Source organism: Cotesia glomerata, linkage group LG6 (assembly GCF_020080835.1).
Source record: "Cotesia glomerata isolate CgM1 linkage group LG6, MPM_Cglom_v2.3, whole genome shotgun sequence".
NCBI lineage: Eukaryota > Metazoa > Arthropoda > Insecta > Hymenoptera > Braconidae > Cotesia > Cotesia glomerata.
The window spans coordinates 15,507,834-15,579,922 of NC_058163.1; the positions used below are offsets into that span (position 1 = coordinate 15,507,834).

At 30.9% G+C, this 72,089-nt stretch overlaps 5 protein-coding genes across 7 annotated transcripts; 3 read left to right on the forward strand and 2 right to left on the reverse strand.

The window, feature by feature from the left end:
* Positions 1-4,391: 4,391 nt before the first annotated feature.
* On the forward strand, positions 4,392-29,130 carry LOC123267987. The gene is made up of 4 exons (XM_044732871.1): positions 4,392-4,485; positions 4,783-4,943; positions 28,051-28,339; positions 28,508-29,130. Exons 1-4 carry the CDS (start codon positions 4,392-4,394, stop codon positions 29,128-29,130), a joined length of 1,167 nt encoding a protein of 388 aa, XP_044588806.1.
* A 154-nt stretch (positions 29,131-29,284) lies between these two features.
* On the forward strand, positions 29,285-31,078 carry LOC123267988. The gene is made up of 2 exons (XM_044732872.1): positions 29,285-29,924; positions 30,408-31,078. Exons 1-2 carry the CDS (start codon positions 29,285-29,287, stop codon positions 31,076-31,078), a joined length of 1,311 nt encoding a protein of 436 aa, XP_044588807.1.
* Positions 31,079-52,664: 21,586 nt separating this feature from the next.
* On the reverse strand, positions 52,665-53,510 carry LOC123267990. The gene has a single exon (XM_044732873.1). It carries the CDS (start codon positions 53,508-53,510, stop codon positions 52,665-52,667), a length of 846 nt encoding a protein of 281 aa, XP_044588808.1.
* Positions 53,511-60,886: 7,376 nt separating this feature from the next.
* Positions 60,887-64,335, reverse strand: LOC123266995. 2 transcript variants are annotated; one of them, XM_044731458.1, is made up of 5 exons: positions 63,838-64,334; positions 63,581-63,740; positions 63,295-63,508; positions 61,795-61,980; positions 60,887-61,118 (listed from the first exon to the last, which is right to left on the reverse strand). In XM_044731458.1, exons 1-5 carry the CDS (start codon positions 63,903-63,905, stop codon positions 60,967-60,969), a joined length of 780 nt encoding a protein of 259 aa, XP_044587393.1. In that variant the 5' UTR covers positions 63,906-64,334; the 3' UTR covers positions 60,887-60,966. The 2 variants fall into 2 exon arrangements, with proteins under 2 accessions (XP_044587393.1, XP_044587394.1); XM_044731459.1 differs by having other exon boundaries at positions 61,047-61,118; positions 61,791-61,980; positions 63,838-64,335.
* A 3,447-nt stretch (positions 64,336-67,782) lies between these two features.
* On the forward strand, positions 67,783-69,154 carry LOC123267527. Of its 2 annotated transcripts, none has more exons than XM_044732188.1 (4): positions 67,783-67,982; positions 68,256-68,409; positions 68,536-68,731; positions 69,031-69,154. In XM_044732188.1, the coding sequence occupies exons 1-3, from the start codon at positions 67,918-67,920 to the stop codon at positions 68,728-68,730; spliced, it is 414 nt and encodes a 137-aa protein (XP_044588123.1). In that variant the 5' UTR covers positions 67,783-67,917; the 3' UTR covers position 68,731; positions 69,031-69,154. The 2 variants fall into 2 exon arrangements, with proteins under 2 accessions (XP_044588123.1, XP_044588124.1); XM_044732189.1 differs by having other exon boundaries at positions 68,536-68,615.
* Positions 69,155-72,089: the final 2,935 nt, after the last annotated feature.

Below are 72,089 nucleotides of genomic sequence, written 5' to 3' on the forward strand. Positions count from 1 at the left end.
TGGGATGCTGCAGAGAAGGGTAGGTGGACGCATCGTCCTCATACCTCGGATCGACATTTGGCTTAACTGGAATCACGGTGAGGTCAATTACTATCTTACGCAGATGTTGTCGGGACATGGGTGTTTTCGAGAGTATCTACACCGCTTTAAGCACGATGACTCTTTGGAGTGCCCGTCCTGCCCAGGAGCTGCTGAAGACGCGGAGAACGTCTTCTTTGTATGTACTCGTGTAGATCCACAGCGTGAAGAACTGGAGAGGATCCTAAACCAGAGAATGCAACCAGATTCACTAGTGGATGCAATGTTGTCATCAGAAGCTGCCTGGAACGCTACCAACACGTTTGGAAGAGAAGTCCTTAAACACTTGCGTTCCACCGAAAGAAGAAGAGAAAATAGCAGAAGATAGAAGGGAAGGTAGTTAACACCTTAGCCACCAGAAGGAAGAGCAGTAGTTGTGATCCTCCCTTCATGAAGTAATGCCTGACGGCGGTTTCCATGAGGGATTAGAGGAAAGAAGGAAAAAGAGGTTTAGGGTTTAGTAGGTAGGGGTGTTAGTGTCGAGTTTTAGTATGACGCTGCGTCGAGTCGCCACATATACAGGCCAAACAACTATGCCTAGAATCCGTCCAAAGGATTCCCCCTAAGGGGAAAAACACCACACACACACACACACACACACACACACACACACACACACACACACACACACACATATAAAAACTTCAATTTTCTTAGCGGGAAGTTAAAAATAGCAAATTGTAGCTCCAAGTGTAGAGTTTTCAGATATGACTATGGAAATTTCTTATCATGTTTAAGTCTTGAGTAATCCTGCGAAAAATACCAAAAAAAAACTTTTCAAAATTTTTGTTTATATTAAAAAGGTCTACAGGCTTCAGAAGATTTGATTTTCAATGAAATTTTTTTCGTACTTTCCACCGGATAGCAAGAAAAATAGTATACACTACATGGGCAGCAATTTGAGAGATACTGCTACCGGGCGCGTCTCCCCGAGCGGATGGGAGGACGCTCGCTGTCCTTGGATGACACTTAATCTCTTAGTTGATGAGGTACAGCGGGTAGGAGCCAAGCAAAATAACCAAACAAAATAAGCTCCCGTGGACAAAACTCCCCTTTAAATGGGTTGGTCACACTAACTGACCTAACAAGACGATCGTTCTCTGCTGTGACCCACTGGGAGTGACCGGAACCTGTATCGTAGTTTCCGACGATGCAGGCCACGGCTGATGTGAGCTTGCTCTGCCGAGGTGTAAGTTGCAGCAGTGGATCAGGAGCCAGCCACTTCGGGCCTTGATCAGGAAGTACGCAGTGAGTGTTAGAGATCGGAATCTTCACCGCTCCGAGCGAGTCTAGTCCGTACGTGTATTCCGGGACTGGCTAAGTGTCGGCTAGGCCTCAGGGAACTGGGGTAGGAGTACTATCTCCGAGGGTACACTCGTTCTTAGTTATGACAACCCGCTTCTCTCCGTACGATGCGCTGGTAAATCAAAAAAGGATAAGTAACCTACAGGAAACAAACAAGAGTAGAAACGGGCTACATACCCAACAAGCAGCGATTGACGCAAGCGCTGAAATGAAGCGTTCGCAAGCGCTCAAACGCCTTGAAAAGCTGATTAGTGAGCTGAATGATTTCGTCCAACCAAAGGTCAACATTCACAAAGAGATAAAATCCAAGATGACCGGTGTAACTAACGCCCTTCAAAGGTTTGAGAAGCTAGACGAGGTGGCGCTCATCATTGCAGCGCATATCCCATGCTACACCGGAGAAGGCCTGTCAGGCTGTCGCCGTGACTGACGAAGCAATGGACACCGGAGCTGAAGGTGACGGTGAATCAGTCGCGGAAGACAAAAGTGAAGCCAGCAGCAAGTCAGGTAAGAGAAAAGACCGACCTTCTCCTGACCCAACAATCAATCGAGTCGTGAAGAAAAAGGATATGAAGAAAAGCCCTCCACTAGGAGGCAGTGCAGACCAGAGAACAACCGAAGGCGCTTGATTGGAAAAAAGTACAGTCTAGGAGCGAAAAAGAAGAAAGAAAGGAAGAAAGAGCAACTCCTGAAGCAGTTGTCTGAGAAGTCACCACCTGAGCCTAAGCGGAAAAAACCGCTAAAATTCACCAGAGCGGACGCATTAATAATTCGGCCTGTTGAAAAGGCGAACTATGCTGAGATACTGCGCCGAATAAAGAAGGAAGTCCCTAATGAGCAAGTCTGCGATACGGTTGATAAGATCCGCAAGACCAGAGACGGAGACATGCTCATCGAGCTCTCTAGAAGAGCACTGACAAAGGACAAGCTCTGCAAAAGACGATCAGAGTATCCTGAAAGAGGAGGCCAAAGTCATCAGTGAGGGCCCACAGGAGCAATGAGAAATCCGGGACATCGATGACACAACAACTAAAAGATGACATCCGGGCGGCGTTACAGGAAGTAGCTGGAGATAGCTTTGAGATACCGGAAGGAGCTATCAAAATCAGACCAGCCTACAGAGGTACCCAAACTGCGCTAGTAACACTACCAATAACAACAGCGCAGACAGTACTGGGAGAAAGGGGCAAGATCAAGATCGGCTGGTCGAACTGCCGGGTTAGAGTTGTGAAAAGACCACAAGCATGCTTCAAATGCTGGCACTATGGACACGTTGCTGCCCAGTGTAGAAGCGGAATAGATCGATCAAAGCTCTGTCTTAAGTGCGGACAAACTGACCATCTAGTAGCTAAATGCCCTAATGAAGCAAAGTGTATGTTATGTGATGAAAAACCCGGCTCAACAGATACTGCCCACCGGGCTGGTTCTAGTAAATGCCCAGTTTTCCAAGAAGCTCTCAGAAGACAACAAATAAACGAGCATGAAAATATTACAGCTAAACATTAATCATTGTGAGGCTGCACATGACTTGCTTCTGCAGACAGTGCGTGAACTAGGGCCTGACCTTGTACTAATAGCTGAGCCATATAAATGCCTTAAAAGGCAAATTATGGGGAAACGGACACGACCACTAGGGCCGTCATTTGGTACTGTGGCAAGCACCCATACCAGAGTGTAGTTAATAATTGCAATGCCGTCTTTGTAGCAGTATCAGTATATGGCGTTCGCTTCTATAGCTGCTACGCACCACCTAACCTCTCTATTGTTGACTTCACTAACTTTCTGGATCGACTGACAGAGGACGCGAAGCAGCATCATCCAGTCGCGATAGCCGGCGACTTTAACTCCTGGGCAGTAGACTGGGGTAGCAAGCTAACTAACGCACGAGGTAAAGCGTTACTTGAGGCTTTTACTGCATTAGACGTAGTCTTACTCAACAGTGGTGACACACCAACCTACACCAAAGGAGACGCAAGTTCCATCGTAGACCTCACGTTCGTCAGTAGCAGCCTCGCGAGGTAACCTCAACTGGAAGGTGCTGGATATCTACACTGCCAGTGACCACAACGCGATTCTCTGGGAGATATCAAATGACCAGGATACTAGAGGAACTAGTAGGTTACCTAACCACATTCGGTGGAGAGTACAATCTTTCGACGTGGGTACGCTGACGACTGCTTTGGATAATGGCCCGATCACCGCTGGATGCGCAGAAGATCAGACTAAAGAACTTATGAAAAGAGTGACCGAAGCTTGTGACGCCAGTATGCCACGAAAACGAGGCATAAATAGAAGACCCGCGGTGCACTGGTGGAACGATCACATCAGCGCTCTTCGTAAAGAATGCCTCAGGAAAAGAAGAATATCACAGCGTGGCTTCCGTCGACCTAACCTTGCAGAACTGGTGGCAGAGTATAAAAAGGCCCGTCGGGAACTAAACAAAGCCATCAAGGATAATAAAAGACGCTGTTGGAAAGAACTCGTCGAAGAAGTGGAGAAAGGACCCATGGGGCAAACCGTACAAAGGTGGTCACGGCCCACCTGAAATACCAGCCAATGCCGTCGCCTACGTGTCCGCGGCTCCTAGAGAGGATTGTTACTGTGCTGTTTCCTCAACAACCGGTATTCACCGGCCAGTTAAAGGCAGCTAAACCCTGAAGACATTCCATCTGTCACGGAAGAAGAACTAATGGAGGCTTGTAACCGCGTAGGGAATAACAAAGCGCCGGGACTAGACGGAATCCCTAATATTGCCTTGAAAACAGCCATAAAGGCAGCACCAACGTTATTCTTGAAAGTTTACAATACGTGCCTCAAAGGAAGGGACATTTCCTCGGAAATGGAAACAACAACGACTGGTTCTACTCCCTAAAGGAAAAAAGCCACCAGAAGAGCCCGTCATCTTACCGTCCACTTTGTATGCTGGATACAGCCGGTAAAGATATTCGAACGCATAATTCTTCAAAGAATAGAAGCAGTTGCAGATCCACTCCTGGCACACAACCAGAATGGATTCCGAAAAGGACGATCAACCCTGGACGCGATCAAGCTGGGTGTTACTACGGCCCCAGGAGGCAATTGCAGGAACCAGATGGAAGGGTGGTACGAAGAAGTACTGCCTGGTGGCGACGTTAGACATCAAAAACGCCTTCAACTCTGCTAACTGGGACTGCATTATGCAAGCTCTTCAAAGAGAAGAACGTGCCAGGATACCTAAGTAAAGTAGTATCTAGCTTCTTCACGGATAGAGTCCTCAGATATGACACAAAGGACGGTCCGAAAGAGTACGAAATCACCGGAGGTGTTCCGCAGGAGCTCTGTTCTTGGCCCACTGCTGTGGAATATCATGTATGACGGGCTTCTAAGGCTAAAAGATCCCAAGAAATATTAAACTTGTAGCGTATGCGGACGACGTGGCCGTAGTGATTGTCGCTAAACACCTGGACGAGATTCACCACATGTTTGATCTAGCATTCCAGCAAGTAAACCAGTGGATGGACACAATGAATCTTCAACTGGCGAAACATAAGACTGAGGCAGTGCTTATTACCAGCAGGAAAGTGTTAGAGACCATCAATCTTAGAGTCGGCGAACAAGAAATCACATCACAACCTTATATCCGATATTTGGGAGTGATGCTTGATGCCCGTCTCAACTTTAAACAGCAAGTGGAACACGTCAGTGCCAAAAGCGTCAGTAGTAAGGGCAAGCCTCGCACGATTGATGCCTAACGTCGGAGGCCCAAAGCAGAGCAGGGAGACTATTGTTGGCAACTGTTGTCACATCAGTGCTTACGTACGGAATATCCATTTTGGTCCGATGCGCTAGAATTACAAGAAGCATGGAGAAAGGCTGGACCAGTATATCGCCTGAGTGCCCTAAGAGTAGCTTGCGCCTTCCGCACAATATCTGAGGAAGCAGTGTGCGTAATTTCTGGAACTCTACCTCTCAGAGTCCTAGCTGAAGAAAGAAGGAACCTTTACCAACGAAAGAGGTCAACAACACTGAGCGCAGAAGAACTCAGAGACGGAACAAAGACAGCACAGCATCGCACGATGGCAATCTCCAGTGGGATGCCGCAGAGAAAGGGTAGATGGACGCATCGTCTCATACCAAAGATCGACATTTGGATGAACCGGAAACACGGAGAGGTCAACTACTACCTAACGCAGATGTTGTCCAGGACATGGCTGTTTTCGGGCTTATCTTCACCGCTTTAGGCATGACGATTCTCCGAGGTGCCCGTCCTGCCCTGGAGTCACTGAAGAGGCGGAGCACGTTTTTCGAGTGCTCGCGTTTTTAATCCACAACGTGAGGAGCTGGAGAGGATCTTGAAGAGGAGAAGTCAACCAGAGTCAGTCGTAGAAGCAATGCTGTCTTCAGAAGCTGCCTGGAATGCAACGAACACTTTTGCCACAGAAGTGCTTACAGAGCTGCGTTCTATCGAGAGAAAAGAGCAAAAGACAGAATCTAGAAGGAAGAAATAACATCTTAGCCACCAGAAGGAAGAGCGGCAGCTAATTCCTCCCCCGCGAAGAAATGCCTTACGGCGGTACCATGGGGGATCAGAGGATAGAAAGAAAGGGGTTTGGGGTTTAGGGGGGAGGGGCGTTAGCGTCGAGTTTTAGTATGACGCTGCGTCGAGTCGCCACATATCCAGGCCAAACAACTATGCCTAGAATCCGTAAAGGATTCCCCTAAAAGGGAAAAAACACACACACACACACACACAGACACACACACACACACACACACACATATAAAAACTTCAATTTTCTTAGCGGGAAGTTAAAATATAGCAAATTCTAGCTCCAAGTGTAGAGTTTTCAGATATGACTATGGAAATTTATTATCATGTTTAAGTCTTGAGTAATCCTGCGAAAAATACCAAAAAAAAACTTTTCAAAATTTTTTGTTTATATTAAAAAGGTCTACAGGCTTCAAGAAGATTTGTTTTCAATGCAATTTTTTCGTACTTTCCACCGGATAGCAAGAAAAATAGTATACACTACATGGGCAGCAATTTGAGAGCCCTGCACTGCTTCGCCTTAGGCATCATGTTACGAAGTGCAAGAATCTCCAACTTTCTGCTCTTGTAGTGTAATATATTAACTTTGACAATCAATAACTCTGGAAATATTGATCGTATAGTATTAAATCGACGGAAGTTTTTGAAAAGTGAGTGTGTGTGTGTGCGTGTGTGTATGCTACACGTGTGTGTGTGCGCGTGTGTGTATGTGTGTGTGTGTGTGTGTTAAGACATGTACGTTTCTGCACACTAGTATGTGTAAGAAGCGTAAATCCGACTCAAATAACCTGTACGTGGTACGCTTTTGGATAACGCTAATGCCTTTGATATGATAGCATCGAAAAAATTGCCATTCGGCAGCCGTGAAATGGAAGTAGATTTCATTATGAATAAAAACGAGTGCAACAGCAAATTTAATATTTGGCATAGGGAATAGGACTTAATATCAAGACTACACATATGTTATGATACTCAAATTAAAGCATATCTAAAGAGTTTTCAGATATAATTTTACAGAGATTCAATAAGTTATCCCATTCAAAGTTATTCGAGTTAGAAAGTTAAGAAATATGAATTTTTATGATTTTGAAAATTTTTAATTCCTGATATTTCTAAATTACTTGACCGATTGGCTCATCTTTTGAACTTGACCTCGGTATCTGGCTGTACAATAAGGATGTTGAGTTTGGTAAAGATCGATCGTAAATTGGCGACGCTATCGTGGTGACAAGCCGCGTTATATCGTCATATATATATATATATATATATATATATATATATGCTATATATATATATATATATATATATATATATATACATACACATATTAATTTTTAACTAACGTTATTTTTGAGCTTTACTCGACTAGTTAGAGATATTACGACAAAATTCCGAGTAGAATTCCAACATGAGGACGAATGCAAGAGATTGATTTCTATAAAATCTACCTAAAAGTCAGTAGCGAGGGTTAGTTCGATAAGCTAGGCGGCTACAAATAAATTTTTATTTTCATTTAGAACGATTAAAAAGTAATTTTTCAATTCAAAATCAGTAACAATAGTAAGTTGAAGGCACTAAGCAGCCACGAATAAATTTTTCGCTTTTATTTAAAATAATTGAAGTAATTTTTAAATAAATAATGATGATTGACGGTCAGTCAGGGGCTCCAGGCGTCTATGACTGAGTTTTGGATTTTTATTTGGAATAATTTAGGCAATTTTGAATTGAAAAATCGCTGGCGAGGATCAGTAAGAGGGACTGGGCGGTCATGAATAAATTTCCAGTTTTATTTAAAATAATTAAAGTGATTTTTGATAAAAAAAAAAAAAAGTAGCGAGGGTTCGTTAGGAAACTGGGCGTCGACGAATAAATTTTTTTTCATTTAGAGTAATTAAATTCAATTTAATTAAAATATTAGTGATCAGGGTCAGTCACAGAAACTAGGCGGCTATGAATAGATTTTTATTTTTATTTGAAATCATTAAAGTAATTTAAAAATGAAAAATAATTAGCAAGGGTCAGTCAAAGGCACTGGGTAGTTATAAATAAATTTTTATTTTCATTTAGAAAAATTAAATTAATTTTAATCAAAAAATTAATGATCATGGTCAGTTACAGACACTGCGTAGCTGTAAATGAATTTTTATTTTCATTTAGAACGATTAAAGTAATTTTTATTGAAAAATTCAGTAGTAGTAGTAAGTTAAAGGCAACAAGCGGCCACGAGTGAAATTTTAATTTTATTTGTATGAATTAAAATAATTTGAAAATAAAAAATAAGCAACGACGGGAAGTCAAGGGCTCTAGGCGGCTGTAACTAAGTTTTCGATTTTGATTTGGAATAATTGAGACAATTTTGAACTAAATAATCAGTAGTGAGGATTAGTTAGAGGGACTGGGCGGTCATGAATGAATTTTTTTTTAGAATGATTAAAGTAATTTTAATAAAAAACTTTGTGATCAGGGTCAGTTACAGTCACTGGGTAGCTATGAATGAATTTTTAATTTTATTTAAAATAATTAAAGGAGTTTTAAATGAGAAAAATCGGTAGCGAGGGTTAGTTAGAGAAACTGGGAGGCATAAATAAATTTTTATTTTTATTTAGAACGATTAAAGTAATTTTCAATTAAAAATCAGTAGTAATGGTAAGAGTTAAAGGCACTAACCATCGATGAATGAATTTTTGCTTTTATTTAAATGAATTAAAATAATTTCTCAATAAAAAATATGGAGTGATGGTCAGTCAGGGGTTAGAGGCAGCTATGACTGAGTTTTTAATTTTTATTTGAAATAATTAAAGCAATTTTAAATTAAAAATTACTAGCGAGCATTAGTTAGAGTTAATTGGCGGCCATAAATGAATTTTCATTTTTATTTAGAACCTTTAAAGTAATTATTGATAAATCAAAAATCAGTAGCGAGGGTAAGTAAGGAACATTTGGCCGCTAGAAATAAATGTTTTTGTCTTTTAGATTGATTAAATTAAATTAAATAAAGAAATTGGTGATCGGGGTCAGTTACAGGCACTGGGCAGCTATGAATAAATTTGTATTTTCATTCAAAATAATAAAAGAATTTTAAAAATGAAAAATAAGTAGCAAAGTTCAGTCAAAGGCACTGGGTAGCTATGAATAAATTTTTATTTTCATTTAGAACGATAAAAGTAATTTAGAATTAATAATTCAGTAGTAGTAACGATTAAAGTAATTTTTAATTAGAAAGTCAGTAGTGATAGTAAGTAAGAGGCACTAAGCAGCCATGAATGAATTTTTATTTTTATTCAAATGAATAAAAATAATTTTTAAATAAAAAATTAGAAATGTCCGTCAGTCAGGGGCTCGAGGTGGCTATGACTGAGTTTTTGATTTTCATTTGGAATAATTGAGGCAATTTTGAACTAAAATATGAGTTGCGAGGATCAGTTAGAGACACTGGGCGGCAATGAATAAATTTTTATTTTTATTCATTATAATTAAAGTAATCTTTAATGAAAAAAGTTAAGAAAATACTTGACCCTAAAGGCCATCTCTGCAACTTTGCGGTAATTCTGTAAATATCTGGCCGATTTTGAGCTCTTCGAGTTTCAAAATAAAATTTTTTTGTCGTGTTGAGCTCTCTGAGCTCAAAAAAATACCGCTTCCATGATTTTGAGCTCTTTGAGTTGAAACGGGGATCCACCGCTTTCTTGGTCGCCTCTTAATTTATTCAAGGCGCCACTGGATTTTTCCCAGAGTATCCAGAAACTGGCCCAGAACATAGAGTGAACACTCAGGGTCGTAAGAGATCGTCAGAAAGGAAACAGAAATTATAACAAGAAATTCATTTTTACAATCCATTTTATTTAACCAACCCTTAATACACAATAAAACCCCTTACAAAATATCAAAACAACTTAATCCCGACGATATCCTCTTATAGAGCGTCCTATCACGATTTCTATCATAGTGTCTATTCCCGAACGGTACCCTCATATGGAGCGTCTACACCGCGGTTTCTATCTTACTACCGTCGTACCCTAAATCCGGCGTCTATACAACGGCTTCTAAGTGCGCCCAGGAAGCAGAGGAGGATACCATGAATCCCTAGGTTACACTGCAATAAAATTTTCTATTCCACACACACCCACAATATTTATTTAAAATACTTATGCCTATTGCACCCCCGACCCGGGCGTCTATGCAAAGGACTCTAAGTGTGCCCAGGAAGCAGAGGAGGATACCATGAATCCCTAGGCAACACGACAATACTTAACACTAACCCACCGACACTATTAATTAAATTTCCAAACATACTAAATATTTCCCCAGATTTTACAGATTAAAATTTTTATATTTATTTCCCAATTTAACAAAAATTAATTTCCCAAAATTAAATGAAATCCGATTTAATACCTAGATCCATTTATTCCAACTTAATTATAAATCCTAATTCCAAATTTCAGATTAAAATCGTTAACTAATTTATTGCCGTGGTCTTAATAATACAACAATAAATATTTAATTACAAGAGGTCTTCGTATCTTGAATTGATAGATTAAAATCTAATGACAGAGGTCTTAATAATCTGCCAACAATGTTGGTTAAATCTGAGATTTACGAAATTTTATTCTTATTGAATTTACTTAATTTATTTTATAAGTTGTTGTGTTAAATTATTTTACTTTGGATAATTCATTTTACCAGAATTTGTCAATTAATTATTTAGTTGTTCTCCGAATATTTCTAATCCGAACAAAAACAGTTTCACTGTAAAAAAGTCGCGCCAAGTCCACGTTCATAAGACTATTAGGAAAAAAAAAATTTTTTTTTTCTTTACAAAAACATACAAAATAAAAAATTAAAAATCAAGTAACCGATATAATTGTTTATGATTTTCAGAAATTAAAAAATTTTATTGTAAATTTAAAAATTAAAAAAATTTTTAGAACGTATTTAGTGTGCGTGGTTGCAAAATATTTTACTTTTGATGAAATTCGTAAAATCTATTTACTCGGACTTTAAAAAATTGAAATACACAATGACGCACACCAAGTACGTTCTAAAATTTTTTTTATTTTTAAATTTACAATAAAATTTTTTAATTTCCGAAAATCATAAACAATTATATCGGTTACTTGGATTTTTAATTTTTTATTTTGTATGTTTTGTAAAGAAAAAAAACATTTTTTTCTCCTAATAGTCTTATGAACGTGGATTCGGCGCGACTTTTTTTACAGTGAAACTGTTTTTGTTCGGATTTTAGTATTTTTTGTAATTATAATGAAAATTTACAATTGATAACAACTTAAATCTCGTGTTGACTGCATTTTTTACTGCAAACTATCCCCTTGAAGCTACAGTTTATGTAGATGTAATTCCAGTGCACCCTGGCGGCCGTAAATGTAAGCTGTGAATTACTTTTTTTAACTGTAGTTGCTTATCTATAGGAGGATTACTACACATTTTTATTTTATCTAGTCTGTGGCGCTGACCTTTCTCCATAAAAAAAAAAAGTCAGGATCGAAATTTGTGAGCGAGCTATAGTATGTGCTGATAAAATTTAATAATTTCAAGTAAATAAATTGTTATAAGTGAATATAATTAATTAATACGGTGAAATAAATTATGATTTACTGTTATGATAAACAAATTGGGTAAAAAAAGTACCGTAGAATTAAATAAAATTTCGCAGCCTCAAAAAACCGTTCTGCTTACAGTAAACATAGTCGGTAGTCTGGCGCTCCGTTTACAACGGATTTGAACGGAACTTGGCGCCAGATTCTACCGAATCTGTGAATTTGTGTCCAGATTACTTTATTTAATTAAGAAGTTAATTTGTTATCAACTAAAATTCATCAATTGATTTTATGTAATTAACCTTTACTAATCTGCTTTACTTGTCCTTGAATAATCGAGTTTATTTTACCTAAATTATTTCCTTTTACTTTCTATTGTGTTTGCTTGTAAAACTTAGCACTTATTTTATTTTATTCTATTTTAACTGAGGATTATATTCTGCCTAGCAACACCGTAAGATTTTAGTCTCGACTTTGAGTGTCCTCTACTCAGCGCTTCGCGCGGAACAAGATGGCTGACGCTCTTGCTCGGTCTTGCGTCTCTGTCGCAAGTTTTTGGTGTAATTTTTTCTCTGACGAATTTTTACAAGTTTTATTTTCTACTTTCAATTAAATAATTTACATTCACAGTTTTAGTGATTATGACTGCTTCTAATTTTATTTCAAACAAATTTTATTTTGAGCAATTAAATTTTTATTGTAATTTATTTTACTAATTTAAATTAATTTAACTTCAAATGATTTTACTAAAACTTCTCTAAAACGTTTTACTGATTTCATTTTAAGCAATTAATTAAATAAATCCGACCAACTCGATTATCAATGACATTTTGTTCTACATGGCACCGAAGTCATGAAATGACCAACCGAAATTATTCCTGGTAAAGTCAGTCCAAACTCTGCCTACGTAGTTAATTAACAATCCGAAATAATTCCTGGTTTTGTTAATTAATTATTTAGTAATTATCCCTGACTTGTTCTTAACTTCATTTTTAATTGTATTCTGGACTTTTCTTAATTTCATTGTGAATTTTATTTTTAATAAATACTTACTAACCTTCTAAAGAATATTCTAAACAATATTTTAAATAATTCTTTAAATAATATCCCAAATAATATTCCAAGTAAATTTTAATAAATAAATTTGAATACAATAATTAAGTAAATTCTACGATATAATACTTAAACTAATGATTGTGACCAAACGTGAAATGACGATGACCTTCAGCCGACTTCAATGCCTGGCTGATGGCGCACCACTAAGATATTATTGAGACATTTTATTTGTACCTGGAGTATTCCTTTACGACGCTAATGAACTCCCTCGGGGAGCTACAACTTCTTGTCGTCGTTGCTGGTACAAGTCCCTCTTTGGTGGATGAATCTACTTGGCGGCGAGACCCACGTCACTGTCACTCGTTCCTCAAATACTTTACAAAATCTGTAACCACAAATAAGCATTAGAAATTATCAGTAATTAAAATCAATTTACGCAAGCTGGCAGAAGGCCTAGCAAGCAATAAATTAATTGATTAGTATCGCTTCGTTCCACTATATCTTGAGCGAAATAAAAATAATTACCTGTGCTTTGATGTTTGTTAACTTTTGTGCGACCGTTAGATTTGACTGTTCGGTCAGAATGTATCTTCTGAGCTTTGTCGGTACGTTTCTTTCTTTGCTCCGTCTCCCCCACTCACTCTCCTCGCCGACGTATCCCTCTCAGGGACTTACTCACTAACTTATAGCTAGAGGCGCGAGTACTTCGGAGCACAGCGCTCTGGGGGATCAGTCGATAACTAACTCACGCGGATTGGAGACCTTCTCTGGGTAAAGAAGGCCCCGTGTACTCCGTTACAGAGTTAAGGTAAATGCTCGTGGTAGACATGAATAATTTTTTGTTTCATTCAGAATAATAAAAGTAATTCTTCATAAAAAAATGAGCAAAATTCGTCAGTCAGCGGCACTTATTGGCTATGACTGAGTTTTAATTATTATTTGGAATAATTGAAGCAATTTAAAATTAAAAAATCAGTGGCAAGTGGCAGTTAGCGGCACTGAATAGCCATAAATGAATTTTTTTTTTCATTTAGAAAAATTAATTTAATTTTAATCAAAAAATTAGTGATCATGTTCAGTTACAGGCACTGCGTAGCTGTGAATAAATTTTTATTTCCATTTAGAACGATAAAAGTAATTTATAATTAATAATTCAGTAGTAGTAGGAAGTAAGAGGCAATGCGCAGCCATGAGTGAGATTTTATTTTTATTTAAATTAATTAAAATTATTTTAAAATAATAAATAACCAATGACGGAGCTCTAGGCGGCTATTACCGAGTTTTTCAATTTTTATTTGGAATAATTGAGACAATTTTGAACTAACAAATCAGTAGCGAGGATCAGCTAGAGGGACGGGGCGGCCATAAATGAATTTTATTTTTATTTAGAATAATTACAGTAGTTTTAATAAAAAAGTAAAATCAGGTTCAGTTACAGGCACTGAGGAGCTCTATATAAATTTATATTTCCATTTAGAACGAATGAAGTAATTTTTACTATTATTTGAGAAAATTATAATAATTTTTATATGAAAAATAAGAAGTGACGGTCAGTCAGGGGCTCTAGGCGGCTATGACTAAGTATTTTAATTTCTATTTGGAATAATTAAGACAATTTTGAACGACCCAATCGGTAGCGAGGATCACTCAGGTGGACTGGGCGGCCACGAATGGATATTTATTTTTATTTAGAATAATTTAAAAGCATTTTGAATAAAAATCAGTTGTGAGAGTTAGTTAGAAAAACTGAGCTACCATAATTAAATTTTTAACTTCCGCTAAGAAAATCGTAGATTTTCAAAAGTCGAGAAGTTATTGTTTTCACCCCGTTTTGCAAAAATCGAGGTTTTCATCAGATCTCGACGTTTTAAGGTCATAGGAAGCTTCCCTGACTATCACCGCGAGGTTGTCACGATGTCTGTATGTGTGTGTGTGTGTGTGTGTGTGTATGTGTGTGTGTGTGTGTGTGTGTGTGTGTGTGTGTGTGTGTGTGTGTGTGTGTGTGTGTGTGTGTGTGTGTGTGTGTGTGTGTGTGTGTGTGTGTGTGTGTGTGTGTGTGTGTGTGTGTGTGTGTGTGTGTGTGTGAAAGTATGTGAACCGCTTATAACTTTTGAACGGCTTGACTGATTTTATCGCGGTTGATACCATTCAAAAGGGCTTGACCAAACTTAAATTTTTAGAACTATTTGGACCGATTCAGATTGATAGATTTTGAGAAATCTTAAAAAAACTGAAAAAAAAAATTTTTTGAAATGTGGTTTTTTTGGAATAACTTTTAAACGGCTTAAAGGTTTAATTTCAAAAACTAATCAGCTCTTAACTTTAAAAAACCACGTCGATCGCCATCAGTCCGGTCAAAATCAGTTAATTCGTTCGAGAGATATCGTGAACGAAAGAAAACCGAAAAAAGTGTTTTTTCGGAATAACTTCAAAATTCCTAGCGCGATAAATTTAAAATTTTGAAATTTTTTCCTGAGGCTTAAAAAACTGCGTCATATGCTTCTAACGGCGTGGAAATCGGTTTATTCATTCGAAAGTTATTGTGGTTTAAAAATTCAAAAAATAGTGTCATTAAATCTCTATCAGACTCTTAAGCTTGAAGAGCTTTAAAGCATAAGAAAGCAATCTATTTGAGCTCGGAGAGCTCAAAATAACCCATAAATTGTATTTTTGAGCTCGAAGAGCTCAAAAACGTCATTGGTGCAATTTTAAGCGCTTAAGTATGGAATTAGCGGGAAGTTGCAGGGATGGCCTTCAGGGTCAACCGTTTCCCTAATTTTTATTCTCATTTAGAACAATGAAAGTAATTTTCAATTAAAAATCAGTAGTAATAGTAAGTTAGAGGCTCTAAGCAGCCATGAATGAATTTTACTTTTATATAAGTGAATTAAAATCATTTCTAAATGAAAAATAAGGAGTGACGGTCAGTCAGAGGCTCCAGGCGGCTATGATGAAGTTTTTGATTTCTATTTGTTATAATTGAAGCAATTTAAAATCAAAAAATTACTAGCAAGGATGAGTTAGAGGTACTGGGCGGCCATCAATTAATTTTCATTCATATTTAGAATAATTTAAGTAATAATCAATAAAAAAAAATCAGTAGCGAGGGTTAGTTCGAAAAACTGGGCCGCTACACATAATTTTTTTTTATTTAGAGTCGTTAAATTACAAATTAAATCAAAAATTAATGCTAAGGTGAGGTTCAGTTAGTAGCACTGGGCATTTTATTATTTTTTATCTCTATTTAGTATAGTTAAAGTAATTGAAAATTGGGGAAATAATGAGCGAGGGTCAGTTCGAGGCACTAACTAGACATAAATAAATTTTTATCTTATTTAGAATAATTTAACTATTTTTTAGATAGAAAATAAGTAGCAAGGGTCAATCGGAGACTGTGGGCAGCAATGATGTAATTAAGTCCGAGCAACTCTCCGTAGTGAGTACGTTAGGAGACTCCGGAAAATTTGGTCCTCCGAACTTTCCGGCAAAAATAAAGTCTCCGCCACTAACACGCTCGCTGTCCCAGTCTTACTATACTCTTTCGGTGTCTTAAAATGGGCCCGAAAGGATCTGCGAGATCTCGACATCAGAACCCGTAAGGTTATCAATATGAATCGGAGCATGCACCCCAATTCATCAGTCGCCAGATTATACCTCTCCCGGTCCATCGGTGGGAGAGGTCTGCAGAGTTTGGAGCGGATGCATGATCGTTTGGTCCTGGGCTTAACATTCGAGGTTGTCAATGTCACTGCAGACGAGGATGACTTCCTTATGCAAATCGTACATAAACATGAAAATGCGCATAAGGGGTCGTTCTTGTATAAGGCAGCAATATATGCGGCAAGAACCCTTGGTCTCCGGAGAATCAAACACGCTCTTATGGAACTCCGAAAGGAGGAATTCAAGAGCGCCATCAGGAATGCCGAGGAAAAACTACTCCTAGGCAAACTGATGGACAAGTCTATGCACAGCGTGTTCTTCAAACACGTGCGTGATCATGGCTTGTCCACCAAGCTGACGTTTTCCTTCTTAAAGTCAGCTGGCCTGATGTCCGAGACTGAAGGGTTCATATTTGCTTGCCAAGATGATGTCATAAACACTTTAGAGTACCGTAGCAAGGTGCTCCAGGTGCAGCTCCCGGACACGACCTGCAGGGCATGTAAACTACATCCGGAGACGCTTATGCACATTTTGTCAGCATGTCCTGTGCTGGCGAGAGGTGCATACATCCACCGTCATAATGTTGCCCTGAGAGTACAGTACTACTATTTTCGTCATTACTACGGTATTGATATGACACCAGTGCTGCCTCATCTGCCAGGAGATATTCCCCAGGTTGTTGAGAATGACAGTTGCAAAATTTATTGGAACATGCCGTTTGCAACAACTCGGCGGATAGATCACAACAAACCTGATATTGTGCTCTTCGACAAGGCTACTCGTGACATTTATGTCATTGAGTTCTCGGCCCCGGCTGAATACAACATCTCAGCCAAAGAAGAGCACAAAAGACAGATGCAGTAGGATCTCATGTTTGAAATTGGCAAACTTTACCCAGGTTACCGTGTCAAGCTCGTCGTCCTGATTGTTGGCGTCCTCGGAGGGATGAAACCGTCTTTTGTATCCTCACTTGCCAGAGTTCCAGCTTGCTCATCAAAAGCTGAATTCTTGGCGGTCAGGATGCAGAAGGCTGTCATACTAGGTTCCCTCCGTCTACTTAGGAAAATGACTTTGGCCTGCTGTGATCACTAACCGCCTTGTTGTGCGGAGTGGTCCAGCAGTAATGGATGGAGCTCAGGCTGGGCCCTCGGAGAATCGGACTCCGGGGACAACCCCCCTGAGCATTTAATAACATAATAATAATAATAATAATAATAATAATAATAATAATAATAATAATAAGCGGTGCTTGCTACGTGGCCTCCAAGCGGCGCATCGCGGGAAACGCAGACCATAACACCAGGTCTGTAGGCGAACGACGTAGCCGATGCAGTGGGCCAACTACCCACTGCATTGAAATACTGAGTTACAACAAGACGTAATCTCAGAAGTGCTCTCCACAACCGGTCCTTTTCGGATGAGGACCATTCATCAGGTGGGAGGAGCACGCCGGACCCGATGAACGATGACGACCCTGGCGCTTTAAGGACTTACTTTAAGTGGACGGAGGAACTACGAGTCGACCTCTTGGTGTGCTACCAACGTAGCGAGCCGGGGGTGAGCGGTTATATGGACCGGATGCACACTCTTTGGAGTGATATGCATCCGGAGCTAGAGCATTTTACGCCTAAACACCTGCGTAATTATGCCGCTTATCTTCGGCGTAATAGAAGATCGCTTGTGCCGGATAGAAGGCAGTCTAATAGACTTTCCTTTCCGGCGCAATTACACCAAGAGCGACGCCGTTCCTCCTTGGATGACAACAATCCCTTTATAGGACGGCAAGTAAGTATATCTAAAAAGATAACTTACTCCCAACAACAGCTAGAAGCGGTAAATGAAGATCTCCGTGCAAACATCCTGGAGGATTCCACCCTGCTCACTGTGAGCCAGGTTGTGTATGGTGCAGCAGTTTCGGCTTTTCCGAGAGAGAGAGACATTGTCTCTCGATCGAGGCAAGGTTGAGACAGCGCATCTCACAACTTGGACTCAAAATTGACAGATCCCGGAAACAGGTCTCCCGCATTCAGTGTGTGATTGAGTTTGAAACAACTCAAAGAGCATACACGCCCCGGATTCGGCGCATTGCTGCTGAACTTCGGTGGCGTCATCACACACTGAATAAGAGTACTCTTCTTGTCATCAAGGAAGAGTCTCTCAATAAATTGCGGGCTCTAGTGACTGCCAAAAAGTCACTAGAGAAACGGCTGAAGCGGTTGGTCGACAACTCGTTGTTTCGATCCAGCCCTTCACGCTTTCTGACACCAAAGACCGATGTTACCGGGAATTATCCAACACCTGAGCGGGTGGAAGCTTTTTGGACTGAGTTGTATGGAGATCAACCAAACGTGAACGCCAATACTCCAGCTCTGCACGACTTTAAAGCATTCTGTCGGGAACACCGTAGACAGAATGCTGATGAAGAGAGCCCTGCAGTCAGTGTGAATGAAGTTCGTTCAGCTCTAAATGGCAGCAAAAATTGGGCTGCCCCGGGACCAGATGGCATAAATGTCTTTTGGTGGAAGAAGTTTACTTCTACCCACCTCCATCTGGCCCGTATATTTACATCGTACATTAGAGCTGACGAACCGATTCCAGACTGGCTCGTGGAAGGGCGAACCGTACTGATACCAAAAAAAGGTGATTTGTCTGACCCAAAGATTTACAGGCCTATCACCTGCTTGAATGCGGTTTATAAAATTTTTACAAAAATTTTAAACAACCGTATTTTGCAGGAGATAGAACCTGTATGGCAACAGATATATGAACAGCGTGGCAGCAAAAGAGGCCTGTCAGGTTGCAAAGAGAACTTGATAGTTGATCGATGTGTCACACAAGATGCGATCTACTATCAACGCAACCTGTCAATGGCCTGGATCGACTATCGCAAGGCATTTGACTCAACTTCTCATGAGTTGATTTTATATCTCCTCAAATGCCTGGGGGTCAATCCTGAAATAGTGGAATGCATTCGGCGTACAATGCAGCTCTGGCGAACGCGTTTTCACATTGGAAGTGGAAACGCATTGCACATAACCGGAGTTGTAGAGTACAAACGAGGGGTCTTCAAGGTGATTCCTTAAGCCCTCTGCTGTTTTGCATCTCACTGCTGCCTATATCTGTTGCTCTCCGTAAAACTCGTGGGTACTCTGTGGGGCCTCCGGGTGATCGAAAATACTCGATTACCCATCTGCTTTATATGGATGACCTGAAGCTTTATAGTGCTGATGAAGATCATCTACAGGCGGCTCTTAACATCGTAGCAGAGTACACGCGGGATGTCGGAATGTCTTTTGGGTTGGACAAGTGTGCGGTCGTACATCTGGCGAGGGGTAAGTGCTCTGTTACGGGTGATGATGTCGAGTTGGTAGATGGGAGCGTTTTAAGACAATTAGACGCCGGAGAGTTGTATAGATATCTAGGAATGGAAGAGCACCGCATGCATGCGGTCTCCGAAGTCAAAGCAACTCTCCGTAGCGAGTATGTTAGGAGACTCCGGAAAATTTGGTCCTCCGAACTTTCCGGTAAAAATAAAGTCTCCGCTTCTAATATGCTCGCTGTCCCAGTCTTACTATACTCTTTCGGTGTCTTAAAATGGGCCCGAAAGGATCTGCGAGATCTCGACATCAAAACCCGTAAGACTATCAACATGAACCGGAGCATGCACCCCAATTCATCAGTCGCCAGATTATACCTCTCCCGGTCCATCGGTGGGAGAGGTCTGCAGAGTTTGGAGCGGCTGCATGATCGTTTGGTCCTGGGTTTAACACACGAAGTTGTCAATTTCACTGCAGACGAGGATGACTTTCTTATGCAAATTGTTCATAAACATGAGAATGCGCATAAGGGGTCGTTCTTGTAAAAAGGCAGTAAAAATGCAGCAAGAACCCTTGGTCTTGGAGAGATAAACGCTCTTATGGAACTCCGAAAGGAGGAATTCAAGAGCGTCATCAGGAACGCCGAGGAAAAACTACTCCTAGGCGAACTGATGGACAAGTCCATGCACAGCGTGTTCTTCAAACACGTGCGTGATCATGGCTTGTCCACCCAGCTGACGTTTTCCTTCTTAAAGTCAGCTGGCCTGATGTCGAGACTGAAGGGTTCATATTTGCTTGCCAAGATGGTGTCATTAACACTCTAGAATACCGTAGCAAGGTGCTCCAGGTGCAGCTTCTGGACACGTCATGTAGGATGTGTAAACAACACCCGGAGACGCTCATGCACCTTTTGTCAGCATGTCCTGTGCTGGCGAGAGGTGCATATATCCAACGTCACAACGCTGCCCTGAGAGTACTGTACTACTATCTTCGTCATTACTACGGTATTGATATGACACCAGTGCTGCCTTATCTGCCAGGAGATATTCCCCAGGTTGTTGAGAATGACAGTTGCAAAATTTATTGGAACATGCCGTTTGCAACAACTCGGCGGATAGATCACAACAAACCTGATATTGTGCTCTTCGACAAGGCTACTCGTGACATTTATGTCATTGAGTTCTCGGCCCCGGCTGAATACAACATCTCAGCCAAAGAAGAGCACAAAAGACAGATATATCAGGATCTCCTGTTTGAAATTGGCAAACTTTACCCAGGTTACCGTGTCAAGCTCGTCGTCCTGATTGTTGGCGTCCTCGGAAGGATGAAACAGTCTTTTGTATCCTCACTTGCCAGAGTTCCAGCTTGCTCATCAAAAGCTGAATTCGTGACGGTCAGGATGCAGAAGGCTGTCATACTAGGTTCCCTCCGTCTACTTAGGAAAATGACTTTGGCCTGCTGTGATCACTAACCGCCTTGTTGTGCGGAGTGGTCCAGCAGTAATGGATGGAGCTCAGGCTGGGCCCTCGGAGAATCGGACTCCGGGGACAACCCCCCTGAGCATTTAATAACATTTAATAACATAATAATAATAATAGTTTAAAAAAATAATAATAATTATAATGGTAATAATAAATTGATAATTATAACAGTAATCATATTTATCATTATTATTATATTTATTATTATTATTATTGTTTTTAAATTATTCAGTATTAAGATATTAAATTTAAATTTACAATTACAAATCTCAATTTACAATCTCAATTACAAAAAAGGTAAAAATTCATGTAAAGTTGAAAATCCAATTGATAATTTAGTTAATGAATCTAAGTCAAAGAAAATTCGCGGCTTTTTTATATGAAATTTTATTAATGCTCTTAAAAGTTACCCAGGTTGTCTTTCTCGCTTTTATTGATGTTTGATGAGAAATTGAGACAGAACTACGGTAACTTTTAACAGCTTTCACTGTATATTAAAACTTTATGAACATTCAATTTCCGCAGAAAAAATACAAACTTTAAATTAAAAATCTTTTTAATAACAAAAAATGTTAAAATTTATTTTTTATATAAAATTCCTAGAATAAATTATTAAATAACTTTCCATATGTATTTTTCTAAATATATTTTCTTCTAATTCAGTCGTATTTGTTAAATACAGTCAATACTTAAAAGAGCTAGAATTGTTTGATTTTGCTTTCTTCGGAAAAGTCAGCTGATCAAGATCTGAGTAATTCTGTTCGAGCACTCTACAGATACTACAAACGTCTTGATGATTGTAGCCTGTAGGTGGCACTACTTGTAAATTAAGTGAAGTTTGAAACGATGATATTTCTTACATAATACGGATATTATTTATAAGTTTACAAATTGTGATATTTACTAACAACAATTTGATAATGACACTCAATAATCATAAAAATAATATTAATCTACAGATTCGGTAGAATCTGGCGCCAAGTTCCGTTGAAAAATCCCGTTGCAAACGGAGCGCCAGACTACCGAATGTGTTTACAGTAAGCAGAATGGTTTTTTGAGGTTGTATAATTTTATTCAATTATACGGTCTTTTTTTTTTACTAATTTGTATATTATAACAGTTGGTCATAATTAATTTTACCGTATTAATTAATTTATATTCACTTATAACAATTTATTTACTTGAAATTATTAAATTTTATCAGCACATGCTATAGCGCGCTCACATTTTCCGATCCTGACTTTTTTTTGATGGAGAAAAGTCAGCGCCACAGACTAGATAAAATAAAAATGTGTAGTAATCCTCCTATAGATACGCAACTACAGTTAAAAAAAGTATTGACAGCTTACATTTACGGCCGCCAGGGGGCACTGGAATTATATCTACATAAACTGTAGCTTTAAGGGGATAGTTTGCGGTAAAAAATGCAGCCAACGCGAGATTTAAGTTAGTACCATAGAAAAGTAAACTCCAATCTTAAAGCTGCTCACACACATATTAATAAACTAAGGTAAATTGCTAGCAGTTATCCTTTTATTTATTTACTTTAAGATCACTGCGAGAAAGTATTGTTGTATATAATTCTACATAATAAACTAACGATGTGGCTAAGGTACAGCAAGCAAACGATACGACTCCGTACACAAACAGCACCGTATATATACGGAGTGTTACAAATCCCGGGAAATTCAAATTCTATACGTAATACAAGCTTGTAGAATGGCACATGTACGAAATCGTACACATACTACAGGATAAATGAAGTAATAATAATAATAAGGTTGCAAAGAGAACCTGATAGTTGATCGATGTGTCATACAAGATGCGATTTACTATCAACGCAACCTGTCAATAGCCTGGATTGACTATCGCAAGGCATTTGACTCAACTCCTCATGAGTTGATTCTATACCTCCTCAAGTGCCTGGGGGTCAATTCCGAAACGGTGGAATGCATTCGGCGTACAATGCAGCTCTGGCGAACGCGTTTCCATATAGGAAATGGAAACGCACTGCACGTAACCGGAGATGTAGAGTACAAACGAGGGGTCTTCCAAGGCGATTCCTTGAGCCCTCTGCTGTTTTGCATCTCACTGCTGCCTATATCTGTTGCTCTCCGTAAAACCCATGGGTACTCTGTGGGGCCTCCGGGTGATCGGAAATACTCGATCACCCATCTGCTTTACATGGATAATCTGAAGCTATATAGTGCTGATAAAGATCATCTACAGGCAGCCCTGAACATCGTAGCAGAGTACACACGAGATGTCGGAATGTCTTTTGAGTTGGACAAGTGTGAGGTCATACATCTGGCGAGGGGTAAGTGCTCTGATACGGGTGATGATGTCGAGTTAGTAGATGGGAGCATCTTAAGACAATTAGGCGCCGGAGAGTTGTATAGATACCTAGGAATGGAAGAGCACCGCATGCATGCGGTCTCTGAAGTCCGAGCAACACTCCGTAGTGAGTATGTTAGGAGACTCCGGAAAATTTGGTCCTCCGAACTTTCCGGCAAAAATAAAGTCTCCGCCACTAACATGCTCGCTGTCCCAGTCTTACTATACTCTTTCGGTGTCCTGAAATGGGCCCGAAAGGATTTACGCGATCTCGACATCAAAACCCGTAAGGTTATCAATATGAATCGGAGCATATCGAAACCCGGCGGATCGATCACAACAAACCCGATATTGTGCTCTTCGACAAGGCCACTCGTGACATTTATGTCATTGAGTTCTCGGCCCCGGCTGAATACAACATCTCAGCCAAAGAAGAGCACAAAAGAAAAATATATCAGGATCTCTTATTTGAAATTGGCAAACTTTACCCAGGTTACCGTGTCAAACTAGTCGTCTTAATCGTTGGCGTCCTTGGAGGGATGAAACAGTCTTTTGTGTCCTCACTTGCCAAAGTTCCAGCTTGCGCGTCAAAATCTGAGTTCTTGGCTGTCAGGATGCAGAAGGCTGTAATATTAGGTTCCCTCCGTCTACTTAGGGAAATGACTTTGGCCTGCTGTGGCCGCTAACCGCCTTGTTGTGCGGAGTGGTCCAGCAGTAATGGATGGAGCTCAGGCTGGGCCCTCGGAGAGTCGGACTTCAGGGACAACCCCCCTGAGTATTTAATAACATAATAATAATAATAATAATAATAATAATAATAATAGTAATAATAATAATAATGGTAATAATGGTAATAATGATAAATATCGTTGTTATTATATTTATCAATTTATTATTAACATTATAATTATTTCCATTTTTAACTATTATTATTATTATTATTATTGTTATTATTACTTCATTTATTCCGTAGTTTTTGTACGACTCCGTACATGTGCCGTTCTACGAGGGTGTATTACGTATAAAATTTGAATTTCCCGGTATTTTTAGCACTCCGTATACATACGGTGCTGTTTGTGTACGGAGTCGTATTGTTTGTTTGCTGTACCTTAGTCACATCGTTAGTTTATTATAAAGAATTATATACAATACTTTCTCGCAGAGAGCTCAAAGTAAATAAATAAAAGGATAACTGCAAGCAATTTACCTTAGTTCATTAACACGTGTGTGAGCACCTTTAAGATTGGAGTTTAGTTTTCTACGGTACTAACTTAAATCTCGCGTTGGCTGCATTTTTTACCGCTAACTATCCCCTTGAAGCTACAGTTTATGTAGATATAAATCTAGTGCGCCCTGGCGGCCGTAAATGTAAGCTGTGAATGAATTACTTTTTTTAAATCTAGTTGCGTATCTATAGGAGGATTACTACACATTTTTATTTTATCTAGTCTGTGGCATGTCACTTTTTACATAAAAAAAAAGTCAAGATCAAAAAATGTGAGCGCGCTATAGTCTGTGCTGATAAAATTTAATAATTTCAAGTAAATAAATTGTTATAATTGAATATAAATTAATTAATACGGTGAAATTAATTATGAATTACTGTTATAATAAACAAATTAGTGAAAAAAAGTACCGTAGAATTAAATTAAATTTCGCAACCTCAAAAAACGGTTCTGCTTACAGTAAACACATTCGGTAGTCTGGCGCTCCGTTTGCAACGGGATTTTTAAACGGAACTTGGCGCCAGATTCTACCGAATCTGTAGGAAAAATGTTTAATTCAAAATTTGTACCTCTCCCGCGAAAATTAAATGTTCCTAAAATTGTAATATTATTAAATTAATCTTTATTTTCCGTACAATATCTAGTTGCATAAATAAAATTCAATATAAATAAGCCGCATATACACTTTGGTTAAGATTGATAAACTAAATTATCAATCAAAATCTTTATATTTCATATAATCGTAGAAGAAACTTGATAATTTTTGTAACTCAGAAAATTGATTATTTAATTTTAATACTGTTTTGTTGGAAATTAATAGTGAATAAATAACAAAATAATTGCAGACAAAATACTTTAGTTCATTAACATTTGTGAGAGTCTCTAAGATTTTAGTTTATTTCATCTATTCTACAGTACCAACTTTTATATTACGTTGGCTTCATTTTACTTTTCATGAAAAACTATTTTCATTAAGCTATACTTTACGTAAAAATATTTCCAACGCACCTCGGCATGTGTAAATGCAGGATGTGAAATATCTTTGGGTGCGTTCGCGTTGGATGCATTAAGTGCCTACAGCACCACACCTATAACACGTTATACAGCGACATATATATATTTATAATATACACACGTGCTCACAGCGCATAAGCTTCCGTCGCGTATCTACCTTTTTTCTTAACTATAGTCTTATACTTTTCTATTATCGGGAGGTAATGTTCTCCATAAGAATAAAGTTAAAATCGAAAAATCTGGGTCGCTATAGTTTGTGCCAGTGAATTTTATGAATTTTAAATAGAATTTATATTTATCACTAACAATAATTAGTTAATATTGATAATATAAGATGTTACCTATTATTATAAAGTATTCTTGAAGGAAAAAAAGGTCTGTAACATTAATAAAATTATGCATCCTCAAAATACCGTTCTGCTTACAGTAAACATACTCGGTAGTCTGGCTCTCCGTTTACAACGGATTTGAACGGGACTTGGCGCCAGATTCTACCGAATCTGTGGACATTTTTTAACTGAAGAATAAGTGTCGAGGATCAGATAGCGACACTGGGCGGTCATGAATTGATTTTTAATTTTACTATGAGTGATTAAAGTAATTTTCAATTGAAAAATAAGTAGTAGGCGACTATGACAGAATTTTTATTTTTATTTAGAATAATTAATATAATTTTCAATCAAAAAATTAGTAGGGTATGTTAAGTCGAGGCTCTGAGAGGCTATGTATAGATTTTTATTGTTATTTTAAATAATTAAAGTAATTTTCAATTGAAAAATTAGTGGTATGTGTCAAGTAGAGGCACTGGGCGGCTTCAAATGAATTTCCATTTCTATTCCGAATACTTAGAGTAATTTTTAATTGAATAATAAGTATCAAGAGTCAGTAAAAGGCATTGGGTGGCTATGACAAAATTTTTATCTTTTTGAGAATAATTAATGTAATTTTCAATTGATAAATTAGTAGCGAGTGTCGAGTAGAGGCACTGAGCTGCGATAAATGAATTTTTATTTTCCTTGTCAATAAATAAAGTCATATTTGAATGAAAAACGAGTAGCAAGGGTCAGTAAGAGGCAATAATAAGCATCTATGAATGAATTTCCATTCTTATTTACAATAATTGAGGGGGTATTTGTTAAGAGTACAAGATTTTCTTGTTCAGTTACTTAATTATTTAAGTCTTTAATATACTTTATATTTGTATTTGCCGCTCAAAGCGACAACTAAATCAATATTGATTTATACGGAGATAGCGTCGGTCTACGCGCAGGCTAGCTGCGCATACGACTCACTCTCCGGCTTGCTCGCTGTGGCTTGCACATCTTGTTGCTTGGACGCTTGACTGTTCGTGTGCTACTAGTTACAACTCAAGCATCCTTATTAATATTGATAACATTATTATACGTATTTTACTTGATAGCTAAGATTGTTTACAAGTGTTTTATATTTAATAGAAGATTAAATAAACTTAGATTCAGATTAAACTAAAATCTTGTGTTCCACTTTTATTTTATAAACCCGACAGGTTATGATAACCCAGTGCACGCTTCCACTGCGTACGTGATTTATTTATTAAAAATAAATTGGGTAAAGTGATTGATCACAAGGTAAGAGTATTTATGAATATTTATTTAGAAAATATATTCTGGAAAATAAATAAAAGAATATAAGACGTAATTATAGATGAACCAAAGCATGCATGCATAGAAAATATAAAACGTAATGAATACGTTTCAATAGACGCTTAATTTAGATAACTTAGAAAGATTTGATAAATATTTATTTATTTAATTAAATAAATTCATAGATGACTGAAAATATTTTTTTTATATATTAGATGGTGACAAATAGATTTAATTTAAGTAGATGATGAAATCGCTAATGAGGCCGGTTGACGCTAAAAATTCAAGATGTCCGCTAACTGCGTCACAATAACTATAGTACACGAGTATCACGTGTATTACAATAGTATGTTTAGATTTTGATTTTTAGAAGATGTTTTAAATTAAATTTTAAAAGTGAATTATTAATTTTAATAATTATAAAAAAAAAAATGTATTTTTACATGTCAGTGATATTAATTAATATAAAATACATATTAAAGCTATTTCGGTAACTTTGGCTATGCGACGCTTCTGTTCGGCATCAAGTAGCTTATAGTTTGTGAGGTTGTTTGTTTGCATAATGTATCCCGAGTGTGTGCGTGATCAACCGCCTTCAACGTTGTTTTATTGCCGTGCGTAAAACTATACGTTGGAATAGGTGTGCATACTCGAGGTGGTGCTGTGTAAATGATCAATCTTGCGTTTCAAATTAAAGTGAATTGCTGTGCGTTTATTTTAATTTAGAAGCACGAAACAGATCCAATATTAAGAAGAGTATCGGGTACTAGATGAATAGAATTTTAGAATATTAATAATAAGAGATAGATGATAAATTATTAATTAAATGCATATTTAATTAAATTTAAATTCTGTTTCATAAAATCCGAAATAGATGACAGAGTCAGACAAAGCTCTACTGGATGATAATGACAGTGAGGAGATGTTGGAACATGTTGAACAAGATTCTGGAAATACTGAGAAGGACCCAGCATTACAGATTAAGACTGAGAAAACTGAGGACGCGCTCCACAGTTTGTCTCAATTCCGCAAAGGATTAATGCAACAGACAAATGGTAATAATCCGGAATCATCAACAAAATCTAGTGACATTAAAGATGTAAAAGTGTCACTTGAAAGGATGAAACATTTCTCAACTCCTGTCAAACCAGGCCAGTCGATGAGTAAGTAATGACTATAAAATAATTTAGAAGCTGTAAACATAATTAGAAGACACACTTTAAGAAAAGATGAAAGTGTTTAAGAGTAGTTAGATGAGGCCTATTTAGATGTATAAAGATGTATAGATGTTAAGAAAATCCCAGATACTAATTAAGATTACATGTTTACAGATAAAGATGACAATATAGATGATGGTAAGAATGACAGCAAAGATGATGGTGCAGATGATGACTTTAAAGACAAGAGTGAACAGACCAAGATTAAGATTAGAAGCAGTGAAAAGATGTTAATGCTTGGTAATAAGAATTTAGAAGAGATGAAGAGGTTGATGTTGGAGTCAAACAAGCAGACTCAAGAGATGGCAGCTCCAATTGGAAAAACAGCTAGGAGACTCGAGGAAGTCTCTATTGCAATGTTAGATGCACTAAAGGTGATGACAAAAGGTTATCAATCAGAGTTAGATCGAGAAAAGATTAAAGCAGAAGCAGCAAAGGTAAAGAATTCACATAAATTTCCTACTTTCCCAAATAAGAATGATTTAGAAGTTACAAATGGGAATAGTACTATCTCTAGAGATTTGAATGTAATTAAAGATGCATTACTATCAAATCAAAGTAAGATTAACGTTAGAAGAGATTATAGATTAACTCAAAAATCAAACTATAATATCTGGTTTGATTATTTAAAATCAGAACTTACTAGTTGTGATTTATTAGATGTAATAGATGAAAATAACAGCAATGATAATAACTTATCAAATTCAATGAACAATAAAAAGAAAATGCCTTGTTAGAGATATTATTATTAATCATTTAGAAGAAAATTATCACAAGAGAATTCTTGAGATTTCTGAACCCGTAGAAATTTTAAAAAGAATTAAAGAATGTAGAAAAGAACAGATAAACCTTACATCAAGTTCAGTTAGAAAAAGATTGTATTCAATTAAGATGAAAAAGAATGAGAAGGTCAATGACTTCTGTGAAAGATTTGACCAGATCATTAGAGAATATGATTCTTGCGGAGATGGAGAAAAATTAACTGAGCAAGAGATTAGATCAGCTTTTTATCAAGCTATAACCCCTGTAACTCCTCAACTAATGTTCGCAGATTTTCTTAAGATATCTCAGTCAAAAGAGATGATGACATTAAATGAAATGAAATCTTTTATTCTACAGTTAGAAGCAGAAAAAAAGACCGGAGATGGAGATGATACTGTTAAAGCACAGATAGCAAAATTTGACAGCAAGACAAGATGTTACAGATGTGCTAAGACTGGACGTAGAATCGAGGACTGTCCATTGTCAAAAGACTTGTGGTTTTGCTATTTTTGCCAGGACATTAAAAATCAAAAAGGTGCAGAATGCAAGGAAGGAAGACTCAAAAGTAAGATTTTGAATAATGATAATATAAAATCTAGAGGTAAAGTAGATAGACGAGGTTTTATTAAAGATAGAAATAATGTGAATTCTAAGCCATATAATAATGATAGACGTTTTAAGAATTGTAATAAGAATAATCAACAGTCAGCTCAAAATGCACCTAAACGGGACAGTAGAAGTGCAAAAAGAGTGACTGATGAAAGACAAGGTAAGAAATTATTAAATGAAGATTTAATAGATGAGATTAAATTTATTGCTGATTCAGGAGCAACAGATCACATAGTAAAAAATCGATTGATATTAAGCAATTTTGAAAAATGTGAAAATAAAGTAATTAAGAGTGCCAATAAGGATAAATCGGCCGATATTTTAATAGATGGAAAAGGCGATCTTTTGCTCTACACGAATCAAGATAACAAGATAATGAAATTATCAAATGTTATCAGTGCTAAAGATGTATCAGATAATTTATTATCATTAAGAAAATTAGTAGATAAAGAATTTAAGATTTATTTAGATGATAAGACTTTGAGAGTATTTAGTGAAAATTTAGAAGAAATAATACTAGAAGGAATATATGAACAACCCAACTGGATCTTGAACTTCAAAGTTAAGAATTACATCGACGACAAAAACAAATTAGATTGGGAATACAATACTTATCGTTGTAAAGCTGTAATGATTCAATAAGATGACACCGATGAATCAGAAGTAGATTTACAAAGGAAGGAGGGAGATTCAGAAAACATAGAGGTCAAGGATTCTTCAATTAGGAATGAGGAAGAAGTTACAACACCTCCAGAAATAGAACAACATCCTGAAAATCCAGATGATGACATGTTTAATTGGGATTCTAGTTTAATAACTGAAAATACAATTAAGTTAGATGACATCGAGAGCATCAAGAATTTAGAAGAGCTATTCACATCAAATCCATTAGAGCAAGGGACAACAGAGTCAAGTAAAATAAATGAAGCTATGTTATGGCATGTAAGACTTGGTCATGCTTCATTAAATTATCTCAAGAAGTTACAGAAAGTATACAGTAAATTAGAAAAAGTTAGATTTGATGATTCAATTCTAGATTGTGAAATATGTATTATGTCAAAGATGCAAAAATTACCATTTAAAGAAGTTAGAAGACGAGCATCAAGACCATTACAAATAATACATACGGACACGATGGGTCCAATAAAACAAACTTCACACCCAGGACACAAAAGATTTATAAATGTGTACATAGATGATTACTACAGATTAGCTAGAGCATACCCAGTAAAGACTAAAGATGAATCAGGAGAAACATTAGAAAAATTTCTAATATCTACAAGAAATTTAGTCGGCAAAGATGAAAAAGTATGATACGTTAGATCGGATCAAGGAACAGAATTCACTGGAGGAAAATTTCTAGAGGTTTTAAGAAAAGAAAAGATAGAATTAGAATTAACACCGCCTTATACCCCTGAACACAATGGAGTCTCTGAAAGATTCAACGCTACGTTGCAGAGAAAAGTCAGAACCTATATGTTAGATTCTGGTTTACCCAAGAGTATGTGGGAGGTAGCAGTGGACGCAGCTGTTCACTCATACAACCGAACACCACATAAATCTATAGATTATGATGTACCATTGATGAAATTTAATAAGAATGAAAATTGTCATTTTGATAAAATTAAAAGATTTGGATGTATTGGATATATTAGAATTCCAAAACCAGAGCACAAGTTCAGCGAGAGAGCAATCAAAGCTGTAATGGTGGGATATAAACCCACAGGATACTTGTTATGGCACCCAAGTACTGAAAAATTTCTAGAGTCACGACATATTAGATTCAATGAAAAATTAGTGTACAAAGATGTATATAAGAATAAACAAACAGAAGAAACTGAAGATGAAATTAGTTGGAAGTCAGATGAAAATGTACCAAATAATTTAGAAGACAAAATCAACGAAGAAAAGGAGAAACCGGAACAAAGAAAAAGAGGAAGACCCCGTAAAAATCCACTAGATGTTAAAAACTTAATTGAAAAGAAGAATTCATCAGAAGAAATTAGACCATGTACTAGAGGTGAGATGAAAAGAAAATTAGAATCTGGAAAAGATAAATTGATTGAAGACATAAGCTTTGCAAAAAGTGTCAACGTGTCTGAAGATCAATCTAAGATGGATGAACAAGAATTAATAAGATGTTTAATTACTTCTTTAAACAAAGAACCTATCAACTATGATGAGGCAAGCAACTCAAGTGAAAGATGTCAATGGATGAAGGCTATCAAAGATGAATTGGACTCAATAACTAAAAATGATGTCTGGGAATTCGTAGATTTGAAAGAAGCAAGTAAAATTGAAGGAAAATTAAATATCATTGATTCAAGATGGGTATTTAAAAAGAAAGTAGAAGTAAATAAAGATGTACTTTATAAAGCACGACAAGTATGTCGAGGTTTTAAAGATAAGAATGATTATGATTTAAAAGATACATATTCGCCAGTATCTAGACTATCACTCATACGAGCATTACTTTAAATAGTAAATAAATATGATCTAGAAATCTGTCAATATAATGTGAAAACTGCATTCCTTTATGGAAATTTAGATGAAGACATTTACATGAAGATACCAGAAGGTCTAGATGTAGATGAAAAGACAAAACAAACAAAGATACTTAAATTAAAGAAATCTTTGTATGGATTAAAAGTAAGTCCTAAGAAGTGGAATATAAAATTCAATCAAGTGGTAAAAGAAATTGGTCTCGAAAATGATTTACATGAACCATGTTTATACACTTGGAGGAAAAATGGAATTGTAGCTGTACTGCTAATTTATGTAGATGACATTTTAGCTGCTAGCAATGATCCAAAGAAGTTAGATGAAATTGGAAATCATTTATGTAAGAATTTTGAGATGAAAGTTCTTGGTGAACCCAAGAAATTTCTTGGAATTGAGATAGAAAGAAATAGAGAAGAGAAATACATCATATTAAATCAAAGTAGCTATATAGAAAGCATTTTAGACAGATTTAAGATGACTGACTGTAACCCGCAGAATACCCCAATGGTTACTAGACAAGCTGAAAATAGAAGTAAAAGAAGAAAATTGGAAGAGTTAGAATCATCTGAACGTGAACAATCATCAATCACTAGAAAAGCTCCATACAGAGAGGCAATTGGAAGTCTTATGTACTTAGCAAATGGAACTAGACCAGATATTTCGTTTGCTGTACATTACTTAGCTAGAAAACAATTAAGTGCTACCGAAGATGACTGGAAAGATGTTAAAAGAATTTTGAGATATTTGAAAGGTACAGTAAATTCAAACCTGAAATATACAGGTAACTCAGATGACTTAGAAGCTTTCTCAGATGCTAGTTTCAGAGATAATGATGACTCCACGTCATCAGGAGGATATATTATTAGACTTTTTGGTGACGTAATTGCTTTGAGAAGTCACAAACAGAATTACGTTACATTGTTAACTTGTCAAGCAGAATATTTGGCAATGAGTGATGCTTGTCAAGAGATAATATCTTTAGATAAAGCAATTAGATTTGTAATTGGAAAGACATTATTTCCTACTACTATTTGGTGTGATAACAAGTCAGCAGACGACTGTACTAAGAAGGATGGAAGTCATAAACTTAAGATGTTCGATAACAGCGTAAATGAAATTAGATTAGAATTACTAGAACGAGAGAAAACAGGTAGTAGAAAACACATGGCACAAACCCATGGTGATTTCATTAAACAATGTGTTAATGAAAATAGAATAAGAGTTTGTTGGATTTCTACAAAAGAAAATTTGGCTGATATACTAACTAAGCCACTACCTGCAGAACCTTTTAGATACTTAAGAAATAAATTATTAGATTAAACAATTAGAAGTATATTAGAAGCTATTTAGAATTAATTATAATTATTATTTCATTATGTTACAGAGAAACCTAATGACAGAAAGAAGTAGAGCAGTGGAAGCTGGAAACAAGAAAATGGAGGGAGTGTTAAGAGTACAAGATTTTCTTGTTCAGTTACTTAATTATTTAAGTCTTTAATATACTTTATATTTGTATTTGCCGCTCAAAGCGACAACTAAATCAATATTGATTTATACGGAGATAGCGTCAGTCTACGCGCAGGCTAGCTGCGCATACGACTCACTCTCCGGCTTGCTCGCTGTGGCTTGCACATCTTGTTGCTTGGACGCTTGACTGTTCGTGTGCTACTAGTTACAACTCAAGCGTCCTTATTAATATTGATAACATTATTATACGTATTTTACTTGATAGCTAAGATTGTTTACAAGTGTTTTATATTTAATAGAAGATTAAATAAACTTAGATTCAGATTAAACTAAAATCTTGTGTTCCACTTTTATTTGATCAACCCGACAGTATTCTAGTCTAGAATTTAAAAAAAAAATGAAAAACTTTTTTTTCATAATTCGATGGTTTAGATATTTAAAAATTTCTCCCTTATTATTATTTTCAATACTTATAGTAATTCTTTCTTTGAAACCAAGTAGTAATGGTCAGTCAAAGGCACTGGGCGGCTATTACTGAATATTTATTTTTATTTAGAATGATTTAAGTAATTTCTAATAGAAAAATAAATGACAAGGGTCATTTAGAGGCACTGAGCGGCTATGAATGAAGTTTTGTTTTTATTTTAAATAAATTATGTAATTTTCAATTGATAAATTTTCGATAAGTGTCAAATAGGGGCACTGGACGGCTACGGATAAATTTCCATTTTCATTTAGATTGATTAAAGTAATTGTTAATTGATACATTAGTGGTGAGTCTCAAGTAAAGGCACTGGGCGGCTATAACGAAATTTTGATTTTTAATTAAAATAAATAAAGAAATTTATAAATGGAAAACAAGTAGCAAGGCCGAGTAAGAGGCACTAGGCATTAATGAATGTAATTTTATTTTTATTTAGAATAATAAGAGTAATTTCTAATTGAAAAATAAATAGTATTTGTCAGTTAGAGGCACTGGGCGTCAATGAATGAATTTTCATTTTTGTTTAGAACAATTAATGTAATTTTGAATTAAAAATTTAGTACTGAGTATCAAAGAGAGGCACTGGGCGGCTATGAATGAACTTTTTATTTTATTTTGAATAATTAACTTTTTATTTCATTTTGAATGGTTAACAATTCATTTTTATAATCATAAATTAATTTCGAACGTATAATATCAATGGTTATAATACAAAATTAAACAGTAATAGTCAACATTAAAAAATTAATTATCAATCATCTAAAATTAATTTTCAACTGAAAAACTAATAATGTATTATATATTATTGATTTAAACATTCGAAAATTGATGATTCAAATGCTGATATTAATTTTCAAACAAAAGATTCATGATTTATTGGAAATTATTGATTTTGATAATTTACAATTAATTATTGATAATCTGAAATTAATTTAAATAATTTAAATTGAATTATTTATAATCTGAATTAATATAAAATTCATCTTTATAATATAAAATTAATGATTTCCAGTCTAAAATTGATTTTTATAGTAACAAATTATTTATTTATACCCAAAATTTTTTCTCAAACAAAATTTAATGATGTATTGGATATTATTGATCATTAAAATTGACAATTGATTATTTATAATCTAAAATTGGTTTCTTTTACATTAATTCATTTACTTTTTATCTAAAATTAATTTTTCTATTAGAAAATGTATTGAATTGATCAAAAATAAGTTTTCATAAAATAAAATTGATTATCTATAGTCTAAAATCAATTTTATTAATAAAGCATAAATTTAAAATATTTAACATTAATTATTTATACCCTCAAATTATTATTCATACTTAAAAATTAATTTGCAAGGGAAAAATCAATGATTTCTAATTTAAAATTAATTTTTCAACAAAAAATTGATAATTTATTGTTTATTCTTCATTTCTATAATTGAAAATTAGTTATTCAACATTTGAAATTAAATTTATATCTTACATTTATGACTTTTTATCAAAATTAATTTTTATGATAAGAAAGTAATATTCACAATTCTTAATTAATTTTAATGATAAAGAATTAATTCAAATAATTTAAGATAAATTATTTATGATGTAAATTTAATTTCTGTGATTTGAAATTAAATTTGATAATCTCGAATTAATTCTTACAATATTAGATTTTATTCTATAATTTCTAATTCATTATCTATAATATAAAATTAATTTAAATAATTAAAAATTACTTATTATATTCTATTAATTTCCGTACAAAAAATTAATAATTTATCCAAAATAATTAAAATTTATTCTATGAAATTAATTATTATAAGTTAAAATTAATTTTTATAATTAATAATTAATTTTCATGATATAAAATTGATTTGAATAATGTAAAATCTATTTTTAGAATCTTAATTGATTTAAAAAATTTAAAATCGATTTTTATGATATAAAATTAATTATTTATAATCTTGAATTGATTTACACAAATGAAAACTAATTATTTACTATCTAACATTGAATTTTGAAAAAAGAATCGATGATGTATTCGATATTATGAACTTTTCTGAATAAAAATTAATTATTCATAATCTTAAATCAATTCTTCATAATCTTAAATTAATTAGCTTGAAATTAAATCTTTACTATTCAAATTCAATTTCTATAATATAAAATGAATTTTTCTATCATAAAATTATTTATTTATGATCTAAAATAAATCATTATATGATAAAATTGATTATTTTTTGTCTTAATTCCAATTTTTAAAGTAATGAATTAATTTAAATAATTATAAATTAATTGATTATGATCAAGAGTTATTTTTCGTAATTTAAAATTTATTTTTATAATGTAAAACTAATTTATATATTATATATTTAATTTGTTTAATAATAAATTTTTTGATTATCTTGAGACTAAATTATTAGAATATATAATTATATATTAATGATGTAAAATTCATTTCCATCGTATTAAATTTATTTTTATGACAAGAAATTTATCTTGATAATATAAAATTAATCTTTATTTTATAAAATCAGATATTTATAGTCTAAAATTTATTTTCATAAATAACAATCAATAATTAAAAATATAAAATTCATTAAAATGATTATAAATTAATTAAGTTTTTTATGGGTTATTTATTACACTGATGACTGGTTAATAATTTATTCATGGTTGTAGGTATATTGGCAATCCAGTCTAATATACTATTATTTAATATTTCTATGCGATATTTTGCTTGTTGTCATACAAATTATGTAACATATATCCAACGTCAGTTGATAAGATGATTACAATTGAAAATTATTATTGAGATTTTATTATATATCAATTGAATAAATGTCGGATAATGCCTGTAAGGACAACAGGCAAAATATCGCATAGAAATGTTAAATAAGAGTGTGCTAGACTGGATTGCCAACATACCCACAACCATAAAATAATTATAAATTAATATTCTATAATCTAATATTGATTTTTACAATATAAAAATAATCATTATAAATAAATATTTATTGAATAAGTGCTCAGGTTATTTAAGATCTTTCATTTAATTGATGTCTAAAATATCAAATTCCGCGACGTTTCGTTGATAATCGCAACTTCATCGGGCGTCTGTAAATCAATAACAACCATCATTATCATGTCATTCATATATAAATAAAACTATTATGAATACAATAAATTATTTGATCTCAAAGTTATGCTAAAATTTTAGAAATATAGATTATTGTATACATTTCTAATCTTCAATAGAAATTAACATTCATATAATTTTTTTACAGTAAATAAATAAAATTTTTCTATTTTACATAAAAGTTGAATTCTATACAATTAATTTACAATCAATAAAGAAATAAAATACCCTTGAATAGATCTATCAGTCCTTCAATCATCTTTAAAAACTTTCTAGTCCTCTACAGATCTGTTAGTATTCCAATTGAAAATCTATCCGATCTTTTTTTCAATTTATTATTATAAAATTTCGTCAAAGCATAGACAGCTTGAGCCCTAATATTGTCCTTTATTCTATTTAAACTTTTTTCATCCAGCCCTTAAATTTAACACGTGACACTCCAAACTCAATATCCTTTATGATCGTAGGAATTGGTATGTCATGACCTCTTAGCTGTAAGCCAAACTTACACCACGTAGAAAGCGAGCGTTGTTTTGGGTTTATTGTTTAGAGCAATAAACTTGAGTCATGAATCTTTTCGTGAGAACAATATGACTAAAGTTTTTGACTTACTCAAAAGGAATAATTACTTAAGATTTTTCATCGACCAATGTATGAAGAAATTTAAGCGGTCACACCATTATTATGGTAATAAAGAATGGAGCCTACAGAACGACGAGCAGACAAGTGACAACAATACTGTGAAAAGGAGGAAGGCAGGAGATAATCGGTTCAGATTTATCTTTTTGACGGGTTCGGCTCCATCGATAAGTTCATGCTTTCGTGGAACTAACTGGCAACCGGCTTTTTATAATATTCAAACAGTAGGAAAAATATACACTAAACTTAAAGGTAAAGATAAATTATTAAAAAATTCTAATTTCGTATATAGTATCCCATGTTCGTATTATTACACGAACACGGGATATAAAGTATATGTGGGACAGACACGACAGTATTTAGAGAGTAGAATTCACCAGCATGACTATAATTTCAGAAAGGTTGATAGTTTGAAAGAGAAAACCAACCGCTCTTTGTCTTCATCACCTTGAGACTGGTCACAATTTTAACTTTAATAACGTAAAGATTTTAGACAAAAAAAAAGTAAATTATAAACGTAATATCAGTGAAATAATTCACATTTATTTGAATAATACTGTAAACTCTAGAACTGATACTAATAATTTGAGTGGTAATTATCCGAACTTACTTTGTAAATTTAAATGTTTAAATAAGTCATAAAGTTTAATGTGACTCTATTTTGAATATAGCGCAGTTAGTTAGACTTTTCTGGCGTGAGACGGCACTGACGACACAGGTACAAGTACATGCCTGGGATTTGTGTGTGTTTACTAGGGTGTGCCAAAATGTAACTTCCGTGGAGAACCTTTTAAAATTGGAATTTTGAGTTTCACTTTTAACAGCAGATGCTTTTGGGAATTTCCTGGGATATTACGGGTTAAGAAAATTCATTTGATTATTTATAGGATTTTTAACAGGAGATTTAATTGGGCACTTCCGGCCAAATTTTGAATTTTCACCGGAAAGACCCAAACTAAGTTTCCGTTAAAAAATTCTATGAAAATCAAATACATTGCCTTACACCAAAATATTTCAGGATATGCTCAAACGCAGCCCCAGTTAAAAGCGGAAAGAAAAATTCCAATTTTAAAAGGTTCTCGACGGGAGTTACATTTTCGCCCACCCTAGTGTTTACAATCATATATGTTGGAAAGTAGCTAAGGTTAGTCACGCGGTTGCTAATGGTGCATATAATAAATAATAATATCAATCATTTCTAATGATAATTGCCACATAACCAAATGACAATTATTGTTTAGATAATCTTTAGTTACATGGACGTCGAAAGGAAATTTGATTGATGGAATGGATTTTTTTATGTGACTGTAATACAGCGCGTATTTATTTGGACTTTGATGACTATATAGAACTGTTTAAAGGTATTTCATTTATTCATTTTTTGTTAATTAATTTTATAGAATTTAACTTTCATATAAAAAGGAGAAATTTTATTTATCTATTGTAAAAATTTTTTATGAATGTTAATTTTTACGAGAAATTGGAATGTATTCAATAATTCATATTTATAAGATTGTGGTATGAATTTAAAATCAAAAAATTTATTGTATTCATAATTGTTTTATTTATATATAAGTGCCATAGGAATGATGGTTCTTATTCATTTACAGACGCCTGATTAAGTTGAGATTATCAATGAACCGTGGCAGAATTTGATATAATTTAGACATCAAATCAATTGAACATCTTAAAAAACCTGAGCATTAATTTATTCATTTATGAGCTAAGATCTGATTATTGCCTCCATTCAAATTCATTATTTAAAGTCTTAAATCAATTTTTATATCTAAAAAACAATTATTTGTTATATTTATTCATTTTATAACCAAAAAAATATTGGTTTAATAAATATTTCTAATTTTTATGATTGAAAATTGATCATTCATGATCTAATATCAATTTTCATACTTTATAATTGATTTTCATTAAAAACAATTAATTTTTATAGCATAAAAATGATCATTCACATTCTTAAATCGATTTTCATAATGAAAAATTAATTATTCATTATCAAAAATTAATTTTCAAACTCGAAATTAACAATTTATCATATATTTTATTTTTAAAATTAAAAATTGATTATTAATGATATAAAATAATTATTTAAAATATGAAATTTCATTTCAAACAAGAAATAAATGATTTATTTGAAATTATTGATTCTAACAGCATTAAATTAATTTTCATTAATTAAAATTGATTTTTAGGATACAAAATTAATTTTTAAAATATAAAATTAATTTTAAAAATATAAAATTAATTCTAAAAATATGGAATTTATTTTTATAATATAAAATTCATTATTTATAGTCTTAAATCAATTCTCACAATTGAAAACTAATGATTTATAATTTAAAAATTATTTTTAATCAAATAATTAATCGTATCCGATATTATTGATTTTTATAGATAAAAATTAATTATTTATGATCTAAAATTAATTCTTATCACTTAAAATTAATTTTTCACTGAACATCGTTATATTTTAAAAATATAAAATTAATGTATATGATCTGAAATTATTTTTATTTGAAAATGTAAAATTAATTTTCATATTTTAAAATGAAGTTTTATATCATATATTTAATATGTAGAATGATTCATTTTCTATTAATAGTCTAAAATAAATTATCAGAATAAATATTAATTATTAATGACCTATAATTAATTTCCATAATATAAAATGAATTTTCATGTTATTTAATTTATCTTGATAATATAAAATAAGTCTTTATGATATAAAATCAATTATTTACAGTCTTCAATTAATTTTCATGATTAATAATTAATTTTTTATCTATAAAGATTTATTAATCATCTGAAATTAATTTTGAAAATCAAAACTAATGATGTCTTATATATAACCGATTTCGATTATTGAAAATTGATTATTATTAGTCTAAAATTGATTTTAATAATATTAATTCCAGTTCAATTTATCTAAAATAAATTTTCATAATTCTTAATGAATTTTGATATCGTACAATAAATTTATATAATTCAAATCTAATGATTCATGATCAAAAATTGATCTTTTTGGTTTAAAATTTATTTTCACAATGAATAATTCGTTCTACTAATATATTTTTAAACTTTAATTATTAATTCAATGACCTTCCCTAAAATCAATTTTCATAGTTTAAAATTGATTTTCATTGTAAAAAATTAATTTTTATATTATAAAATTGATCATTCACAGTCTTAAATTGATTCTCATGATTAAAAGTTGATTTTTTAAGATATAAAAATTTAAAACTAATGATTTCTCATATCTTATTAAGTTTTATTATTAAAAATTGTTTATTAATGATCTTCATTTAATTTTAATAATAAAAATTTATGTACACTTTATCTAAAATTTATTTCCATAATTCGAAATTAATTTTCATAAATTAAAATATATTTTCCAGTTATGCGATTGAAATATATAATTAAAAATTAATTAATTATAATCTAAAATTCATTTTGATTGTTTAACATTAATTTTTTAATAAAGAATTAATTTCAATCACATAATATTAATCTTTATATTAATTATAAGATGCAGTGAGACTAATAAATATTGATGATGCCTAAGCGGTTATGGAATGGGCTAGAAATAATGATCTAGAAGTTAATCGCTTAAAAACAAAGGCTATGCTATTAGGATCGAATAATAGGGTAAAATCGCTCCAGCGTGAAGGCTTACCACCTATCATCGTTGATAGTGTGGCTTTACCCTTTACGAAGTCTACAAAATGTCTGGGCTTCCACTTATCGTGTAACTTGTCCTGGAATTGTCACATCTCAAAAACTCTTAGCAAATTGAACTCAACTATATATAGTTTAAAATTAAGTGAAAATCTTTATGAAGTTAATATTAGAAAACTATTAGTCTCTGCAACCATTCTATCTTTAATGAATTACTGCTCCATAGTTCTGATGAATTCAATTTCTGATAATGATTGTAAGCTTCAGCGTGCATTGAATTTAGCTATATGCTTTATTTATGAATCAAAACGTGCTGAATTCATTACCCCTTATAAACCTAAACTTGGTTGGCTGTCAATTAAGAGTCGTCGCATTTAGTTTGCAGCATGTTATTATTATTATATCAACGAATTTTTAAATAAAAAATAAGTATAGCGGGTCGATAAGAAGCAATAGGCGGCAATGGCAGAATTTGTATTATTATTTAAAATGACGACAGTAATTTTTGGACAAAAAATAAGTAGCGAGGGTCAGTTAGAAGCACTGGGTAGGTACAATTAAATTTAGATTTTTTTTTAAATGAATTAAAATAATTTTAAAATAACAAATAAGTAGCGACGGTCAGTCAGAGGCTATGGACGGCTATGACTGAGTTTTTAATTTTTATTTAAATTAATTGAGGCAATTTTCAATTAAAAAATCAGTAGCGAGGATCGGTTAGAGGGACTGGGCGGCCATGAATGAATTTTTATTTCTATTTAGAGTAATCAAAGTAATTTTTAATAAAACAAATCGATAGACAGTGTTAAGAAGAAAAACTGGGCGGTCATGAATTAATTTTTATTTTGATTTAGAATAATTAAATCAATTTTAATAAGAAAATTAGTGATTAGGGTCAGTAACAGGCAATGGGTAGCTATAAATAAATTTTTATTCTCGTTATGAACGATTAAAGTAATTTTAATTTAAATAATCAGTAGTGATAGTAAGTTAGAGGAAGAAGGCGGCCATGAAAGAATTTTTATTTTTATTAGTCAAATGAATTAAAAAGTTTTAAAATAAACAATAAGGAGTGACGGTCAGTCAGAGGCTATAGGCGGCAATGACTGAGGTTTAGTTTTTATTTTGAATAATTGAAGCAATTTCAAATTAAAAAATTACTAGCGAGGATCAGTTACAGGTACTGGGCGGCTATAAATGAATTTCAACTTTTATTTAGAATAATTAAAGTAAATTTTGATAAAAAAAAAAAAAGTAGCGAGGATTAGTTAGGAAATCGGGCGTCTACGAATAAATTTTTTTTTATTTAGAGTATTTAGATTCAATTTAATTAAGATATTAGTGATCAGGGTCAGTCACAAAAACTAGGCGGCTATGAATAGATTTTTATTTTTATTTAAAATCATTAAAGTAATCAAAAAATGAAAAATAATTAGCAAGGGTCAGTCAAAGGCACTGGGTAGTTATGAATAAATTTTTATTTTCATTTAGAAAAATTAAATTAATTTTAATCAAAAAATTAGTGATCATGGTCAGTAACAGTCACTGCGTAGCTGTGAATGAATTTTTATCATTATTTAGAACGATTAAAGTGATTTTTATTAAAAAATTCAGTAGTAGTAGTAATTTTATTTTTATTTAAATGAATTAAAATAATTTAAAAATAAAAAATAAGCAACGACGGGAAGTCAGGGGCTCTAGGCGGCTGTAACTAAGTTTTCGATTTTTATTTTCAATAATTGAGACAATTTTGAACTAAAATATCAGTAGCGAGGATCAGTCAGAGGGACTGGGCTGCCATGGATGAATTTTTATTTTTATTTAGAATAATTAAAGTAATTTTGATAAAAAAACTTTGTGATCAGGGTCAGTTAGAGTCACTAGGTAGATATGAATAAATTTTTAATTTCATTTAGAATAATTAAAGGAGTTTTGAATAAGAAAAATCGGTAGCGAGGGTTAGTTAGAGAAACTGGGAGGCATGAATAAATTTTTATTTCTATTTAAAACGATTAAAGTAATTTTAAATTAAAAATCAGTAGTAATAGTAAGTTAAAGGCACTAACAATCGATGAATGAATTTTTACTTTTATTTAAATTAATTAAAATAATTTTTCAATAAAAAATATGGAGTAATGTTCAGTCGGGGGTAAGAGGCGGCTATGACTGAGTTTTTGATTTTTATTTGAAATAATTAAACCAATTTTAAATTAAAAATTACCAGCGAGCATTAGTTAGAGGTAATTGGCGGCCATAAATGAATTTTCATTTTTATTTAGAATAATTAAAGTAATTATTAATAAATAAAAAATCAGTAGTGAGGGTAAGTAAGGAACACTTGGCCGCTACAAAAAAATGTTTTTTCCTTTTAAATTGATTAAATTAAATTAAATAAAAAAATTGGTGATCAGAGTCAGTTACAGGCGCTGGGCGGCTATGAATAAATTTTTATTTTCATTTAGAACGATTAAAGTAATTCTTAATTAGAAAGTCAGTAGTGATAGTAAGTAAGAGGCATTAAGCAGCCATAACTAAATTTTGATTTTCATTCAAATAAATCAAAATAATTTTCAAATAAAAAATTAGAAGTGTCCGTCAGTCAGGGGCTCGAGGTGACTATGACTGAGTTTTTAATTTCCATTTGGAATAATTGAGGCAATTTCGAACTAAAATATGAGTAGAGAGGATCAGTTAGAGACACTGGGCGGCGATGAATAAATTTTTATTTTTATTCATAATAATTAAAGTAATCTTTAATGAAAAAAGTTAAGAAAACACTTGACCCTAAAGGCAATATCTGTTACTTCGCGCTAATTATGTAAATATCTGTCAGCTTTTTGAGCTCTTCGAGTTTCGAAACACAATTTGTGTGTTGTGTTGAGCTCTCCAAGCTCAAAAAAATACCTCTTCTATGATTTTGAGCTCTTTGAGTTTTTGGTAATTGCTCGTGGTAAACATGAATAATTTTTTGTTTTCATTCAGAATAATAAAAGTAATTCTTCATAAAAAAATCAGCAAAATTCGTCAGTCAGCGGCAATTATTGGCTATGACTGAGTTTTAATCATTATTTGGAATAATTAAAGCAATTTAAAATTAAAAATCAGTGGCAAGTGGCAGTTAGCGGCACTGAATAGCTATAAATAAATTTTTTTTTCATTTAGAAAAATTAAATTAATTTTAATCAAAAAATTAGTGATCATGGTCAGTTACAGGCACTGCGTAGCTGTGAATAAATTTTTATTTCAATTTAGAACGATAAAAATAATTTATTATTAATAATTCGATAGTAGTAATAAGTAAGAGCAATGAGCGGCCATGAGTGAGATTTAATTTTTATTTAAATTAATTAAAATAATTTTAAAATAAAAAATAAGCAACGACGGGCTCTAGGCGGCTATCACTGATTTTTCAATTTTTATTTGGAATAATTGAGACAATTTTGAACTGAAAAATCAGTAGCGAGAATCAGCTAGAGGGACTGGGCGCCCATAAATAAATTTTTATTTTTATTTAGAATAAATAAAGTTATTTTAATAAAAAACTTTGTGATCAGGGTCATTTACAGGCATTGAGTAGCTATATATGAATTTTTATTCCTATTTAGAACGAATGAAGTAATTTTTGCTATTATATGAATAAATTATAATAATTTTTAAATAAAAAATGAGAAGTGACGGTCAGTCAGGGGCTCTAGGCGGCTATGACTAGGTTTTTGATTTTTATTTGGAATAATTGAGACAATTTTGAATGAACGAATCAGTAGCGAGGATCACTCAGAAGTACTGGGCGGCCATGAATGGATTTTTATTTTTATTTAGAATAATTTAAGAAATTTTAAATGAAAAAAATCAGTAGTGAGAGTTAGATAGAAAAACTGGGCTACCATGATAAAATTTTTATTCTCATTTAGAACGATGAAAGTAATTTTTAATTAAAAATCAGTAGTAATACTAAGTTAAAGGCTCTAAGCAGCCATGAATGAATTTTATTTTTATATAAGTGAATTAAAATCATTTCTAAATAAAAAATAAGGAGTGACGGTCAGTCAGAGGCTCCAGGCGGCTATGATAAAGTTTTTGATTTTCATTTGTAATAATTGAAGCAATTTTAAATCAATAAATTACTAGCGAGGATTAGTTAGAGGTACTGTGCGGCCATCAATGAATTTTCATTCTTATTTAGAATAATTTAAGTAATGATCAACAAAAAAAAATCAGTAGCGAGGGTCAGTTAGAAAAACTGGGCAGCTACACATAATTTTTTTTTATTTAGAGTCATTAAATTAGAAATTAAATCAAAAGTTAATGCTGAGGTGAGGTTCAGTTAGTAGCACTGAGCATTTTATTATTTTTATTTCTATTTAGTATAATTAAAGTAATTGAAAATTGGGAAATAATGAGCGAGGGTCAGTTCGAGGCACTAACTAGACATAAATAAATTTTTAACTTATTTACAATAATTAAACTATTTCTTAGATGAAAAATAAGTAGCAAGGGACAATCAGCGACTCTGGGCAGCAATGATGGAATTAAGATTTTCATTTAGAATAAATAAAGTCATTTCAAATTGAAAAATAAGGAGCCAGGGTCAGGAAGAGGCACTGCGTGGCTATAAGTGAATTTATATTTTTAATCTGCATTGATTAAAGTAATTTTCAATAAAAAAATCAGTAGCGAGAGTTAGTTTGATGCACTAGGTTTTCATGACTGAATTTTGACTTTTATTTGGGATGAATTAAGTATAATTTTTAACTTCCCACTACGGATTTCGAAGATTTTCAAAAATCGGGAAGTTATTGTTTTCACCCCGTTTTGCAAAAACCGAGTTTTCATCAGATCTCGACGTTTGAAGGTCACAGGAAGCTTCCCTGACTATCCCCGCGAGGTTGTCACGGCGTCTGTATGTATGTATGTATGTGTGTGTGTGTGTGTGTGTGTGTGTGTGTGTGTGTGTGTGTGTGTGTGTGTGTGTGTGTGTGTGTGTGTATGTGAAAGTATGTGAACCGCTTATAACTTTTGAACGGCTTGACCGATTTCATTGCGATTGGAGCTATTTAAAAGGGCTTGACCAAACTCAGATTTTAAAAAATATTTGGACCGATTCCGATCAATAGATTTTGAGAAATCTTCAAAAAACTGAAAAAAAAAATTTTTTCAAATATGGTTTTTTTGGAATAACTTTTAAACGGCTCAATAGTTCAATTCCAAAATTCAACCAGCTCTTAACCTCAAAAAACCACGTCGATCACCACCAGTCCGGTCAAAATCGGTTGATTCGTTCGAGAGATATCGTGAACGAAAGAAAACCGAAAAAAGTGTTATTTCGGAATAACATCAAAATTCCTAGCGCGATCAATTTAGAATTCAAGATTCTTTGTGAGGCTTGAAAAACTGCGTCAAATTCTGCCAACCGCGTGAAAATCGGTTTATTCATTCGAAAGTTATTGCGGTTTAAAAATTCAAAAAATAGTGTTACTAAATCCCTATCAGACTTTCAAGCTCGAAGAGCTTAAAAGCATAGGAAAACAATCTCTTCGAGCTCGGAGAGCTCAAATTAACCCATAAATTGTATTTTTGAGCTCGAAAAGCTCAAAAACGCCATTGGTACAATTTTAAGCGCCTAAGTATGGAATTAGCGGGAAATTGCAGGGATGGCCTTCCGGGTCAACCGTTTTCCTAATTTTTCATTGAAAAATAACCGGTGAGGGTCAGTTGAAAGCACTGTCTGAATATGACTGAATTTTTATTTCTTTTTCGAATTATTAAAGAAATTTGTAATTAAAAAATAAGTAGTTTAGTCAGGTGCACTGAGCGACCATGAATACATTTTTATTTTTATTTAGACTAATTAGAGTAATTTTCAATTAAAAAATTAGTAATTTTTAATTAAAAAATGCGTTTTAATATTCAATTAAATAAACAAGTATGATAGAGATACTTTCGTTTGTCCAATGAAGGATGAGAGAGAGAAAGAATGTAAACCCTTCTTAAGTAATTTTTTACTGAAAAATTAGTAGCGAGGATGGGTACGATTCTCTGAGCAACTATGAATGATTTTTTTCATTTCAAACATTTAAAGTAATTTTTAAATGGAAAGTAAATAGCTATGGTCAGTCAGAGGCCCTGGGTGGCTATGAATAAATTTTTATTATTATTTTGAATGATTAAAGTAATTTTTGATTAAACAATAAGTAGGGAGGGGTAGTAAGAAGCACAAAGCGGCTAGAAATAAATTTTTATTATTTTCCGAGTATTAAGAATATATTTTAACTGAAGAATAAATGGCGAGAGTCAGATAGCGGCACTGGGCGGTCATGAATCGATTTTTGATTTTACTATGATAGATTAAAGTAATTTTCAATCGAAAAATAAGTAGTGGACGACTATGACAGAATTTTTATTTTTATTTAGAATAATTAATATAATTTTCAATTAAAAAATTAGTAGCGTGTGTTAAGTCGAGGCTCTAAAAGGCTATGTATAGATTTTTATTGTTATTTTGAATAATTAAAGTAATTTACAATGAAAAATTAGTGGTATGTTTCAAGTTGAGATACTGGGCAGCTTCAAATCAATTTCCATTTCTATTCCGAATACTTAGAGTAATTTTTAATTGAATAATAAGTCTCGAGAGTCAGTAAAAGGCATTGGGTGGCTATGACAAAATTTTTCTTTTTTAGTATAATTAATGTAATTTTCAATTAATAAATTAGTAGCGAGTGTCTAGTAGAGGCACTGAGCTGCTATCAATGAATTTTTATTTTCATTGTCAATAAATAAAGTCATATTCGAAGGAAAAACGATTAGCAAGGGTCAGTAAGAGGCAATAATAAGCATTTATCAATGAATTTTCATTCTTATTTACAATAATTAAGGGGGTATTCTAGTGTAGAATTTAAAAAAAATAATGAAAAACTTTTTTTTTCGTAATTCGATAGTTTAGATATTTAAATATATCTCCATTATTATTATTTTCAATACTTATGGAAATTTTTTTTGGAAACCAAGTAGTGATGGTCAGTAAAAGGCACTGGGCGGCTATTACTGGATATTTATTCTTATTTAGAATGATTTAAGTAATTTCTAATTGAAAAATAAATGGCAAGGGTCATTCAGAGGCACTGAGTGGCTATGAATGAAGTTTTGTTTTTATTTCGAATAAATAATGTAATTTTCAATTGATAAATTTTCGGTAAGTGTCAAATAGGGGCACTGGACGGCTACGGATAAATTTCCATTTTCGTTTAGAATGATTAAAAGAATTTCAAATTAATAAATTAGTGGTGAGTCTCAAGTAGAGGCACTGAGCGGCTATAACGAAATTTTGATTTTTAATTAAAATAAATAAAGAAATTTATAAATAGAAAACAAGTAGCAAGGGTGAGTAAGAAGCACTAGGCATTAAAGAATGTATTTTCATTTGTATTCAGAATAATAAGAGTAATTTCTAATTTCAAGATAAGTAGTGTTTGTAAGTAAGAGGCACTGGACGTCAATGAATGAATTTTCATTTTTGCTTAGAACAATTAATGTGATTTTGGATTAAATTTTCAGTACTGAGTATCAAAGAGAGGCACTGGACGGCTATGAATGAACTTTTTATTTTATTTTGAAAGATTAACATTTTATTTTATTTTAAATAATTAAAAATTCATTTTTATAATCATAAATTTATTTCGACCGTATAATATCGATGGTTATAATACAAAATTATTTTATTTATTTTAACCCCGCTTTTCAGACTTCTGTCTCAATGGGGGTCCGGCCGAGACCGGAAGGGGACTCCAGGCTGATCGGTACATTAAGTTTTGGCAGAATAAGTTTTGGCGGTATTACATACTTTTTCAGCCTGGAGAGTAATGCGGCGATGGGCCGACTTTGGGGAAACTGCACGCATTTGCCTGTGCCCCACCGGTAGCACAGGGCTTGGGGAAACCATCGAAAAACCCAAACCTGTACAGCCCGGCGTGAGTTACGAGCACCGATGTTCACTGAAAATTAAATTTCAGCTCACACCGGGATTCGAACCTCCGCCTCACCAGTCCCAAGCAAGCATGACAAGCATTATACCGCTTAGCCATGGGACTGGCATAATACAAAATTAAACAGTTATATTCAACATTTAAAAATTAATTATTCATCATCTAAAATTGATTTTCAACTGGAAAACTAATAATGGATTAAATATTATTAATTTAAACATCCGAAAATTGATGATTTAAATGCTAATATTAATTTTCAAACAAAAAATTCATGATTTATTAGAAATTATTGATTTTCATAATTTACAATTAATTATTGATAATCTGAAATTTCTTTAAATGATTTAAATTGATTTATTTAATATCTGAATTAATATAAAATTAATCTTTATGATATAAAATTGATGATTTCTAGTCTAAAATTGATTTTTATAGTAACAAATTATTTATTTATACCCAAAATATTTCCCAAACAACACTTAATGATTTATTGGATATTATTAATCTTTAAAATTGACAATTGATCATTCATAATCTCGAATTGGTTTCTTTCACATTAATTCATTTACTTTTTATCTAAAATTAATTTTTTCATTAGAAAATGTATTAAATTGATTAAAAATTAGTTTTCATAAAATAAAATTAATTATTTATAGTCTAAAATCAATTTTAACAATAAAGCATAAATTTAAAATATTTAACATTAATTATTTATAATCTCAAATTATTGTTCATACTTAAGAATTAATTTGCAAGGAAAAAATCAATGATCTATAATCTTAAATTAATTCTTCATCAAAAAATTGATAATCTATTGTTTATTCTTCATTTCTATGATTGAAAATTGGTTATTCCACATTTAAAATTAAATTTATATCTTACATTTATTACTTTTTATCAAAATCAATTTTTATGATAGCAAATTAATATTCAAAATTCTCAATTAATTTTAATGATAAACAATTAATTAAAATAATTCAAGATAAATTATTTCTGATGTAAATTTAATTTCTGTGATTTGAAATTGATTTTGATAATCTCGAATTAATTCTTACAATATTATATTTAATTCTATAATTTCCAATCAATTATCTATAATATACAATTAATTTAAATAATTAAAAATCACTTATTGATAGTCGAAAATTAATTTTGATGAATAAAAATTAATTATTCATATATGCTATTAATTTCCGTACAAAAAATCAATTATTTATCCAAAATAATTAGAATTTATTCTATAAAATTAATTATTATAATTTAAAATTATTTTTTATAATCAAAAATTAATTTTTATGATACAAGGTAAAAGCCCCAATAGATGATCACGTACCAGTATATGATCACTCCATGTATTTGTATATCTATATTCACAAATATAGGTTTACAAATACATGGAGTGATCATATACTGGTACATGATCATCTATTGGGGATTTTACCTTAAAATTAATTTGAATACTGTAGACTCTATTTTTAGGATTCTAATAAATTTCAAAAATTTAAAATCGATTTTTATGATAAAAAATTAATTTTTTATAGTCTTCAATTGAGATACACAATTGAAAACTAATTATTAACTATCTAACATTGATTTTTAAACAAAGAATTAATGATGTATTCGATATTATGAATTTTTCTGAATAAAAATTAATTATTTATAATCTTAAATCAATTCTTCATAATCTTAAATTAATTAGCTTGAAATTAAATCTTTATTATTTAAATTCAATTTCGATAATATAAAATGAATTTTTCTATCATAAAATTAATTATTTATAATCTAAAATGAATCATTATATTATAAAATTGATTATGTTTGTCTCAATTTCAATTTTCAAAGTAATGAAATGATTTGAATAATTAGAAATTAATTGATTATGATCAAAAATTATTTTTGGTTCCATGCGTTTTCATCCTCGGACAAAATATCCCCGACAAAATATCCTCGACAAAATATCCCCGGACAAAATATCTTTGAGACAAAATATCCTCAGACAAAATATCCTCGCGACAAAATATCCTCGTAACAAAATATCCTCGCGACAAAATATCCTCGCGACAAAATATCCCCGTGACACAATATCCCCGACAAAATATCCCTAATAAAATACGAATTATCGGGAACTAACATATGATTGTAAGACAAAAAAGATGGAGGATGTAATTAAAAGAAATAAAAAACAAGTTAATATTTTATAATAAATATTTATTTTTAATCAGTCTTTCATTTTATAAATATTTAACACTAACTTTTATTATCATTTTTAATTTTTTTTATTATTATCATTATTATTATTTAATAATTTATAAGTAATAATAATGATAATTTTAATTAAGTAATTAACAAATAATAAACTACAATGATTTGCACAGAATTATTGCGTACAAATCTCAAACAAGATGTCGTACATTTATTGCAAAAAGCAAACAAAACATTGTAATCATATTTCACTAAATAAAAATTTTTGGTTATCATTTTTATATAAACTAAATAAATACAAATTAATTAATTACATAGATTTTACTCAAATAAATGAAAAAAAAAAAAGGTAAAACAAACGAATGAGTATCTCCAAAATAAATAAACAATTAACGTAGATAATTACGTACAATTGAAGGAAATAATCTTAGCAACATTTCGTAAATACTCAAATTTGTTATTTGAATCATAATTATTAACTATTCTTTTTAAGCGTTCATCGTAGTTACGGAAACCCTTACGGCTATTTGAAGTATTCAATCCAGTAACAATATGATTCATATTCAACTCTGTTTGAACTTGTTCATCTTTTATGGACTTTAAAAATGTACCAATAGAAGCGTGATGAACACCAATATTACGATTCAAACGGTTGTGCCATCCTTGTACAGGATTATTGGTTTTTATATGATCATTTGTAACCGCTTGATGACAGTTCCACAATGATATGTCGAATCGAGGTTTTCCCCGTTTCTTTTTATTGCGACAAATTTTTCCGATCCAAGTAGGCTCGAAATAGCGTAACTATTCCTCTAACTGGTCACTATTCTGTTCATAGTACTCAGATGCCACAATTAATTCATAAGATTCAATAACATCAGCTGTTGGAGAGAACGCCAATGCCACAAGCAAGCGCACATTCAACGCAAAAGTTATATTTGTGTCATATAACTTCTGGAGTTTACAAGCCTGAATTTGACGCCAAACACATTGATTGAAATGAAAATAACAGCCTGATAATTTTACTCCTGAATGTATTTTTGTAAACGCTCCAATAAATGCCTCTTCGAAATCAATCATCATATTATTTGGTATAAAATTTGGCAAAGATTGGCGTAAAATCTTCAAAAAATTTACATAAGTACACTGAGACTTATCAGGAGCCAACATATATACCAGAGGTAACGATTTACCGTCTTTATACCCATAAATTGAATAAAGTTGATTAAAAATTCCAGGTACACTTTTGAAAGTACCATCTCCCAACCATTGCTCACAAGATGATAAATAATTCAAGTTTTTCTGAGTCGTAAATATGATAAATCTTTTTTTATTCCCTCCGCTATCGCGTAATAAGAACAAGTCTCCAGAATAAGTATGCTTAAATTCATCCGTCAACTCCAAATCTCCACGAAACGATGGATTGTGCAATTGAGGATTATCCTTTACTCGAATTCTATTCACAGACCGTGATAGTGACACAGGCTTGGGCATTACAGCTGATACAGGTGATAATACACCACGTAAGACACGATTAATAACAACAGCAGGCTTATCATCAGTTTTTTTTGCTTTTTTCATAATTTTACCTTTCAGAATCTTAGCCGCAACAACAGAAGGGTCACCTGCGTGCTTATGAAAGTATAACATTCCGTCATGAAATAGTCATTTTTTTCCCTTTGAGGACGGTACAAATTTCAACGGCATAACGAAAATTTATAACTTTTTACAATTAATTACAATCATTAAATTTTCACAATTACATCAATTAATATTCTAATATTTACAACTTTGACTTTCAACTTTAACTCAGTACGTGTGCTATCAGCTGACATATACTCCAATGATATAAAATACGCTGAATATCTAACTATAGAAACTGAGTGCAGATAAATAATCAAGCGAGAGATGTCACTACTTGGACATTTTTTGAGCGCTAAAATTCAAATAACAAAATATAGTCATTTGAACACAATAGGAACATTTTGAAGCGCGTATTTACGAAAAAAATTATGGATATTTTTATTATTTAAAAGAACATTTCAAAGCACGTATTCATCAGGAAAATTATAAATATTTTTATCATTTAAAATTAAAAATTACGAAAAAATTTTTCGTAAAATTTCATTTAAATTTTGAAACAACATATAATCATGATTTTTGTGTGTATTAATTCGATAATAAACTAACACAAACGGGGGTAATCGTGTCGCGCTCTTTAAACATGATTTTTGTGTGTATTTATTCGATAATAAACTAACACAAACGCGGGTAATCGTGTTGCGCTCTTTTAACATGATTTTTGTGTGTATTTATTCGATAATAAACTAACACAAACGCGGGTAATCGTGTTGCGCTCTTTTAACATGATTTTTGTGTGTATTTATTCGATAATAAACTAACACAAACGCGGGTAATCGTGTTGCGCTCTTTTAACATGATTTTTTGTGTATTTATTCGATAATAAACTAACACAAACGCGGGTAATCGTGTTGCCCTCTTTTAACATGATTTTTGTGTGTATTTATTCGATAATAAACTAACACAAACGCGAATAATCGTGTCGAAGATATTTTTTATTGGGATATTTTGTCCGGGGATATTTTATTGGGGATATTTTGGCACGAGGATATTTTGTCACGAGGATATTTTGTCACGAGGATATTTTGTCTGAGGATATTTTGTCTCGAGGATATTTTGTCTCGAGGATATTTTGTCCGGGGATATTTTGTCGAGGATATTTTGTCGGGGATATTTTGTCCGAGGATGAAAACGCCTGATACCGTTAATAATTTATTCATGGTTGTGGGTATATTGGCAATCCAGTCTAACATACTATTATTTAATATTTCTATGCAATATTTCGCCTGTTGTCATACAAATTATTTAACATATATCCAGCGTCAGTTGATATGATGATTCCAATTTAAAATTATTATTGAGATTTTAAATTCTAATCATCTTTTCAAGTGACGTTGGATATATGTTAAATAATTTTTATTATATATTAATTGAATTAATGTCGGATGATGCCTGTAAGGACAACAGGCAAAATATTGTATAGAAATATTAAATAAGAGTGTGTTAGACTTGATTGCCAATATACCCACAACCATAAAAAAATTATAAATTAATATTCTATAATCTAATATTGATTTTTACAATATAAAATTAATCTTCATGAATAAATATTTATCAAATAAATGCTTAGGTTATTTAAGATCTTTCATTTATTTGATGTCTAAATTATATCAAATTCTGCGACGTATCGTTGATAATCGCAACTTCTTCGGGCGTCTGTAAATCAATAACAACCATTATTATCATATCATTCATATATAAATAAAACTATTTCGAATACAATAAATTATTTGATGTTAAAGTTATACTACAATCTTAGAAATCTAGATTATTGAATACATCTAATCTTCAATAAAAATTAACATTCATAAAATTTTTTTACAGTAATTAAATAAAATTTTTCTTTTTTACATAAAAGTTAAATTCTATAAAATAAATTTACAATCGATAAAGAAATAAAATACCCTCGAATAGATCTATCAGTCCTTCAATCATCTTTAAAAACTTTCTAGTCCTCTACAGATCTTTTAGTATTCCAATTGAAAATCTATCCGATCTTTTTTTTAATTTATTATTATATAATTTCGTAACAGCATAGCTTGAGCCCTAATATTGTCCTTTACTCTATTTAAACTTTCTTCATCCAGCCCTTAAATTTAACACGTGTCACTCCAACCTCAATATCCTTTATGATCGTAGGAATTGGTATGTCATGACCTCTTAGCTGTAAGCCAAACTTACATCACGTAGAAAGCGAGCGTTGTTTTAGGTTTATTGTTTAGAGCCATAAACTTGAGTCATGAATCTTTTCGTGAGAAGAATGTGACTAAAGTTATTGACTTACTCAAAAGGAATAATTACTTAAGATTTTTCATGGACCAATGTATGGAGAAATATAAGCGGTCACACCATTATTATGGTAATAGAGAATGGAGCCAATAGAATGACAAGCAGACAAGTGACAACAATACTGTGAAAAGGAGGAAGGCAGAAGAAAATTGGTTCAGATTTATCTTTTTGAAGGGTTCGGCTCCATCGATAAGTTCATGCTTTTGTGGAACTAACTGAGAACCGGCTTTTTATAATATTCAAACAGTAGGAAAAATATACACTATACTTTAATATAGAGATAAATTATTAAAAAATTCTAATTTCGTATAGTTGCAGAAAGGGTGTTAGTTTGAAAGAGAAAACCGCTCTATGTCTTCATCACCTTGAGACTTGTCACAATATTGACTATAATAACGTAAAGATTTGAGACAAAAGAAAAAGTAAATTATAAAAGTAATATCAGTGAAATAATTTACATTTATTTAAATAATACTGTAAACTCTAGACCTGACACTAATAATTTGAGTAGTATTTATTTGAACTTACTTTGTAAATTTAAATGTTCAAATAAGTCATAAAGTTAAATGTGACTCTGTTTTAAATATAGCGCAGTTAGACTTTTCTGGCGTGAGACGGCACTGACGACAGAGTTACAAGTACATGCCTGGGATTTGTGTGTGTTTACTAGGGTGTGCCAATATGTAACTTTCCTGGAGAACCTTTTAAAATTGGAATTTTGAGTTCTACTTTTAACAGCAGCTGCGTTTGGGGATTTCCTGAGATATTACGCGTTAAGAGAATTCATTTGATTATTTATAGGATTTTTAACAGGTGATTTAATTAGGCACTTCCGGCCAAATTTTGAATTTTCACCGGAAAGACCCAAACTAAGTTTCTGTTAAAAAATTCTATGAAAATCAAATACATTGCCTCACACCAAAATATATCAGGAAATGCTCAAACTCAGCCCCTGTTAAAAGCGGAACTAAAAATTCCAATTTTAAAAGGTTCTCCACGGGAGTTACATTTTGGCACTCCCTAGTGTTTACAATCATATGTTTAGGAAAGTAGCTAAGGTTAGACACGCGGTTGCTAATAGTGCATATATTAAATAATAATATCAATTATTGCTAATTATAATTGCCATATAACCAAATGACAATTATTGTTTTGATAATCTTTAGTTACATGGACGTCGAAAGACAATTTGATTGACGGAGTGGATTTTACTATGTGACTCTAATACAGCGCGTATTTATTTGGACTTTGATGACTATATAAAACTGTTTAAAGTTATTTTATTTATTTATTTATTGTAAATTAATTTTATAGAATTTAACTTTCATAAAAAAGGAGAAATTTTATTTATCTATTGTGAAAATTTTTTATGAATGTTAATTCATACGGGAGATTGGAATGTATTCAATAATTCATATTTCTAAGATTGTGGTATGAATTTAAAATCAAAAAATTTATTGTATTCATAATTGTTTCTTTTGTATATGTGTGACATAAAAATGATGGTTATTATTAATTTACAGACGCCTGATTAAGTTGAGATTATCAATGAACCGTGGCGGAATTTGATATAATTTAGACATCAAATAAATTGAACATCTTAAATAACCTGAGCATTAATTTATTCATTTATTAGCTAAGATCTGATTATTGCCTCCATTCAAATTCATAATTTAAAGTCTTAAATCAATCTTTATATGTAAAAAACAATTATTCGTTATCTTTATTCATTTTATAACCAAAAAAATATTGATTTAATAGATATTGCTAATTTTTATGATTGAAAATTGATCATTCATGATCTGATATTAATTTATATACTTTATAATTGATTTTCATTCGAAACAATTAATTTTTATAGCATAAAAATAATCATTCACATTCTTAAATCGATTTTTATAATGATAAATCAATTATTCATCATGTAAAATTAATTTTTCAAACTCCAAATTAACAATTTATCATTTATTTTTGATTTTTAAAATTAAAAATTGATTATTAATAATATACAATAATTATTTAAGATATGAAATTTAATTTCAAAAAAGAAATAAATGATTTATTTAATATTATGAATTCTTACAGCATTCAATTAATTTTCGTAAATTAAAATTGATGTATAGGATACAAAATTGATTTTTAAAATATAAAATTAATTTAAAAAATATAAAATTAATTTTAAAAATATAAAATTAATTTAAAAAATATAAAATTAATTCTAAAAATATAAAATTTATTTTTATAATATAAAATTCATTATTTATAGTCTGAAATCAATTTTGACAATTGAAAGCTAATTATTTATAATCTCAAAATTATTTTTAATAAAATAATTAATCGTATGTAATATTATTGATTCTTGTAGATAAAAATTAATTATTTATGATCTAAAATTAATTCTTATCACTTGAAATTGATTTTTTACTGGCCATCGTTATATTTTTAAAATATAAAATTAATGAATATGATCTGAAATTATTTTTATTTGAAAATGTAAAATTAATTTTCATGTTTTAAAATACATGATTAAAATACATGATTAAAATAGTCATAAACATCTTATTTGTGAAATAACTACTTCTATACTAAATAGAATTTCTACCCCTGGGGATTTTCTAAAAGTACAGTTTCTGAAGAACAGAAACGTACTACAGAAGTAGATATACAAGCATGTTTGCACAACAATCACATGCTTGTAAAGGTTGACCATTTCGTGAACTCCGCCGTCCATCTTACGGCAACAAATAAACATCTTATTTGTGGAATAACTACTTCTATACTAAATAGAATTTCTACCCCTGGGGATTTTCTGAAAGTACAGTTTCTGAAGAACAGAAACGTACTACAGAAGTAGATATACAAGCATGTTTGCACAACAATGACATGCTAGTAAAGGTTGACCATTTCGTGAACTCCGCCGTCCATCTTACGGCAACAAAGTTTTATATCATATATTTAATATGTAGAATTAACAATTTTCTATTAATAGTATAAAATAAATTATCAAAATAAATATTAATTATTAATGACCAAAAACTAATTTCCATAATATAAAATGAATTTTCATATTATAAAATTTATCTTGATAATATAAAATAATTCTTTCTGATATTAAATCAATTATTTACAGTCTTCAATTAATTTTCATAATTGATAATTAATTTTTCATCTATATAGATTTATTAATCATCTGAAATCAATTTTGAAAATCAAAACTAATGATGTCTTATATATAACCGATTTTGATTATTGAAAATTCATAATTATGAGTCTAAAATTGACTTTAATAATATTAATTTCAGTTCAATTTATCAAAAATAAATTTTCATAATTCTAAATGAATTTTCATATCGTAAAATAAATTTGTATAATTTTAAACTAATGATTCCTCATCAAAAATTGATTTTTTTGGTTCAAAATTTATTTTGACAATGGTAAATTCGTTTTACTAATATAGTCTTAAACTTTAATTATTGATTCAATGACCTTCCCTAAAATCGATTTTCATAGTTTAAAATTAATTTTCATTATGAAAAATTAATTTTTATAATATAAAATTGATCATTTACAGTCTTAAATTAATTCTCATAATTAAAAGTTGATTTTTTAAGATATAAAAATTTGAAACTATTGATTTCTCATATCTTATTAAGTTTTATTATTAATAATTGTTTATTAATAATATTTATTTCATTTTAATAATAAAAATTTATGTACACTTCATCTAAAATTAATTTCTATAATTCTAAATTAATTTCTATAATTTAAAATATATTTTCCAGTTATGCGATTGATATGTATATTTGAAAATTAATTAATTATAATTTAAAATTGATTTTTATTGTTTAACATTAATTTTTTCATGAAGAATTAATTTCAATAACATAATATTAATCTTTATATTAATTATAAGATGCAGTGAGACTAATTGATGATGCCTCAGCGGTTATGGAATGGGCTAGAAAAAATGATCTAGAAGTTAATCGCTTAAAAACAAAGGCTATGCTATTAGGATCGAATAATAGAGTAAAAGCGCTCCAGCGTGAAGGCTTACCACCTATCATCGTTGATAGTGTGTCTTTACCCTTTACGAAGTCTACAAAATGTCTGGGCTTTCACTTACCGTGTAACTTGTCCTGGAATTGTCAGATCTAAAAAACTCTTAGAGAATTGAACTCAACTTTATATAATTTAAAATTAACTGAAAATATTGATGATGTTCATATTAAAAAACTATTAGTCTCTGCAACGATTCTACCTTTAATCAATTCCTGCTCTATAGTTCTGATGAATTCAATTTTTGATGATGATTGTAAGCTTCAGCTTGCTTTAAATTTATTTATATGCTTTATTTATGAATTAAAACGTGCTGAACTCATTACCCGTTATAGACCTAAACTTGGTTGGCTGTCAATTAAGAGTCGTCGCATTTAGTTTGCAGCATGTTATTATTATTATATAAATGAATTTTTAAATAAAAAATAAGTATATCGGGTCGATTAGAAGCAATAGGCGGCAATAGCAGAATTTGTATCATTATTTATAATGATTACAGTAATTTTCGGACAAAAAATAAGTAGCGAGGGTCAGTTGGAGGCACTGGGTAATTAAAATTAAATTTTGATTTTTTTTAAAATGAATTAAAATAATTTTATAATAAAAAATAAGTAGCGACGGTCAGTCAGAGGCTATGGACGGCTATGACTGAGTTTTTAATTTCTATTAAAAATAATTGAGGCAATTTTCAATTAAAAAATCAGTAGCGAGGATCGGTTAGAGGGACTGGGCGGCCATGAATGAATTTTTATTTTTATTTAGAATGGTCAAAGTAATTTTTAATAAAAAAAAAGGCCATTCGGCAGCCGAAATGGAAGTAGATTTCACATAAAGTAAATTTTCATTATAAATATTAATAATAATTTATTTATTTATTAATTATATATAATAATAACAATATAATTAATTTATTTATTAATTATTATATAATAACTTAAAATTTTTTACATTTATTTTCTTTTTACGAATTTTTTATTTTCAATATTTTAACACAAAATTTTAATTTTATATTATAACATAATAAAATAAATTGACGATTTTTTTAACATTTTATTTTAATTTAACTTCAAATTTAATTTTTATTTTAAATAAAAAAAATTATAATTATAGTTTTAGTGAACTACTGATATTTTGGACGTTTGATTGAATTTTCCATGTTTTTAATATAAATTCTCTTAGTACCGTTTAGAAGCCAGCTTAATGGTTTAGGATCTTCTTCAATTTTTTCAATATCTTCCATTTTGTCCACAAGAAATGATACCTCATCATTCTCTATTAAACACAAACAATTAATAGTTAATATTTTAAGTCTCTATTTTTTTTTTTATTTTTATGCAATTTTTTTTTATTACCAATCGAGTAGTAGATACATTCCACGTTTTTAAAAAAAAAAAATAATCACAAACGTAAAAAAAAAAAAAAAAAAATAAATAAAAGAACGTATGTCTTTAATTTTATACTTCCTTTTACTTTTAAGACTTTGAAATTTTGGTAATCTCAAGGTTAAGGAAGTACGAGCGAATCTAATGTAAAAAATAATTTCCAACTTTGAAATTAAATATACGTATAAATAAATACATCATTTATTTAATTCCAAAATTTTAAAAAGATTCACTATTTAGTTACTTAGATATTAAATTTTTAAAATCACATTTTTTATCTCCTTATACACGGGCTCTAATGGCGGACAAACTTTTGTCGAGACTTTTAAGATTTTTTTAAATATTAACCTTCCAACTTTAACGAATAATAAAAAACTATATACAAGAAACTTGGATTATTGCAAAATATAAAAACAATCGAATAATAATACTTTACAATATAATTTTTTAAATATTTAAAGTTAAATTTTATGTTTGTAACTCTATATATATATATATATATATATACACACGATAATATATGTAAAAATAACTTTGATTCAAAATGTGAAATGTTCTTTACTCACTTAAATTTTTAATTGATCCTGTCAAGATTATTTTATCTCCCTTTGCGATGTCATGGTCTGGTTTGTACGAATTAATTGTTACATCAATTTTTCGTTCACCGTCAGTAAGACTGACGTATGCTTTAACCCAATTTACGATTTCAGAATTAATTATTGAAAATTTAGTTTTGACATAACCGGAGATTTCTGTATGAACATCAAATAAAAAAAAATTATGTACAAAATTAAAATTTAATTTCAATTAACTAATATTTCTTACGAAATTCCTAAAAATTAATGAGAGTGAATTGAAAAATTTTATTATTAATGATTGTAAAATTATTTATGAAATTTAAAATTTTCTTAAATCCCCAAATAAATTTTAAAAAATAAAGTTAGTACTCATTTAACTCTAGCGTAGCATAAACGAAACAATAATATTTTGAATCATAAGACAATCTCAAATAAAATCATGTAATATTTCATAAAGTATCTAATTTATAGTTAAAAAAATAAAAAAATTAGTTTTTGTTTAATGTTTTTTCGTGATAATTTTATTGTAAAAATTTTTAGATGTCTATGAAATTCAATATCATGAAAAATTTCATCTTTTTAAGCTTTAAAGAATTAAAAAAAAAATATTTTATAAATTAGTTTATTTTTCAAAAAAAATAAAATTGTTCATTTTAGTGTCATAAAATTTTTTTTAATATATAATTTTCTGTCACGTTTTTTTTTTTATAAATTTAAATTTTTTGTAATTTTTTTTTTATTTGAAATTTGAAAAAATAATTTTTAAAATTTTCTTTTTTTTTGTAAACATAATTTGGAAAATTATGCAATATAAAATTTTTTTAAAATATATTCTTTCACTTTTAAAGTTTAATTAATAAAAAATGTATATTAGTCTTGTTTTTTATCAAACACTTTTTTTTAATAACTAAAAATCATAAAAAAAAATTTTTTTTAACTGTCTTAATAAAATTTAAATGTTTTTAAAGAATTTAAAATTTTTTTTAATGGTTTAGAAGTAATAAATTTTTTTTTTTATTTCTTGTTTTAAAAATAAAATAATTAAAAAATTTTTTTAATTGTCATATCTAAAAAATTATTTTTAAATTTTATATTTTTATTATTTTGGTAATTATTTACAAGTGAGGTCCACTCTATTTTTGGCCATATCTAGGTGAAAAATTAAAATTTTTTTTTATTCTGTTTATTTTTATGGCGCATTAATGATAAAAAATGTAGTAAAAAAAAAAATAAAGATTCTGACAGCTTTTTTGTCTTCAAAAGTCGAAAAAAATTTTAGCTCTTATGTTTATGGATAAAATTTCTATTTCATCTTTTCTTGATCTTTTTGATTCATTTTTTTTTTATATTTTTTTTTTTGTATATTTAAAAAAAAATATATCAATAAAATCTAAACGAAATTTCGTTCAAAATTCTGAATCCTAAAATTATCTTTTAATTTTGTGGAATTAAAAGAAATAAATACAATATATTTTATCATATACGTACTAAATCTCGAAGGCAAAATTGAGTTTTCGATTTGGTCCAGTGCAATTAGCTGGAAATCTGTATCTCTATCCTCATCAGCTAAACAATTTTTCTCATCAAATTCCCTCAGATTTTCGAGGATGGTCTGCTTATTAATGGTAATTTCTGCACCAGTAAAGTTTCCATTATTGTATTTCGTGTGAGGGCCACAATACGCATTTTCTAAATGGATAACCTATAACATAAAAATAAAAATAATAATATTTATTATAATTATATAAATAATAATACTAATAATAATACTTACACGATCCATAATGATATCAGCTTGCACGCGTGGAATGTCGTCACCCCAGCATTTTATTTGTACCCTTTTACCGGCTCCATTATTAATCACAAATTTTAAGAGTTGGCTATCATTACACTGTTTCACAGATTCAATCGCATCAATATAGCCGACCAACTTACTAAAAACATATTTAAAATTATAAAAATTGAAAAAATAAGTCTTAACTTAGTCTTGTTAAACTAAGTCTTAAATTACCATAATTATGTATAACTTACCAAGACATTCCTGGTCTTAATTTATCAATGTGCTTATTTGTACTTAATTTAATTATATTATCAGCCATATTAATGAACTTACACTTTTGTATTTCTAATGGCAATTAATATTAATATTTTAGTTGTTATTAAATAATTTTTTAATAATAAAACTTTTAGTTCAATGTTTTATTTTTTCACTAATTTCATTAAAACAAAATACTGTATTTGTTTGCTAGTTTCCAAGGAAACAGTAGATTACATGGTAAACACGTGTTGCTATGTTTTAATCAGACACTTTAGGTTAAAATAAAATGTGCTAAAAAAACAATATTACACTTATAATTATCAAATGTCAATTGTCTGGGTTAACTTCTGAAAATATTATTTCGTATAAATTTTTCAATATCACATAAACTATCTATTTAACAGCTTAAATTTTTTTCGTTATTTTTCGAATAAATAATACTCATTATCGCTAGTATACATCAGTAAGATGTATAGCCTCTACAGTTTATAGTAATATAATGTGTTCTTCTATACCAACTGTGTAGTACATCGTATTGATGGCAGTATTGGCATGTTAATATAGATGCTAAAAACAACCACAATCCTATCTAAATACACGTAGCGCTATCGTTTTGAGCGCTTAGTGGAACACACCTTATATATTATTTTCCGCGAGAAAGTAATTCAAATTTAAAAAAAAAAAATATACTTATTTCACTATCAAATACCAAAAAATTGTTATAATATATTGGACAATTATTTCAAATTTCTTAACGAATTGAATCAAAAAAAAAAATTCTTATTTTCTTTTTACTTTATACTTGTGAATTTTTCCAAATAATTTTTTTTTATCATAAATTAATTGTTCTAACAGTGTAAAAAATTGTAATATGTGTAAAATTTAGTGTCATATATATGTGATTATATATTTATGTTTATTTTTAACGTAAATTATAAATGAATTAAAACCCTGTTAAAAAATATTCATTCAAAAAAATTAGGAAAACGGTTGACCCTAAAGGCCATCCCTGCAACTTCCCGCTAATTCCGTTAATACCTGGCCGCTTTTTTGAGCTCTTCGAGCTCAAAAGTACAATCTGTGTGTTGTTTTAAGCTCTCCAAGCTCAAAAAGATACCTTTTCTATGCTTTTGAGCTCTTTGAGCTCAAAAGTCTGATAGAAGTTTCATGGAACACTATTTTTTGAATGTTCATACCGCAATAACTTTTGAATGATTGAACCGATTTTTACGCGGTTGGCGGCATTCTACGTAGTTTTTTAAGCCTTATGAATAATTTCTAAGTTTCAATTGGTCAAACTAGAAATTTCGGAGTAACTCTGAAAAAACACTTTTTTCGGTTTTCTTTCGTTCACGATATCTCTCGAACGAATCAACCGATTTTGACCAGCTTGGTGGCAATCGACGTGGTTTTATGATGTTAAGAGCTGATTAGTTTTTGGAATCGATCGGTAGAGCTGTTTGAAAGTTATTCCAAAAAATGTCGAAGTTATGTTGAAAAAATCCTTATTTCCAAATATTTCGTCGAGGATATCTCTCGAACTAATCAACCTATTTCCACGTTTTCGGCGGCAATCGACGCGGTTTTTTAACCTCTGAAATTATTCTCTGTCATCAAAAACGATCCGAGAAGAAATGACGAAGTTATGTGAAAAAAACAGTTTTTTCGGTTTTATTTCGTTCACGCTATCTCTCGAACGAATCAACCGATTTTGACCGGATTAGCGCCGATCGGCGTGGTTTTTTGACGTTAAGAGCTGATTAGTTTTTGAAATTGATCGATCGAGCCGTTTAAAAGATATTCCAAAAAAACCACTTTCAAAAATGATTTTTTTCTAATATTTTTTGAGATTTTTCAAAATTTCTCAAAATCTATCGGTCCGAATCGGTTTAAATTCTTAATAAATCTAAGTTTGGCGAAGCCCTTTCGAATGGAACCAACCGCGATGAAATCGGTTCAACCGTTCAAAAGTTATAAGTGATTCACATACTTACACACACACACACACACACACACACACACACACACACACACACACACACACACACACACATACAGACATAGTGACAACCTCGCAGGGATAGTCAGGGAAGCTTCCTGTGACCTTCAAACGTCGAGATCTGATGAAAACTCGATTTTTGCAAAACGGGGTGAAAACAATAACTTCCCGATTTTTGAAAATCTGAGATTTTTAGCGGGAAGTTAAAAATAAATTATTGAATTTTTAATTAATACATAGATTTAAATTTTGGTGGAAGAATATTTATCAAAAAGGTAGTGTTGAAAAAAGATCCAACTATTGAGAGTATATTTGCTCTATATGTATGTGTAATATTTTGATTTTATGTTCTTATAATTAATCAATACTTAATTACATAGATTTTTAATTTGTAAATTTTATTTAGCTCTTTTTATTTTCATTTTTCTAAATTAATTTTGATCGGATAATATATATATATTTATATTTTCTATTAAAATTCTTTTAACGAACACACACACACACACACACACACACACACACACACACACACACACACACACACACACACATACACACACACACACACACACACACACACACACACACACACACATACACACACACACACATATATACACATATATATATATATATATATATATATATATATATATATATATATATAGACACAGTGACAACATCGCGAGGGTAGTCAGGGAAGCTTCCTATGACCTTAAAACGTCGAGATCTGATGAAAACTCGATTTTTTTAAAACAGGGTGAAAACAATAACTTCCTAATTTTTGAAAATCTTCGATTTTGTTAGTGGGAAGTTAAAAATGTCGCAGTGATTTTAAAAAAACACTTGTTTTCAAATCTTTTATTGACGATATCTTTTGAACTAATTAACCGATTTCTACGTTTTTGGCGGCAATCGACGCGGTTTTTAAGCTCTATAAATTATGTTATGTCATCAAAAGTGATCCGAGAAGAAATGACGAAGTTATGTGAAAAAACACTTTTTCGGTTTTCGGTTTTCTTTCGTTCACGCTATCTCTCGAACGAATCAACCGATTTTGATCGGGTTGACGCCGATCGGCGTGGTTTTTCAAGCTTAAGGGCAGATTAGTTTTTGAAGTTGATCGATAGAGCCGTTTAAAAGATATTCCAAAAACTACTTTCAAAAATGATTTTTTCTTATTTTTTAAGATTTTCAAGATTTCTTAAAATCTATCGGTCCGAATCGGTTCAAATTCTCAGGAAATCTAAGTTCAGCGTAGCCCTTTCGAATGGCACCAACCGCGATGAAATCGGTTCAACCGTTCAAAAGTTATAAGCGAGTCACATAGTCACACACACACACACACACACACACACACACACACACACACACACACACACACACACACACACATACATACATACAGACATAGTGACAACATTGCGGGGGTAGTCAGGGAAGCTTCCTGTGACCTTCAAACGTCGAGATCTGATGAAAACTCGATTTTTGCCAAACGGGGTAAAAACAATAACTTCCCGATTTTTGAAAATCTGAGATTTTTAGCGGGAAGTTAAAAATTCACTATCGTTATATTTGAATTTTTTTCAATAATTTCAATTTCTCATTATATATCTATAGATATATAATTTACATAGAGCGATTTTTTTTTAATTTTTTCCAATGAATATTTTTAAATAGGGTAATGAAAAATTTTGATAAATTTGTAAAATAATTTAATGAATACTTGTGAATTAAATATTCAAAATAGTTAAATTAATAATCTGTGAAAATATTATATTCTATGGGCCAGTTTTTCAAACCTGGATAAAATTTCATCCACTGTTAAAATATATCTATATATTTCATGTTTATAGATATACTCACAATTATAATTTTATCCTAGATAAAATTTTATCTCGGATTGAAAAACTGGCCCTATGTATTAAATGTGACGTTGATGGTTATTTATTACGTGGCAATTAAATTTAAATTGACTATATAAAACAAATTAAAGGCGACATCGTATCATAGCAATAATTTTCATACATAATAAAGAAAATTTTATTCTAATATCATAATATTGAGAATTAAAATGGTAAAAATTAAATTGTTTGAGAACCAAGCAGTACGGACCTTTTTCCAGGGTCAAGCAACAAAGTAAGTTAACATTAATATCCTTTTAATTCAAATTTTTTTCTTTATAACCTCTAATGACATATCTATCTCAAATTAAAAATCTAAATTTAAATTTAAAAATATTTATCTCAATGCAACTTGTATATGTCTTTGCAGTATCTATATGGTAGTATAATCAATTATTTTTTAATCTTTTAAATGAGTACTAAGTATTGTAAAACCTTTTTTTCTAAAAAATAAGTATATTTATATATTTAAATAAAAAAATAGTTTACTAATTTTTTATTTTCTTAGTTTTACAGGGTTTATTGCGAGAATATTAGGATTTAGGAGAGTAAATAATCAACGTAAATTTATTTTTCTGATTTCGGAGGGATTTTTGACAAGATACATGATATGTTTTGACAATCCTCTAAACGATGTATTGAAGAGGATGGAATTGCACCAGGTAAGTTTAAAATCGAAAAAAAAACTCAATTTTCTAAAATCTAGATGGAACCAATAACTTCCCAATTTTCAATTTTTTCACAGAAATTTAAAAAATAATTTATAACTTAATTATTCTTAATTTCAGATTGTTATTATTAAACGATCAAGACCAAGATTTGGGATTATTCAAGAACTAACTAACGATCCTCTTGTAAATGAATTCAGGTTCGAAATTAACAATATCCAAAATTTGATTATAACAAATATAAAATTAGAAATGGACGATTTTATAAACATGCCTAATTTTGAAGTTGAGCTTGAATCAGAGGATGAAAATTAAGGTATTATCTAGATAATCTTGTTAACTCTATATTAGGTATAATTTTTTAAAATTACTATAAAATAATAAAAAAATTAAATTAAATATAAAAAGTTAAAGCAATAAAAAAAAAATATTCAAATGAGAAAAATATAAAAAGTTGATTGGAGAAATAACAATTATAACATCAGAAAAAAAGAAAAAAAAAAGTTGAGAATAAAGAAAAAAAAAATATAAAATAAAATGAAAAAATTAAAAAAAAACTATCAGTAAGTACTTAATTAAGAATATCTGCTGTGTTTTATGTTATTTTTTTTTCAGAAATTTATTTACTTAGTGGTTACAATCATCACCATTTTACTATGGGAACTCAAGTTTAAAAAAAAATATTCAACTCCTTAAACCAGAAGCACAAGTTCAAAAATTTTTTAATGAATGTGAGAAAGTTTTGGTAAAATAAATAATTGAGGACATGAAAATTAAAGTGTGTTAATATTAAAGTATTTATTATTATTGTGTTTTATTTGTATAACTTTACAGTTTTATGCAAGTTTATTTTCTATTATCAAAGTATTTATATTTAAAAAATTAATTTTAAAAAAATATTAATAATCGATAAATTTTCTATATAATTATTTTTTAACATTTTGCATGTATTTCAATATAATAAAATAATTTTCAGTTAAAAACCAGCCTTAAATGCTCAATATTTTTGACAATTTTTTTTTTTTCAGTTCAATCCTAATATTTTTTGAATTTTTTTCCAAACTATAAATTATTTATTTGATTTAATTCTTGAAGTTTGTAACGTATTCTTTCTATTTTAATTTATATCTATTAACTTCACTGCATAAAGAGTTTGTTTTTATAATAATATTCATTGAACATTATTATTGATTCAAGATATTAAATAATCATGTTATTAATTTACGTATATTGAAATAAGTTTAAAATTAATGAGAAACTAAGATTGATATTATATAAATACTAATTCAATTTTTTTTCTAATATATCTGATTTAAATTATTGATTGAGAAAAATTTGAAGAAATTGTGTCGATATATAGATATACAATAATCATCCATATTATTTTCAATTTATATTTATTCTTCTCAATTGGTTGATGATTGGAATACTTGGGAAGGGAATTGACTAATAAGGTATTTTTTAATTGTCTTAATATCTAATTTTATTTATTATAGAAATAATTTGTGCTATACACTGAAAAAATAGATAGATGTTGAATCGGGACTCTATCTGGGTGCATTACTTGGATGAAATCCCGGTGAAACCCCTATTTTTTTATTATAAATTAGGATAGTTTTGAAATTAAAATATTTACCTAAATTATTTTTTTTTTAAGATTAAATTTTTTTTCTGAGTTTTGATATTCTGACAAAAACATATTATTTTTATCATTTTAATTTTTTTATTACGACTAGAAAATTTCGGCAATAAACTTTTTTTTAACAAATTCAAAATTAATTTTTGTCTTGAATATTCTCAGATCCATATCGGAAAATTAAATTTTTTGAAAAACTTAAAAATTTTTAAAAAAATTAAAATTCATGGAAAAATAAAAATTTTTAAAAATCTAAAAAAAATTTGAAATATCTTCATTTAAAGAGTAAAAATTGAAAAAAAATGGTGTGTGTACTTATGTATACTTATGTAAAATATATACTTGCGCGCGCATCGTAAAATTTACTCTCATCAATTTTTCATAACGCGCCTAAAGAAGTATAACTTTAAAAATTTAAAAATTAGGAAATCGGTTGACCCTGAAGGCTATCTCTGCAACTTCCCGCTACTTTCGTAATTAATTTAAGCGCTTAACATTGCACCTATGACGTTTTTGAGCTATAGGTTTTGTACAAGGCTCTGTGACAAAAACCTTGCCCAAGCATATGTTACTGGGTGGGGGGGGGGGAGGGATTATCCTGCTGCAGAGTGATAAAATCTTGGTGTTGCTCCTAAATTATTTCCCCTTACTAGATAGCGTCCCGGTGCAGCAATTATTTATTTTTCCGGGTATTCTAAATATTGGTACCTTTTTGAATAATTAAAATTAAACAATTAAATTGAATTCTCATTTGAGAAGACATTTTATGTATACTTTAGTTTAAAATTTCTTTTATTAATTATTAAGAACAATAATTGCTACGAAGTTAAATATAAAATAAAAATTTGATATGATCAAATCTCAATGATTCAGTAAAAATAAAGAAATCATATCAATAGTTAAATGTTAGTAACTTTTAACTATTCAATTTTGATACTGAGTTACTGAGTTAAATTACTGTTAAAGAGGAAGCAGTCTGTTGTTACTCAGACGGCGAAGGTCTCGGTCCACCTGATTTCCAGGTCTTTTTCTTAATGTACCCAGAGATCGAACCTATTATAATTAACACTAGTCAAAGTATTTTTTACGAAAAAAAAAATAGTTTTAAGATTCAGAATCTGATTACGCAGATATGTTCATTCCGTTTGACGTATATATACATAAGAAAAAAAATAGATATCTTTTAAATAATATTTTCTCTATGATGAGCGAAAATACAAAAAATTTTTCATAAGGTGCATCATGAGGATAAATGCAATAGTAAGTCTTCTATGAAATGTACTGATAATTATAAATATATTTTTATTTATCAAATTATTTGGATAGTTCTAAGTATTTGGATAAATGAAATTTACTAAGCAATAATAATTACAATAAAAAAACAATAATAATTACGATAAAAAAAAAATACCAATGTTTAAATTTTTTCACCACTATTTTATTGAAAATAATATTATAATTCTCAATAATTCTCTCATTTAAAATGACAGTATATGATATTTTTTTTTTTTTTTATTTTTCTCAGATTAAAGTTTATAATTGGAATAAGTAGTTCTAAAATAAAGTTAAAATTGGATGAAGACGCTTTAAGTCAACAAAATATTTGAAAAAATACATTAATAGGTATACCAATTTTAGTTAGTTGCTTAATTTTTTTTAAGTAATTTTACTCTCTAAATATTTATCAATATTAATCTACTTTTTACATCCACATTGTCATATAAAATCGTTTTTTCAGGGGTCTTAATTTTAAACATAAATAATTTTCATTTTTTTTTAATTTTAATAACCAGTGATTAGTGACTTATTGTGAACATTTCACTATTTTTTTATGTAATCAGATGAGATTCATGTTTATAATATAATAAAGTAAATCTGTTATTATATTATCATTTGGTTTCTCATCTGATACGTTATAAAAAAAATCAGTGTTGAAAACATTTTTGACAGAACCATTTAAAAATGCCGAAATTAAAACGGAAAAGTTATGATCAAGAAAAAAGGGAAAACACAGATTCAAATCGGAAAATGAATCAGA

What these genes read in the sequence shown, in the direction of transcription:
- LOC123267988 (XM_044732872.1), top strand. Translation starts at nt 29,285, where the DNA reads ATGAAAAAGAATGAGAAGGTCAATGACTTCTGTGAAAGATTTGACCAG. An exon ending in AGTGACTGATGAAAGACAAG is followed by an intron (nt 29,925 to 30,407) that starts GTAAGAAATTAT and finishes TGATTCAATAAG; the next exon opens with ATGACACCGATGAATCAGAA.
- LOC123267987 (XM_044732871.1), top strand. Translation starts at nt 4,392, where the DNA reads ATGGATTCCGAAAAGGACGATCAACCCTGGACGCGATCAAGCTGGGTG. An exon ending in AGGAACCAGATGGAAGGGTG is followed by an intron (nt 4,486 to 4,782) that starts GTACGAAGAAGT and finishes TTAAACTTGTAG; the next exon opens with CGTATGCGGACGACGTGGCC. An exon ending in TGCTTATTACCAGCAGGAAA is followed by an intron (nt 4,944 to 28,050) that starts GTGTTAGAGACC and finishes AATCCGAAATAG; the next exon opens with ATGACAGAGTCAGACAAAGC.
- LOC123267990 (XM_044732873.1), bottom strand. Translation starts at nt 53,510, where the DNA reads ATGTTATACTTTCATAAGCACGCAGGTGACCCTTCTGTTGTTGCGGCT.
- LOC123266995 (XM_044731458.1), bottom strand. Translation starts at nt 63,905, where the DNA reads ATGGCTGATAATATAATTAAATTAAGTACAAATAAGCACATTGATAAA. An exon ending in TTAAGACCAGGAATGTCTTG is followed by an intron (nt 63,741 to 63,837) that starts GTAAGTTATACA and finishes ATATGTTTTTAG; the next exon opens with TAAGTTGGTCGGCTATATTG. An exon ending in AGGATCAATTAAAAATTTAA is followed by an intron (nt 61,119 to 61,794) that starts GTGAGTAAAGAA and finishes TGTGTTTAATAG; the next exon opens with AGAATGATGAGGTATCATTT.
- LOC123267527 (XM_044732188.1), top strand. Translation starts at nt 67,918, where the DNA reads ATGGTAAAAATTAAATTGTTTGAGAACCAAGCAGTACGGACCTTTTTC. An exon ending in TTCCAGGGTCAAGCAACAAA is followed by an intron (nt 67,983 to 68,255) that starts GTAAGTTAACAT and finishes TTATTTTCTTAG; the next exon opens with TTTTACAGGGTTTATTGCGA. An exon ending in AGAGGATGGAATTGCACCAG is followed by an intron (nt 68,410 to 68,535) that starts GTAAGTTTAAAA and finishes TCTTAATTTCAG; the next exon opens with ATTGTTATTATTAAACGATC.